The sequence below is a fragment of the Phodopus roborovskii genome, unplaced genomic scaffold, assembly GCF_943737965.1.
Source record: "Phodopus roborovskii unplaced genomic scaffold, PHOROB, whole genome shotgun sequence".
Lineage (NCBI taxonomy): Eukaryota > Metazoa > Chordata > Mammalia > Rodentia > Cricetidae > Phodopus > Phodopus roborovskii.
In genome coordinates this window covers 24,792,167-24,864,255 of record NW_026126549.1, presented here as the reverse complement: position 1 = coordinate 24,864,255, position 72,089 = coordinate 24,792,167, and the positions used below count along the sequence as shown (strand labels likewise).

The 72,089-nt window shown below is 41.7% G+C and overlaps 1 protein-coding gene across 4 annotated transcripts; it reads left to right on the top strand.

Moving 5' to 3' along the window:
- Positions 1 to 29,878: 29,878 nt before the first annotated feature.
- Lman1 (lectin, mannose binding 1) lies at positions 29,879 to 52,586 on the top strand. Of its 4 annotated transcripts, none has more exons than XM_051201095.1 (14): positions 29,879 to 30,144; positions 33,798 to 33,952; positions 34,033 to 34,140; positions 34,815 to 34,876; positions 35,679 to 35,778; positions 37,236 to 37,359; positions 38,462 to 38,520; positions 38,843 to 38,975; positions 40,144 to 40,337; positions 40,424 to 40,494; positions 43,581 to 43,731; positions 49,261 to 49,382; positions 49,661 to 49,710; positions 50,816 to 52,586. In XM_051201095.1, exons 1-13 carry the CDS (start codon positions 29,907 to 29,909, stop codon positions 49,695 to 49,697), a joined length of 1,554 nt encoding a protein of 517 aa, XP_051057052.1. In that variant the 5' UTR covers positions 29,879 to 29,906; the 3' UTR covers positions 49,698 to 49,710; positions 50,816 to 52,586. The 4 variants fall into 4 exon arrangements, with proteins under 4 accessions (XP_051057052.1, XP_051057049.1, XP_051057051.1 ...); XM_051201092.1 differs by having other exon boundaries at positions 49,661 to 49,723; XM_051201094.1 differs by having other exon boundaries at positions 49,661 to 49,731.
- The last annotated feature ends 19,503 nt before the right edge of the window (positions 52,587 to 72,089 follow it).

Genomic DNA, 72,089 nt, shown 5'->3' with positions numbered 1-72,089 from the left:
TTTACAGTGAGGTGAGAATGTTTACTTCTGTAAAAGTCTGTGATCTGATAGGCTTTCTGTTATGCAGCCATCTCCTCTCTGAGGATGACCTTAAGAGGCATTTGTGAGCATTTAGCAACTTTACCACTAATACTGTGGGATAAGACCAGGAAAAGACTCTCCTGGGATGGCAGCCAGTATAGGGTTAGGGCTAGGTGCTTTTGTTCAACAAACATTTGCTAAGAATGGCTTTACAACCTTGTCAAATCATAGACAGCCTACTTTGACTGACATCTGTGTTTGGCAAGACTATATAAATGCAATACTTTCTTTTTACTGTACAGAATGCATGTGTGAATCACTAGGGCTTGTCATCAACTAGAGATCTAAAACAACTTTTAAGGATTACTGATGGTTTAAAAATATGAAATGTGGCTTACACAAAAAAATAAATAAAACAAGGAAGAACTCCATGATAGATTGATCAAGGGTAAAGGCAACAGGCCCATATTTTAAAGTGAGGGAATAGATCTTTATAGTAAGGTGAGAATGCTTGCTTCTTTGTGGATGTCTGTGATTGGATAGGTTTTCAGTTCCTCAATCACCTCCTCTCTGAAGATGACCAATGAGGTTTCTTCTGTCTCCTGCCAAAGGTTCAAGGCAGCATCCAGCTACAGTCTTCTTCATATCAAAGCTATTTTAAGGCTCTTTTAGTGGAAAACCATTGCAAGAAACTCTTAGATCTCATCTTCTCTGAGGAAAGAAATCAGTCAAGAGACACAGATTCAGCAGAAATATATTTAACAAAGCAAAGAAAGAACTCCAGAGAGACCGGCATGGGCTGTCCTGAAAAGTATAGTAGTGCTGTGGGTTCTGGGTTGTGGGTTTTCTTTAAAGAGTTGCTGAATATTTATGAGACAGGAGATATATTCATGAAATCAGCTTCAGTGTGCTGGCAGCAGCCTGAGGTTGCTAGAATCAGGAGCAGAGCCAGGAATGGCACTGCCCACTGGGTTTTCCTGCTATATCTTTCCTGTTGACCGGTCTGGAAGCCCAGCATACGTTTAGGTTTAGGGTGGGCCTTCCAACCTCAGTTCAACCTCTTTAGAAACACCCCTGACCTGTCACATGAATTCTGCAGAGATGAGACTTAACTCATTCACAGGTGATGGCAACCAGTGCCTTCAACTAGGACTGAAAATGTCCTGGACAGTATGCTGCTGTCATAGTGTGGAACATTAGAACTTTCCACTTTGGAAAGAGAAAGCCCATGCAAGAAGAAGGTCCTAAGAGGATAGAGTGTGGTTCCAATAGCAACATCAAATGACACCACAATTTCCCAGACTAGGCCGCCCCTCTGGGGACTCCAGAAAGAAATATCAGCACAAACTAGAATTAAATTCAGTAAGTACCATGCTTGAAGGCAGATAGTGGGTTTGCTTTGTGGTGGTGTTGATGGGTTTTTTGGAGTTTTCATTCTCCTGTCTGGGTCTCTGGAGTGTTGCAATAACATTGAGTACCACCAACCTCTGGCATGGTTTGCAAACCTTATCAAGAATCAAAACTACCTGGTAAAGCAAATTTTTTATCCTTCCCTAGAGATTCCAGGGGAGGGTGCCTGGATGCAAAGCCTCCATGTTAATGGTCACAGAAACAAGTTTTGAACAACACTATTCTGAGAGGACAACAGCTGAAAACAATGTTGCTCCCAAGAGTTTAGGTTATAAAATAAATGATAGATACACAGGTGTGCTCTTTAGTTCTTAAGGCTTATTTTTGTTTATGTGAGGGATTATGTGTATGCCACATGTGTGCAGGCACCCATGGAGTCTAGAAGAGGCCATTGTATGCTCTGGAGTCACAGGGAGTTTGGGAGCTGCTAGATGTAGGTGCCAGGAACTAAACTATGGTCATCTGTAAGAGCAATAAATCCTCTAAATCATGAAGCTATCTTTTCAGACCCATTTAAATTGTTATCATAAGCACCATGAAGTATGCACAACAGTATAAACTTGAGTATTATAAATTTAGATCTTAAATATCCCAAAAAGGTCCAGATACTAAAGTGTGCAAGTATGCATTGCCAACCTGTCACACTATTGGCAGATGGTGCCAACCTTTGAAGTCAATGCATTGGGGCAATGCCCTTGAAGCCTATCTTTTCCCTTCCTACTGTCCCCTCCTCCTCTTCTCCTTCTCATTCTTCTTCGCAGCCACCATTGGCTAAGCAGTTGTCCTCTACCACTAACTTCCACTATGATGCAGTTCCTTGTCCAAAGGCAATGAGGCCAAGTGACCATGAACTGAAACCCAGCCAAAATACATTTTTCCTCTTTGTAACTTGGCTTTCTCAGATGTTGTACCATAACAACAAACCTGACCCCACAGCAGACACAGAAAACCTCTAGTCACATCGTCCACCTTAGAAAGTGCCCTTTTATAGACTGGGTTTCATCCATTTCCCCAGTCTCTCTCTCTCTCTCTCTCTCTCTCTCTCTCTCTCTCTCTCTCTCTCTCTCTCTCTCTCTCTCTCTCTCTCTCTCTCTCTCCTCTTCTTTCTTCTCCTAGACCCATCATTTAATCCATAACTATTCAGCAGTCATTTCTAACAGCTACACACTCCTTTTAAGCCCCTTTACTTTTGTGGGGGAGGCTGCAATGTTTGGGATAAATTCCTAAGGGAAACCAGGTGTAATGAATCCTCAGTTCAGATGGATGGGACGTTATTTTGACTTCTGTCTGTTTCTCTGCTCCTAGATCTTTGATCAGCCTGTGTCCCCCATCCCACCTCCATCTTTTTTTGGATGTGCATCCTCTGCACATCTCAGACCCAAACCTTGGAGACATACCCTTCTCTACAGCACCTTCCACTGGCAGCCCATCAATTCATCCCTCTTGACATGGATGCCAGCCCACATGTCAAATCATAGCAACATGGAATTTTCTGCATTCTCATCCCTGGGGTACATCTTTTTTCCCTGGGAATCAAATATATTCCATGAGGGTAGTCTGGGGAAAGAGACATGCACCTTCACTCCCCAGTGCCTCCCTGCCGCCTAACAACTGTGAGATCTACATCTTTATCTTCCTGCGACTGCTGTTTCTTAGCCCTGTGTAAAGCTCACACATCCTGCTTCACTCAAGTCCCAGTGAGAGCAGGTGTATAAGTTAGGTCTCTATTGCTGTGACCAAAGGCAGCCTGGGGAGGAGTTTGTTTATTTCATCTTATAGTTGTAGTCCATCATGAAGGGGAATCAGGGCAGGAACTCAAGGCAGGAACCCAGAGACAGGAACCGGAGCATATGTTGTGGCTTGCTAACCTGCTCTCTTATGGTACTCAGGGCCACCTGCCCAAGGGTGGCTCTATTCCCAGTCAGCTGGAGGCTCCCACATCAATCTTTAATGAAGAAAACATCCCACAGACTTGCCTACAGGAGGCAGTTTTCTCAGTTGAGGTCCCCTCTTCCCAGATAACTCTAGTTTACGTCAAGTTGACAAAATAACATCAGATTATGGCCCATGTGCTTCACCAAGCACAACTCATGGGCCACCTTCTTAGCCAGGTGCATCCTGAAAATTGCTGTAGCCTTCATAATCTCTGCTCTCATAGCCAAGTATGTCAGTGACACATTAAATCAACAGTTTAACAACACACATTATTTTATACTCTGTCCTACAAACTGCAGGTGATTTTTGTTGCTGCTAGCTATGAAGCAGTCAGTAGCCTTGCCTTGTGGTGTTCACCTACACACATGCTCACTGCAGTTCATGTGATCATCACTTCACAGTCTCACTTGCATGCCCTTTAAAGTGTCAAAAAATAAAAGGTCTGTTCATCTTCCAGCAGCTCTTTGTGTTAGGCATCAGTTGTCTTCACCAACAGGGTTGATATGCCAGGATTGATAAACATTCTTCATCAATGGATTGCCAGGGAAAAAAATTCTTACATGGGCTTCGGAAGCAAAGTTACTTGCTTATCTTACATGACTTGTGCTGTCTTTACACCCAACATCCAAAAGTAGCCAAAGCTACTTGTTTTTCCTTAACCTATTCCATGATGAGCTGAACAAGCTTGGAAAGCAACTTCTCCATTCTTCTCTGAAATCAATCACAGTTCTCAAGAGGGTCAAGCCCTCTTTTCCAAGCGGAGAAGCCTGGGTACAAGATGCCTTCCATAGCTCCACAGTTACCCAAGCTTTGAATGCCACTCCAAGGCACAGTGCACCTGCAGAAGGGTATCAGGAGCACAAAGGAGGAAATTCTGAGAAAGCTGAATATTCAGTATAAGGTAGATGGGAATCTCTGATCCTTGGAGGAGGCTGTAGCTGAGTGTGGGGAGGCAAGTTAATGCTCACACATGCCAAGTGTATGTCAGGGATGATAAACAGGCTGTGTGCATGGCAGATATTTACTCTGGGTGACAGAGCTCTGGGTTTACTAAACATCATTGTCCCAGTGAGTGGATGTTAGGGACTCCAGTGAAAGGTGTTACCCCAAACTGTCTATACTGGAGCTGGGAAACATGATTTTGAGCAAAAAAAAAATAAATAAATAAATAAATAAATTGATTTAAAAAAAATAAAAAGACAAATGAACAAAAACCCACTAACCTCGGTGAGGTCTAGTGGCTAAATAGGACAATGTGGAGAATCCACACAGAGACGTTAACCTAATTGTCTTTTTAAATAATGTTTGATGAATCAGACAAGGGGGTTCCTGTTAGAAAATTTCACAGCACTCCTATGATAAATGACAGATTCCACTCTGGAACAACACAATACAGTTTGAACACACAGTTTTCTGTAGCTACAATGGCCAGCCATCCGACAGCTCTGCTAGCTCCCCAGCTAAGCCATCTCCCTCCTTGTGGAGCAGACAAATCACCCCCTGTGGTCTTGTGCCCTGCCTTGCCCCTGAAGAACCTCCTTTTTTCTCTTTCTCTTTCCCTTTTTCTCTCTTTTATGCGCAGTTGGTTCCCACAGGCTGCTTTTATCAATATTTCAATTGGTTGCTGCTGACCTACACTTGAATCCAAATATTTTCCCTATTCAGTGTGAATTGCCCATTCAGCCACATGCTTGATTATGTCTGTGCCCTTTTGAGCAAACTGAATGGGCTACTTGACTATGTAATGCCGATATAACCTGGTCATTAGTAGTGTTTATCAGAGTCGACCATATGCAACAGGGGAGGACAAGGGACAGGGCCTGGCATTTCCTTCCAGTGCAGTCAGGATGAAGGAAATGAACTACATTTACCATAGCATCTGTGCAAACTATACGTAAGTTCTTCAGAATGAATCTGTACTCTACTAAGAGTCAAATAGCTCAGGAATCAAGGATAGTTTTTAAGACTCACAATTGTATTTCTTTCCTGGGAGATTGTCTCCTGTAAAATGAACATAGTGACCCACCCTTGTCTTCATTGTTTAGATCATACATGAAGTTCAGCAACATCACCCTATCTTGATGGTCTGACATTCCTTTCCAGAGAGAAACTCCCTATCTGTGACCATCAGGTCGTGTGTGTCTGCATCTGTGAATATAGGGCAGCATGTGTCCGCACAATGTCCCTTCTTGCTTTCCTTTCTTTCCTTAACTGTACAGCTTTCACTATCAGATGCCAACCCATCACCCTCACTTTCAGCAAGAGGAACCTGTCCTCTTCCCTTTGTGTGCTGTGACTGGTGCCCTGCAAACCCCAATAGCAAAAGACACATGAGCAGGGTGAGGGTCATCTATGCCTACAGTGTGCAAGTGCATAGAATCCAGAGATGAGTAACCAAAGGGAGATCAGCACTTATATAGCAATCTTAACAGAAAGTGATAGATTGTGAAGAAGAGGCTAGACAAAGGAAAGAGGTTTGGGGGCTTTAGCAAGATGTTAGTAAGTTATAGGGCAGTCACTAAGAAATGGATGAGCCATTTATCCAGGTTTGTTCTCTCTCTCTCTCTCTCTCTCTCTCTCTCTCTCTCTCTCTCTCTCTCTCTGTGTGTGTGTGTGTGTGTGTGTGTGTGTGTGTGTGTGTGTAAACCTAGATGGAATCCATTAGCTCAGTGTAGTTTTGTCCTGTCATAAAGGAAGATCTCTATAGTTGACATTACGTTACAAAGAAAATCTGTGCCCTTTAAACAGAGAGGAAGAAGAAAGAAAACTAGTCACCTCAAACCCAAGACAACCCAGATTCCACAATAACTTACTTTGGAGTGTCACTCTTAAAACCACCCTGCCAGGAGAGGAGATGGTCTAAAGGTCCATATTTCTGTTCCGCATTGAATGAAAATGTCCCCAGGAATCCTATGCTGCCTGAAGGGAAAGACTAAAGTCCTGGTGCCAGGCAGAGGGTAACTTCCCCAACAATAAGAGAACAGTATGCCTGGGTGCCAAAAAGCAACCTATCCTGCTTCCAGTTAAGCCACAAAAAAAAAATAAATAAATAAAATAAAAATGAAGTAGTTGTGGCTTTCTGTTAGCCACCTACGTATATATACATATCTCCCTAAATGCAGTAAACCTTCACCTCTCAGAAAAGTTGGGGGCCATCATTGTTCCAATAAAGCAGTCTCAGTGTGTTGAGATCAAGTGTGTCTGAATCTCTGTGTTATTTTTCTTAGAAGTGCCACCAGTGTCCTCCCTAGGGAGCCAATGGGTTTTACTGGGTTACTTAGAGGATTATGGGTTACAGGTTATGTACTGCTTTGTTTTTGTCAGCTTGACACAAAGTAGAGCCACCTGGCAGGAGGGGTCATCAGCTGAAGAACTGCCTCCATCATATTGTCTTGGGAGCAAGCCTGTGGGGTATTTTATTAATTGCTAATTGATGTAGGAGGGTCCAGCCCACTGTGGGTATTGTCTTCCCTAGGCAAATGGGCTTGGGCTGTATAAGAAGAGTGGCTGAGCAAACCTGCCTGAGGGAACACGACAGTAGGCAGCATTCCCCCCCTGGTCTCAACTTCAGTTCCTGCCCTGGATTCTCTCCATGATGGGCTGTAAATGGTAAGAGGAGATAAATCCTTACCTTTCCAACTTGGTTTTTTTTTTTTTTTTTTTTTTTTTGCCAATGTTTTATCACAGTGAAAGAAAGACAAACTAGAAGTTACATAACTGGAGCAGAAATGACCCAAAGCCAGCTGCATTACCAAAATCCCACCCAGGCATGGGTGACAAGTGAGAACCATGAGCTCACTATGCCACTTACAGGTAGCGCAGTTAGTCTGAGACTCACTCAGTCGTTCTTGCTGCTTATATAAGCATGGGAGAAAGGTCTAAACCTGGTTGGATTAGACTCTAAAATGGCTCTCAACCATTGGGGTTTACATTACAATTCATAATACTAACAAAATTACAGTTATGAAGTAGCAATGAAAGAAATTTTATGACTGGAGGTCACCACAACATGAGGAATTGTGCTGAAGGGTCACAGCATTAGGAAGGCTGAGTACTGGTCTAGAGACTTCCTGAAACCGAGTTATTTCCTGAGTCCCTGTAGCTGGAACTCTCCACCTCCCTTCAGAACACCCTGTGTCTTAGTAAGCTTTCCTCCTAGGTTTTTATCTTAGAGGAAACAGCTACGCAACAGCCAGAAACAAGCATGACTGTAAATGTAGGCTAATTTGTCCCGTGCTCCATGTCAGGACGAGGCAATGTGATATGCATGGGCCTGTGTGTTTGTACTTGTCCTTGAATAGTCCAAATCTTATCAGCAAAGGTGTTTACTAAACAGTGTAGAAGTATGTATATAGTAAGAATACAAATATGTAGATACCATTCCAAGTAGTGCAATGATGGACTGAACAAAACCAATAATGTATAGAAAATAGTCTTTTCGAGGAGAGAATCTGTGGATACAAACAGGCAATGTCTGAGGCAGAGCCTACTTAAAGGTACAAGAGGGTGATGTGGTTCTTCGAAGCTGGAAGAAGTCATGTACAAGCGTCCTGGGTATTTCTCACCTGTGTCTTTTGAAGCCTTAAACCTGACACTTTCTATTTAGTGCTGCTTCACTCTCAAACTGCCCATATTTTCTCTCTGAAAAGTTTAGCCAGCCTTTAGGCATCTTTTGTGTGATCCTGTGACATAGCTAGCCTTATTGTTTTGTCTCCCTATTCCCAGTAAAGGGATAACAGTGCCTGAGACAGGGCAGTGAAATGGGCATTTCTTAAGCACTCACTATATCGAAGCCACTGCACCGGGCACTTCCAAACTCATCCAAGATACTCAGTGTCTGGATTTTCAAATCCGTCTTGCCAGAAGCCAGATTTGTGTCCTTCTCCCCAGAAGCTGAGGAAGTTATCCATGTACTTGATCATGGGATTGCTGGGTAAGGTCTGTGCTTCTGGCTTGCAGTTCCTTAAACTGGCTGTGATGATTAATTGTGGCTGTCAACTTGTCCTGATTTGGAATCGCCCAGGAGACACACTTCAGGATGTATCTGCAAAGGTTACTTATAGAGACTTCCCTGAAGGGGCAAGACCTGCTGTGGATGAAGGTTGTACCATTCTAGGGCAGAGAGTCCTGGGCTGAACAAAAAGAAGGAAGCCAGCTGGCACAAAATTCATCGAGTTTCTGACTTCAGACACAATGTGATCAGCTGCCTCAAACCCCACCCCACCCCTCTGACAGACTACACTCTCAAGCCCTTTCTCCCCCGCCCTTAAGTTAATGTTGATAGACATTTTGTTACAGCAAAAAGAAAATTACTAAATACTGTCTCTGTTACTTAGCCACTAGGATTACCTCTAAGATCACACAGTGCAAATCCTGTTGTGACTTTTCAATGAGCTCATGTCCTTTAGAGTGCCCTTCCGGTCTTTCTGGGTCCTCTAAGCAAAGCTGTCACAGCCTGTTCCACACATTGTCCTATGCAGGGACAAACTTCATGGCTATTGCTCCTGTGACACTGGAATATATCCACAGCCTTTCCCCTATCTTGCATGAATTCCTGCAAAAGAAACTCACTGCAGATAGCTCTACATTAAAACCCAGCTCAGCACATGTAAAATAGACCAGTGCCCCTTGCCAAGCTGCCCAGAAGGATGAGCAGTGACAAAGGTCCAAGAATGCCACCCAGTGCTACCTGCATGCAGACAGTGTCCTGGCATCAAGATAAGAATGTGCTGATAAAATCATGCATTGCAGGGGGGTTGGGGGTTGCTTTCAATGCTGGTTTGTCTGGAAAGAGAAGGGAACTGGTGCTTCTGGAATACCTAGCTCCCTATGCTGCCTGCTGGGGTTCTGTAACCCAGCACTGTAACTCAGTACCTTATGTCCTCATCTCTAAAACACAGGCCTATAATGCTAAATACAACAGAGGCTGTGACAGGAGGAGTGTAAACGTGCAAGGCCTGCCTGGGATGTAGGCTGAGTTCAAAGCCAACCTAGACAAGTTAATGATACCCTGTCTCAAAATAGAAAGAAAAAAGATGAGTTTGGCAGAATGTTTACCTAGCATGCACAGGGTCCTAAGTTCAAACCCTCGTGCCAAACAACCAAATGAATAAATACCACAAACTGGAGGCCTTTGTAGAATTATTTTTGACAACTGAATTGAGAAAATGTATATGCATCCATAGTTTAGCGCCCAGCCATGGTGGGTGACATGGGAATGTAGGGGTGTCTCTGAGAACAGCAGATCCTTTCTTGGTTCTTGGGGATCTAGGGTTCTCAAAACTCAACAGCCACCAAAGCCACCCAAGACAGTGGCTTTTGAGTTCTTGCCTCTCAAATTTGAAGAATAAAATGTACCAACCAATGTCTATTATAGACAGCTGGGCACTCAAGAGAGAGGGAAGGAGGGGAGAGAAGAGAAGGGAGGATAGAGAAAAAGAGATATGGGAAGGAAGGGGGGAAGGAGAGGCCTTTATATTACAGGAGGGGGTCCTGGGACAGAGTACCATTGAGATGCTAGGCAGAGGCTTTTAAAGGGCTTACAGCAGAAACTGCAGTGAAGTATGGGGAGGGGGATGAGCTGGCCAGTAATGAACTGACCATGAGGTATCCACATGCCTCCTATATGTTTGTGGCATGTCCTGATGTACATGGAACCTCTGGTCAGGGGCAGTTATTTAGGAGAAGAGGTAACAAGGAAGCAGAAGTTGTTTCTTCATCCCTGAACTCCAGCAAGGACATTCTTAAAGCTGTTGCTTTGGGGTCCCTGCCCTGCCTGACCAGTTTCCACCCCCTGTTCACATCAAGTGCTTTGCTTCATTTGCTTATAGTTTTTGACATGTACATGTTGTCTTCATTTTAGCAATGTGAAGATTGAAGTGACTTCCTATTAATAGTGACAAAATCACACTAACATCCAGGGTTCTCTCTATAGTATAGAACAGCCCCAAATGAAGATGCATATAGGTAGACCATTTGACTGGCAAATTTGGGCAAGAGGGAAAAAGTGCCACAGGAATTCTTGGGCGGCTTTTTTCTTTCCTAATAAATATCCATCTGTGGTCAACAATCACATGAAGATCTTTGGAGGAAAACAATTGATAAACAATTAAAATTTATTACTTGATGTATGTAACAAAGTGCTCTATTGATGATGACATAAGAGGAAGCCAAATTACTTATAACAACGTTAAATAGTTCTGAAAGTACTTGTGGAGAATGTGTGTTCATTATTTGGGGTTGTCAAAGTCAATTACTATAAGCTGGATGATTCAAAGATAGAAAATATTACCTCTCAGTCCTGGAGACTAGAAGCTACAAATCAAAGTATATAGAGGCCATTCCCATCGAAGGGACGGGGCTGTTGTAGGCCTTGCTCCTGGTGTCTGTGGTTCAGCTAGAAGTACATTATAACCGAACTCTGCTTTCAAGGCCATGTATCTTTGCCAATCTCACTAGTTTTCTGAGTCTTCGTTTCAGTGCATGACCTGTCCCCGCATCTGTGCAACTCCCCTGAGGCAGACAGAAAGACAAGGAAAATCACAGGGACTTGAGACCTACTCCTGCAGTCCACTCCGGTCTCTTGCTAGCCAAGAGTCGAAAATCACAGTACAATTAGCATTTTTCTGTGAAGGATGCCTATGCAGATAGAATCTTCCTTTTGTATAGAGGTGTTCCAAATAAGAATGTTAAAAGCAGAAAAATCCAGACACACCTTTTACCTCAGCACTCAGAAGACAGAGGCAAATGGATCTCTGTGAGTTTGAAATCAACCTGGTATATAGAGTGAGTTCTGAGCCAGCAAGGACGACATACTAAAACCCTATCTCAAAAATAGGGGTGGGTATAAAAGTGTTTAAGACCCAAATGTGTATTGCCTTTCTACTTTCTAAGTTGCAAACCACGACTTTCTAAAAATCTTCCCCCCAAAAACACCATTTATAGCAAAATACACATCTGAACCTACTTGCCTTGTAACCTCTGGGTTTTGAAGGAAGTGTAATGTATTCACAGAAAGGGGAAGGAGGGAAGGAAGGTGAGGAGCATAGATGAAGGAAAAATCACTCTGCTGAATGAGAGAAAAAGCCAGCAGCCATCATAAAAGTTTTTTTTCTCTGGGAAGATTAGAGTTGCAGGTCTGTGTTTCCCAGCCCTCATAAAACCTGAATGTAAAATAATGGTTTTGATCAGGGACAAATGATAGCCATCTCAATAGTGACCAAAACATACTAACTCTCACATTGGTGTGATGGGCCATTTGCTAAATAACAAAACAAAATAAAACAAAAAACAAAACAAAACAAAACAAAACCAAAAAACAAAAACCAAAAAACTAATGTTCTGGTTTTGTCATTATAAAGAGAGCCTTCTGCAAATAGGAAGTTGTTTTGGGCACTGATGAGGAACAAATTACCTGATGGAGTTTCCATGACTCCGTGTAGAAAAGTATATTTCCCCCATTGTTAGTGTTTTCTACAAGTTTGAGTTTTGTGTCCAAAATGCTACAATCCTTGCTTAGAAATATATTGCATATACTTAATGGCATGGCTTTAAAAAATAAAAGTATTATCTGGTTAAATCTTAAATATTAAATATATGAAGTAGTGCCAACATGAAGGAAGCAATGCCTCTTGGGTCCTTTCGAAGGGTGTGGAGTCACTTATGTTGGTGACTGTTAATGCCAGCTTCACCTTGCTGGCTAAGATTGCAAGGCATTGTCCCTGTGACATTCCCCACATGTGTTCTCCCATTTCTCACACACGGGTGGGTTGACTATCTCCATGGAACAAATGAAGAAACTAAATGGCTGAGAAAAAGTGAAGAACCTGGATCAGTCAGGGTGGAACCCATAGGCAGACCTGACTCCAAGACCCATACTCATCCCATTGCATCCTGACACCACTTTGTTGAGTACTTCAGGCTTCCAAAGGAGCAGCAATATTGTTTACATTTGGGGTTTTCTCTTTGGTTCTCCATCATTGGCGCTCTGGTCTTGACTGAACCATCTTGAGGTTAGTGCATTTCTGACTTCCTCCTTCTCTCCATCTCTCTCTACCCCCTTCTCTTCCTCTCCTTTACTCCTCCTTTCTTCTTCCCCACTCTCCCCTTCTCTCCCTCACCCCCTCCCTCTTTCCCCCACCACCTCTCCTCCCTCCTTCTTGCCTCTTCTCTATTACTCCTGCTTTATAACTAACTGACATTTTAGGCCCAGAACAGCCTATACCATATATTTCTGGCTCTTGAATGCATCGTGACATGCACGCTATGTCACTTTATATGTAGTATAGATAGCATTGGCACTAGAGTGATATTTGCTGGTGATGCTCACAGCCTTCTTCGTACACACATTGAGTCTGAGCTGATATAAATGCATATAACCCTTCTAGATATTATCAGAAAGCAGCCCTGCCTTCAAAACAAAGCATAGTCACCCCAAGCTTATGCTCCAGCAGCTTCTGGACCTGCACTCATCCTAACCATGAGGCTGGGTCACTCTCTCAGGCCTGTGAAACTGTCTTTTCATTGACACCTGACACCTACATCTTCACAGAGTTGTTGTATCACATAAGGAAACACTTTCTGGAGTTTTAATCCCAAGACTGCTCCTGGCTGGGGACACACCTTCCTGTATCTGCCCCAGGAAGGTGCTGGGCCAGCAGCCCAGTTGCTCAGTGTGTGCACCCCCTCCCTTGCCATTATATTTCTCCCTAGAAACAGCAACATGCATGGCGCCCTTCAGAGCTCGTGTTAGAAAGCACAGATAATAAATTATTAGGGGAACAAAGATGGGGCTCATAGAGAGACGATCGCCCTGTGGGTAAATAGAACCCTACTGTGTATTAAACAAAAAGTAAACCCCATTTTCTTTTGGATAGTTAAGTTGCCATCAATTCAAATAGAAAACAAGGCCCTGGACATAGTTAATAGTCCGCAGACTGGCCAGCCCTGGCTTTGAAAGTGGTTCAGCTTTTCCTGAAGTGCTGCTTGTGCCCAATTATAACTCACTGCTCACCGTCTTCATAATTTAAATCTGTCCACCCCTCAGGGGGCAAAATTTTTTGCTAATCAGAGCCATGAATGCACCTTTTTCCTTTTGACAGCATTCAATTAAAGCTAAATGGTCGGTTTTGAATGAGTTACTGTGAAGAATAAAGGCATTAATGAGGTAATTTCATTATGGAGGCTCGGCCAGGCCTATGTGAAAACGAGGGAACTAAATGGAGGGGAAAGCTGCTGAGGAAATTAGGGTTTCTTCCACCCTAATTAATGTTTGGGGGCATTTAGTACAGGCACCAAATTAACTGCTCCAAAGAACTCTCATTGAAAAAAAAAAATACATTGTTACTCTCTCCTGTAATTAGAAGACAGTACAAGGAGAACTCTCTGGGAGTATAAAGCGGGCATTTAACTTGTTCTGAGGGCCACCGAAAACACACTATTAAGGATCTGGAATTTAAGGAAGCAGGCATACAATATGGGATTGTTTAGGTCCTTGGACTCTCTGAGAAGTAAACAGGTAGCCTCTGAATGAGGAATTATGAGACTCCTGGGGGGCCTGTCTTCCCAGCCAAACAGTCTTAAATGCATCCAAAAGGAAGGAAGAAAGGTGAATAGGCCCAGTGTGGGTCGCCCAGAGAATGCTCAATGCCTGTCTTAAGTGATTACATGATGCTGCGCCCGCCCCTCTCACTGAGTTATCTTTACACTGCTTTTGTCTGCTCTAATTGGAGCTGATGAGGTGCTAATTGGAGGCCTTTTTAAAAAGCCCACGACTTTAATCATTGGAAAAGCGGGGGAATCTGAAGGAGTGGAGTTAATGAGATGGAGAGAAGAGGGAGACCGTATGTAGCGCAACAAAAATAAAACAGGGTTTGTGTGCATGCAGAGGAAGTTTGATGGAGGTGGGAAAGGAGCCCAGGGTGTTTTAAAAACCTTTCCAGAAAATCTTCACAAAGCAAAAGAGGGTACATCTTGCTAGTCCAGCGGTTTCTGCCTTTCAGTTCCCATCCCTGGTTTCCTTTTAAAACTGAGAAGATTCAGGCAGCAGACAAGCCCCCTGCTGACCAGCGTCTTGCTGCTCAGAGAGAAAGTTTTCCCTGAGCCCTGTGGAAGTGGCTTGCCATCAGCTGTGGAAAAGCAAATTTCCCCATATTGGAAGCATGGAATTCAACAAGGTGGGGACAAGAACCCAGGCTAGCCTTACCTGAGTTGGGTCTATTCTGCTCTAGTCTGATTTGGGGGTCTTACTTTTTTAGGGGGTGCTGTTGTTATTATTGATCCTCTTTGCTCCCCCCCCCAAGTTGCTAAAAAGAGACTGTATGGCTTTTATCAGAAAAAAAAAATAACATTTAACATATACTTGAATTCAAGGTAACTTTAATTGATTTTGTGTTGTTTTCTTTGTACTATAGACATCACAATGGAGTGTCAGACATAGAGGAGCCCCCTATGTGTGCAAACATGGGCTTACAGAAACATCTTTTTATTTCCCCCATTGGAAATCACTTTTTTTTATTAATAAAAATAAAGTCAATTTACTCAACAGGGGCTTCAAGGGAGCAGTCAATATAAGCAGTCTTAGCAAAAATACCAAAACAGCAAGAACAAAAGAAAGAACAAATAAAGAGTAAAACCTCAAACCATAACAAAGAAAACAAAAGCAATCAATCAAACAAACAAACAAACAGAAAGACCCAAAGCAGCCAAAATCCAAACAAAATATGAAGCTGTGCAGCGTTCCCTTAGTGCTCCTGCTACAGCAGCTCTGTCTGCAGGAGGTTCTCAGCCTGGAGACTGGAGATTTTGTGACCTAATCTCAGAGACACTGCAGAACAAATCCTACAGAAACATCTCTTGAAGGGCATGGAGCCTGGCCTGCTCTGCTAAAGGATCCCTGGGAAGTCAGGGCACCATGAGTTTGAGGGTTAACCGGGGAGCATCCAGGCTCCCTCCCACAGTCTTGTTTCCTGACCTCCAGGAAGATCTGTGAGGGGTTTGTGGAGTATTTTTTTGGATTTACAAAGCATGCCATGGGGTTAGCACTTCTTAGAGTTTTTCACACTTAAAACCCTCCTTGAAGGCTAATTTCCTGACACACCGTGACCCACTTAAGTCCAGTGAGCCTGCCATTTGTCTTCTATTATCACTTAAGTAGCTAAATGTTCCGTCACTTTTCCCGTACTGCCTTAATGTGAAATCCACACTACAGTAGATCAAACAAACACAAAACTAACACAACACAGGTCAGCCTATAAATCTGAGCATGTGATGTATGCAGAAGCTCAGTAGATTGAATTTTATCCTTGGGAAGTGATACCTGTGGATCACAGGAATGGATACCTGTGAGGTGCTTAAACCATACCCTGACATGCAATTAGGGGCCAGTAATTCAGAGCTGACACAGAGCAACTGAGAGAGGAGAGAAGGCTGAAGAACACAGAATCCCAATAGGCAAAAAGAATTTGGGCAAAACTAGACGAACTGGATATGGAAACTGTAGGTCTGAGGAAGAACACTCAGAAGGAGATTCATAGATTGAACACTGCCCATAGCACATACTGCCTCGGTGCTAGAAAACACCTGTTGGGTGCTCTGGTCCCAGACCACTCTTCCCCAGATCAAGTGATGGGTTCAGAAACTCCCAGGTCAGAGGAAGTGGCTAAATCAGCACTAAATTCTAGATCTGCTTCAACCAACAAACTTGGAACAGTTTTTCTCCTTTTTTTACCCCCTCAGTATATTTTTGTTGTATGCTTATGAGTGGTTTGCCTTCGTGTACATATATATGTGTGTGTGTGTGTGTGTGTGTGTGTGTGTGTGTGTGTGTGTGTGTGTACACTTCACACATGCCTGGTTCTCACAGAGGCCAGGAAAAGATCCTAGATCCCCAGGAACAAGATTTATGAATAATTATAAACTACTATGTTGGTCCTGAGAATCAAATCCAGGTCCACTGTAAGGGCAGAAAGTGCTCTTAGCTCTTAGATGAGCCATCTCTCCAGCCCCATGCTGCTTTTTTTTTTTTTTCAAAATAGCACAGAGGTTGATTGACTCACATGTTAAAGAGTTTGTCAGTCCCCTGCTATGAAGTATATGACATTACACCAGAGAAAGCCAGTTTTATGTGTGGGTATACCTATATACATCTATACAATGTACTGACACCTAGACCTACAGGTCAGACCCAAATCAGTGGTGCACAAGGATCTTTTTATTGACACAGACAACTGAATACCTAAGAGGACAATCACTATGTTTGTCAGTTTGATTCATTTGGCTATTCCTGTACCTTTGCATTTAGCATCCAGCAAAAAAAAAAATTGGGATACTCACAATAAACAAGACCTGGCCTGTGTCTTGTGCCCAAGGCAGACATTACTGGAAGATCTCCACACCAGATGCACTGATTCCTGATGCTGTGCACAGGGCCTGTGTGCATTGTCAGAGCTGACAGTCATCTGAGGACTTCAAACAGCAGCACCGAGTGTGGTGCTTCTAAAACCCAAGCTGTAGTCACCGGCACCAGAGCCTCCCTCAGCTCCTGGTGAGTTAATGAGCAGCCTGAAGATGGAGGGTAAGGAGCAGTGTGTGTGTGTGTGTGTGTGTGTGTGTGTGTGTGTGTGTGTGTGTGTGTGTGTTGGTGTGTCCAGCTAGGGAAGCTATTTGCCAGCTGGCTGCAGCTTCTGGAAGAACCAGCAGAAGGGTTCGTTGGTCCATGCAACTTCCATCAGTTCGGTGACCATATTTTTAGTGATAGTCATAATAAAACCTGGGATACACAACCTATTAGTGTTTTTCTTTTGTGAATTAATTTGATAAAATAACTTACACAGACATTAAATTGAATTTAATTACAGCTATTCAATTGGTCTTATTTTAAAAAAATTTCATATGATGACAGGGGCATCAGGCAATCAGGACTGAATACCTCAATATTACAGCTTGAGAGAGAGACAGAGTCCCAATTTAATAGAGAGTCCCATCATCAATGTAGGAGGCTTTGAATTTCTTTATCCCTGTCCTCACTATCATTTGTAATTTTTCTGTTTTGTTTGATGTGTGTATGTGTTATGTTTGTATATTCTTGTGTGCATGCCGGTGCACATGTGTGTATATAGAAACCAGAGATTTATGTTACATGCCTTCTTTAATTTCACCCCATTTTCTCCTGAGACAGATGTCTTTACTGTCTCTTCTCTGAGACACTTGCCCCTTTACACTCACTTGTGGCCCACATATCCCTCAGATCAGGTGGCCTCCTCAGGGAGGACTTTTGAAAGCTGCTGTGCACTGAAGGGCTAGATCCCCTCCTGCTGCTCTGGTCACTTTCTGTCCCTTTTCTCTGGTTTTGTTAGCTTGCCTTAATGGCACTTATCAATTTCATAAACTGAAATGTCCTTGAGGTTGTTGATATCTTCACTGTGTCAGGATTCCTAATACAGTGTTCCAATCAACCTCAGAAACAATGCTTCTCTCCACCTTTCCCTTATGCTCCTGTCTTGCCCGATTCATTCCACCCAACACAAACCTAGAGTCCAGAATTTCTTTTTCCCCAAGCCAGACCACAGAAACTGGGATGCTACTCCCTCAGAGCCAACCATAAAGCCTGACAAGAGTAGGAACCTACACCTGCCTTTGCCGGAAGCTGGCCAGGGAAGACTTCTCTAGCAGTAGTAGTTGACAGCTGTCTCCTGTCCCAGAGTGGGAAGAAGAGACACTACAACTGAGACACCAAGAAGGGTCTGGGCAGACAGGCCCCTGGTCTGCTTCCATTAGCTCAAGTCCTTGTTACCCAGTCCTATTCTACAGGGCTGTCCCTGGTTTACTAAACTAAGCATAGAAATGGCTAGTTCACCCTGACTTTGGGGTCATCAGTCTTCAGAGTCCTTTGATACATAAAACTGTTTTCATCTTATTGACCTGTGTCTCATGACTCTTTCTGATGGGCAGTAAAGGAATCAACTCGTCCTCCTCAGCACTCCCCTCCAGTTGTCTGTCTTTCCTGGCTGCCGTGTAAGATGCTAGGATTAGAGAGTTCCTGGCTGCATTATTCATGGTTGTATCCCTAAGGTCCAGCACCTTAGGGTGCTGTCCATAAAGGTCACAATGGATGGTGAATGAATGAATGAATGAATGAATATGAGGTAACTACATTTACAGGTTCCCTTCTGGCATATTCCCAGTATTTCATTTATAACCATGCATGTCTGAGATTTAATCCAAGTATTACAACTTATTGTCAGAGTTATGTATGTAGAGCACCTTGTTAAGGACTCCTGGACTGTTTACACAGCCACTGCAGGTGAGCTCTGCCTCCCAATTAGATCTCATTGCTGTCCTGTCCGTGTTCCAAAGTTTACTTTCTGCCCTCTAGTTTTAAATCTGTTTACAAATGCTCTGAGAAAGAACAGAATGGCCCCTCCTCTCTGCCACCTCCATTACCCTGTGTGAACGTGCAGAGCCCTTCAAACACCTCAGAGAAAGGCGTGCAGGCTTTCCCTCATCCCAGCCCCGAGGAGCACTAGTCTTTGCACCCACTAGACCTCACCCCTCAAAGATTCCAGCACTTTCCACTGGCAAAGAGCTGAGCCATAAACATCCCCACCCCTGGGCCTGAGGGATACAACACTTGAGACCCAAAGCACAGTAATCCCTTTATCATTAACATAAACAACTCACTTAGATGCCACAAGACCCAAAACCTTGGCAAAGTGGATTATGGATGAACACAGAAAGAGTGCCTGTAGTTAGGCATATGGTGCGGTTTAGATGTGTTCAGAGGAGCAGTGTGAATGAGGTCATATAGTGATAAACAGTGGTTTAGGATGAAAAAAAGAAGCCTAGAATAAGGGTAAATCTAACTATGTGAGGGATGTTAGGGAGTAGAGGGATTGATGAAGAACTAGAGGGAGCTGAGTTTTCCATCCACCTCTCAGGTTCTCTTGTGCAGCTTTTAGTTTCCTCTTCATTGTCTTGGCTCACTCACCCGCACTCCTCCACCTTTACCAACCTGGCTCAAAAGTCTCATGCCAAATAATCTTATTTTCCAGTCTTGCCTGAGCTAATGGAGACTCTGATGGAAAATACCTTCTGTCTTCCTTTCCCAAGTTTTTTGGGCCACTCTCCTGGTGTCAGGTGGTAAATAAGGTGTTCATCAGTTTGCTACAACCCAGGTTGTAGGTGACTGGGTTTTAGAACATGCTATAAACAAAATTTAGCCACACACTAGGCAAAATTCGTAAAGCTTGGCCTGGCTGGAACTCACTGCAGCCTAAATGGAGCCCTATAAGCCTAGCCTAGTGGGGCAATGATAATTATCTCCATTCCGTAAATGTTTTTTCTCCGCTGGCTTTTGGAGGCATTTATTCTCTAACACCGAATTACTCAATAGCCGTATAATTGTTGTGTCCATTTCCTTGGCTCTGATGGGTGGGGGAGCCAGTTATCTTTCCCAGTTCATTAGCCGACTGGCCTTTGCATTAGCAGCCCCACCATTGGGGGGTTGCCTTGGAGACAAAGCTTCCTGTGGGTAATCCAAGATTATCCAGCTCTTTGTCCTGCATGTGACCCATAATTACTTGCTAAATTAGAATGGTTTTCTGGAAATCACAGAGAGAGGTTAATATGTCCTTCCAGAACTGGTCAAGCTAAGATGACACTGAATTCAGAGGGAATTCAAGTCACATGATCCCTGAAGGCGTCTCATTGAGTAAGAAGATGAACTCTCCCACTAGGAAGCACTGCGCCCCACAAAGCCCCTGTCACTCACACAGCCTCCTCCGCCTGCTTTTCTGGTTGTGGTTTAATCTCATGACAATTCACTATGTCAATATTGAGTAGACTCATTCTGCAGCAAGAGTCTGCCCCCATTTGTCTTTGATAGATGCTTCACGCTTCAGCCCTTAGGTCTGCTGTAACTACCATTTTCACTGTGTTCACATAGTTGTAATTAATGTACCAATTTGGGACACGCTAGGAACTAATAGAAAACCAGAAGGAAAACATGCTGGGCAAAAATGTCTGTAACATGTCCTTTCTAAGATTTTATAGTGGAAGGGAGGATAGAACAATCCTAATGAGAGGCTCCTCAAATACTTTTTTAAAACGTAGATAAATACCACATCAGTGAATGCAAACATAGAGTGATCAAAACATACATGTAACATTCTTAGACATTTATCCATTTAGACAGGTAAGTGAAGCTACTGAGGAGAATTCTAGAAGAAAAATAAAACACTGCCTTAAAAGTTTTAAATGAGTAGTTCTCACCACTGGAATCTCAAACTTGGAATAGTACATGGATCTGAAATCTCATAGTCACCCATCCAAAAGGCATTTAAGAAACCAAACTGAATCATGTTAGAATAAACACCATTGGTGATTTGACCAGTTCCATATCTGCTTGATGAATTCTGTAGGGCTCTGCATGGACCCCGGAGGAACCTTGAGCAAGCCTGAAGCTATTAGCTGGAACTTCTTGCACCAGAGTAGTTCTTAGTACTCTTCTTGATTTGCTAACACACATCTGCTGTGGAGGAACTAAGCCTGAGAACTTACATGCTTGACCCTTGATTGTTTTCCACTGTGCTGTAAGTCAGTATATAAGCCCACTCCATCCCCACAGTAGATGGCATTCGGCAGTCAGCATTCAGAATTCTAGCTACACGAATGACCCTCTGTCTTGTCCCTTATTTCAATCTCTAGGCCTTTGCCCGATTAGTGGAACAGATTGTAGCATGGGCACTACAAGTGGAGGTCCCACCGAGATTGGGAAGAAAGGGTCACCTAAGAGATCACCCTCAAGGCTGGCCGGCAAAGTAAGTGAATGAGGGTGTATTGAATGATCTATATTGAATGATCTCTAAGGAAATCTCTAAGGAATTCTCAGTGGGCAATTCGTGGCCCTATTAAAAAGACAGGGCACCAGGGTTAAAATTACGACAGCTAAAACATTCATTGCCATATTAGAAAAACATAGTCCATGATTTATGCACTCTGGAGGCTTCACTATCCCCAATTGGGGAGAGGTAAAAAGAGATCTCGAAAAGGCTTATAAAGAAGAGGGGCCTGATAATTTCCCTATTGCCACCTTTTCCCTTTGGTGTCCAGTTAAAGATGTGCTCCTGAGCAACAATATCAAAGTAAAAGAACAAATGGCAGGGATGAATAGGACTTTGAGGAAGTACAAGATTTAGAATCTGTGAAATTTGTCAGGGAACAACAGGGGCCCCAACTAGGAGATGATAGTCCTATCGTAACTGATGAAGAAAATACTTTGGAAGAAGAAATTGAAGCTGCTGAGTGCAAATGCTGTCCACCAAGGCACAACCCCTTTTGTGGTCCCTTTAGTAGGGCGTCTGCACCTTGAGGGATAGAGAGGAGGTCAAAGATTTAATAACCAAGGTAGAAGCATTAGGAAAGGAAAGACAAGCTTTTCCTGTGATTGAGATAGTGGATCCTTAGGATAACAGGGTTAGGGAGCACAACCCATTAAATTTCAAGGATATAAAAACAACTTAAGGAAGCTGTCACTGCTTATGGACCCCATGCTTCTTTCACTCAGGAAATTTTTGAGTCTTTCACAGCGTTTTGCACCCCTAGTGATTGGACACAGCTCTGTAGAGCCACGCTGAGTGGGATCCAGGTGCTAGCCATTACCTTTTCTCAGAAGGTTCTCAGATGCTCACAGTTGTGGCCCCTTTTTCCTGACCACTAATTATAGTTTGAGTAAAGCAGCTATAAATTTACACTTTAGTCCAAAGGATAAGAATTTCACCTTCATTTTAGGCACTTGTGTTCTGGCTCCCTTCTTTTTTGTTGTAATTAATGCCACTAATTTTGGAGGAAGTCTCAATTATTCTCAGCAGGTCTGTCATGGTTAGCTGCTGAATCTATGAAACAGCTGTTGTGGTTCTTGTACCCGGGGTGATACCTATGCCAGAGACCTCTACAGATGACTAACTTATGCAGCAGAGAGATTTTGGAGATTTCAGGATCACAGCTGCCAGTGCCTACTCTACTACTGCAGCAACATTTTCAAGGATAGCCCTCTCCCAGTTTGTAAATACTGCAAGCACAGTGGGTAAACTATCAGGAGAAGTGACTGAAGCCTTATCCACCCAAAACACACTTGATTATCTAGTACAAATTGGCATTTTAAAACTAAATCTACAAACTAGCCTCCTATAGGAACAATTGGATTTATTGTGGGAGGCCCATATTGCTTCTTGTTCTCCCTCTTTTCACACATATGTGTTACACCTGCTAAAGTTGAGAAAGCATCAGGACCTGGAGTCCTGGAGTGATCAGTTTTTAAATTTTACACGTTTTAGCCATGCAGATCATTAACATCAATGAAACCCAAGTACCACCTATCAGTGCAGAAGACCTCTTACAAGGACTTCAACTTGCTGGCAGATTAGCTAGATAAGGGCAAGCTATCTCTCACTGGGGCTCATAGCCCTTGCCCTTGGAGCTATCTGCCTGATCTGCCTACACTGCCACCACAGCATTAGACAGACCCAGGCCAACTTTCAAACAAGACAGATTCTACTGTCTTTAGCTCAAGAGAATGCCTCTGCCCAAGTATGGCTGAACTTACAGACGAACTAATCTCCAGAGATGGGTAAGGCAAAAGGGGGCAAATTTACAACCTAAGACAGGAAGGTTAGGGACCTGGGTGAACTCTCCAATGCTGGGTAAGGAATTATGCTGACATCCTCTGCCACCTAAGACAGGTGTTAGTATTAGTTTATATTAAAAGAAAGGGCCTGCGTGGACCCCTGAGTCACCTTGAGCAAGCCTGAAGCTATTAGCTGGAACTTCTTGCACCAGAGTAGCACACATCTGCTGGGGAGGAACTAAGCCTGAGAACTTGCATGCTTGACCCTCGATTGTTTTCCACTGTGCTGTAAGTCAGTCTATAAGCCCACTCCATCCCCTCAGTAGACAGCATTCGGCATTCAGGATTGCACAAATGACCCGCTGCCTTTTCCCTCATTTCAATCTCTAGACCTTTGCCCAATTAGTGGAGCAGATTGTAGTGCGGTCACTACAGAATTCCATAGCAAATTCTGTGTTGTTGTGATTGTATAACCTTTGAAAATATTTACAGATCGAATGTGTAGAGAGTGTCATGAGACTTCATTTTGTTAAGCTGTAATAGTCTACAGAGACACTGGCAGATAAATCACCTTGAACATTTGTTAACATCTTGAACATATGTGTTAAACACTAGGAAACTGGCTTTACTAAGGTAGTCTGAGGTCAGCCACCACATTGAATTTTAGAGGGCAGTTTAGTAAATTGTGGAGTGGTTAGCCAGGAAAATGAAAGTTCTCTTTGACAATGCTTTCTCTAGAAAGTTAGCTGAAGTTCTGGAAATCAAACCTAGGACTGTCTAATTCCAGGCAGACATTTATCTTTGAGCTACATACCAGGTCCAATTTGACAGTGCATAATAAACCCAGTACCATTCAGAAGCATTTCCTAAAATGTATTCTATAAGACAGAACTCCTGCAAATATTAAGTATTGTGAAAATTATTTTGTGGTCAAATAAGCTGAAGAAATAATGTGTTAAAAGCACTAAAAAAAAAAAAAACCTGCGTGCATGTGTGTGTGCATGCGTGCATGCGTGTGTGTGTGTGTGTGTGTGTGTGTGTGTGTATGTTTGTGTGTGTGTATGCGTATACGTGTGTATGCTCACCACAGGTCAAGTTTGAGTGTCTTCCTCAATTACTCTCCACCTTATTTTCTTTACAGCTTTTTACTGGTTGGAGCTTTCTAATTAGCTGGACAATGGTCAGTGAATCTGTGTCTCCACTTCCTAAGTGTTGGGATTCTAGGCATGTGTCTGGCCTGATGTGGGTGCTAGGGATCTGAACTCAGGTATTCATGCTTGCACAGAGAGCACTGTATCCATTGAGTCATCTCCTCAGTACCAAACTAAAATGAATTTGTAGAAATGTTGACTCTAACTTACTACTAATGAGCTTCCATGTATGTTGAATACTTAAGTACACATTATGAAGATCCAAGTCTCCTCAATTTATTTGTTGAGATTCTTTTCTCCTGCAGCACTTGCAACCAGTAAGCTCTAACTGATCTAACTGGGAAGTTAGATTTCCCTGACCTTGCTTTAATTAATAGATGCAAATACAACCAAATTCCCCCAGCAAGGCACTGGCTCCTCACAACTCACCCCCCCCAACAGTATCACCAACTGGGGACCACATGTTCAAATGTCTGAGCCTATGGAGACATTTCTGATTTATATCATCCCAATCACTGGGAAACACCATCAGGGACACAATCAATGAATGGTGCCAGCACACTCTAATTCATGTACCCACTTTCTTCCATAGCTTGTATCCATTAAAGTAGAAAGCAAGTCTTGTTTGACTTTTCAGACAAAGTAGCTAGAGGGGTGCACTGGTTTTTTTGTTTGGTTTGGTTTGGTTGATTGGTTGGTTGTTTTTGTTTGTTTGTTTGTTTGTTCTGTTTTGTTTTTTGTCAACTTGACACAAGTATGGTCATCTGGGAGGAAGGAACCTCAATTGATAAAATCCCTCCTTCAGATGGGCCTGTAGGCAAATCCTTGGGTTCATTTTCTTAGTTAATGATAGATGTGGAAGGGCCCACACCTCTGTGGTTGGTGTCACTCCTGGTGTCAAGCCATGAAGAACAAGCCAGGAGACATCACTCTTCTCTGGTCTCTGTTTCAATTCCTGCCTCCGAGTCCTGCCTTGAGTTCCTGTCCTGGCTTCTTTTCAACATAAGGGGAAACCAACCCTTTCCTCTACAAGTTGCTTTTGGTCATGGTATTTTATCACAGCTGTAGAAACCTTAACTCACATTTTATGCTAAAGCCTCAGCTAAAGAGGAGACACATGTGTTTGGGCCTCTATGTGTCATGTGGGAAACTTTCATGCAATAAAAAAAAATCAACTAGAATACAAGGTCCCAATAATTAATCTTCTGTCAGCAAGCAGAATAAACACATCATAATCCATATCGATAGGAATGTGGGGATTTTGCCATATATAGACTGTCATTGTCAAAATGTCTTCTGACTTTCTTTTTACTTTTGCCCAAAGAGACATAATATACAATGTCCTTTGGTAGTCTATTTCAATATTTTACCAGCTTTCATATAATATATTATTGTCTTTACTTGAACTGAATTATAAAGTTCTAAAATATTATCTTCACTTAATATTTGCAATAGGGGCCAGAGAGATAGATGGCTCAGTACTTTTAAGAGCACTCTTGAACTGTCTGCTCTTCAGAGGCTCAATTCCCAACACCCATGTGAGAGCTCCAACTGTAACTCCAGTTCCAGGGGATCTAACACCCTCACCCATGCACCAATGCACATAAAATAAGGATATATCTGCACCAGTTTCAATGCTCCTTCTAGAACCTGGGTTAAAATTTAGACATTTTACTGCCTTTTTGACAGTGTTGAGAAGGTAAAGCTTGAAGATATCCTTTAGCAACTAAATCAACTGGTGCATAGTTATCATCACACAATTCTCCTGAAAAATTAATAAGCTAACATCTCTGAATTTTGTTTTACACTATGAGTATATTTAATGTACTGTTATATGCTCAGCAAATATTTTCCATCCAAGCAAAAGTATGATAAAAATCTGGTCAATGTTAGTTTGGATAAAATAGTCCATGTTCTAAGCTTTGGAATTAGAGATAATATGGAATTAATTCCCATGTGCTCTTTCCTCAGTAGGAAAGTAGAAGTAGGAGATCCATAGTTAGGCCTGAATTGGTGACGCATTTACTTATCTGATGATTTACACTACTGACTCTTCACTATTAGAAAATCGTTCTTTACAGGGTCACAACACCAGGTAGTCTCAAAGAATTAGAGAGGAAACTTTCTATCCATGTGATGTTGATTTTTGTCAACTCCATACCAATCTAGAACTGCCAAGAAGATAGGCATGCCTGGCAGCTACCTGGATCCCATTAATTGGCTTAGGAAGACCATCTTAATTATGGATGAGACCATTCACTGAGGGAAATCCCAGGGTGGATAAAATGGAGAAAGGGACTTGAGCAGCAGCCTACATTTATCTGTTTCCTGTTCACAGATGATATATGAGCAGCTGCTTCAGTCTTCTGCTGCCTCGACTTCCCTGTTGTGATAGACTGCACACTGAACTGCAGCTAAAACAGCCCCTTCCTCTTTTGTGAAAGTTTTATCTCAGCGAGCAGAAAGGGATCGAAGGCAACTAATAAGATTACAAGAGACCCAATGACTGCAAGAAGCCCTAATTATTATTCCACATGCTGCTGGATTTTTCCCTCCATGCCAAAAATTCTCCTGTGTTTCAAATATATGTAGGCATCTAGGTGTTCTAGTTTGGGGTGACTATAATTCTAGGTGCTCGTATCCAGTCTTGTCTTTGCTGGATGTTTGTTCCATTTTGTGGTTTCTGTTGCCCTTTCTGTGTCTTAGGAGAGGGTGGTGGCTGTGAGTTGCCAGATATGAAATGCTTCTTTGATTCTGCCAGGTGTGGCCACTGGCGTTCTAGGTAGAATATTTTTCTCGTTATTGGGTCCCGGATAGGATGTTTTCCTAGGTATTGAGTTCCAGGTAGAATGTTTTCCTAGGTATTGGGTTCCAGGTAGAATGCTTTTCCAGGTATTGAGTTTCAGGTAAAATGCTTTTCTAGGTATTGGGTGTTGAGAGTTATGAGGATGAGCTAGAAGTGCAGGTTTATGGGTCCAGAGGTTGAAGCAAAGCAGGGCATGCCACCAGGATCTGTATAGTTCTTTGGGAATGGGGCATTGGGGCAGACGGGTGAGGAGAAGAAGCCACAGCAGGTAGTCTGGTATGACTCTGGAGACTGGCTTTGGAAGGGAGGAGAGATTAAAGACCTAACGATCACCTAATGAGCCATCTCTCCAGTCCCAGTATGCAAGTATTTTATTGAGATTTTCTGCATCTATGTTCATAAGGGAACTTGATCTGTAATTTTCTTTCTTCATTGGATTTGAGTATCACTGGACAGCTGGAGAGATGGCTCAGATGTTAAGAGCACTCGCTGTTCCTCCAGAGGTCCTGAGTTCAATTCCCAGCAACCACATGGTGGGCTCATGACTATTTATAATGGGATCTGATGCCCTCTGCTGGCATTCAGGCATATATGCAGACAAAACATTCATAAAGGTTAAAAAGAAAAAAAAAAAAGCTTGGTAATCACTGACAGATAAGCAAACTGACCTGTGGAACCAGAGTCCAAAAATACACTCACATGTGTCTGTCACTTGGTCTTTGACAGAAACCACACCAAAGACCAGTGAGGAAAGGAAAGTATTTTTTTTTTTTTTTTTACAAATTTTGCTGGGTTAATTGAATATAGAAATGCATATAGAAAATGCATATCTCTATATCTCTATGGAAAATCAATTTATAAAGAATTCAGATTAGAACATAGAAAATGCTGACTAATTAAAGGATGGTCTTTGTGATAAACTCTTGTATATTGAAATTATAAACATTTATTATTTAAAAGAAAATATTTAAGAAAATTATCTGCGACAACATACATCCAAAGAAGGACATCCAAAGAAAGAACTTCTGGAAATGAGTGAGAGAGTCAGGAGCTTACTTTCTAGTAGGCTATTTGTAGGAATGTCACTTGGCACAAATGCTTTGCAAAACTGGTTAGTGGTGATTTCTGTGTCCCAACAATTCTGCCTCTACAGATGCACAAGGTAAATAATGTGTTACTTTTTCTTTTCCTTTTAAAAGGGAATGCTGGTTGGCCAGATGGTGAGATATTATTTATGAATTATTAAAGCTTGCCTGAGGATTCAGAAAGCAAAGTCAGCCACAAGCCATAAAAGCCAGGCACAGAATTAAGAGGTAGATGGATCTGTTAGTTCAAGGCCACATTAAGCTATAAGAAATATATCTAGTCCTAAAGAAAAACAGCTCACACAAAGATGATCTCAGCACTTTGGAACACTCATCTTTAATCTCAGGACTCATGGGAGGTATTTAACACTGGGAACAGAGTCTCAGAGCTGGCATTCATTCTCCAACCACTTGGAGGATAGGAAGGCATTCAGTCTCAGGATTCTCCAACCTCACTGAGGAGAGCATAACAATCTGGGATTGCAGTCTGAGTAGCCAGGATTGCCTTTCAGTCTGAGGTAGAGGTCAGAGCTAGGCTGGCTGCTTTGCTTTTCTGATCTTCAACTTGAAGCTTGAACCCCAATATCAGTCTCTGGATCTTTTATATTTTTGTGCCTTTAGTCCCAGCAGATGACAACTGTGCTTCCATCTAAATGATGGGTAGGAAACCTTAGATGTGGCTATATTCAGTATGAAGGTTTGATGGGTGCTTTAGAAAGAGATTTACTAGTAATGGCTAGGGAATCTGAAGAGGAGAAAAGGTGAGGTCAAAAAACAAAACAAAATAAAACAAAAAAACAAACAAACGAGCAAACAGTCATACAGCCCTAAGCAGAGTGTTTTGTCAACAGCCCAGGTGAACCAGAATTGCCTGTAAAAATCATTTTGCTGTTTTTCAGGGTTTTGTTTTTAACTTAATCATAATAAAACAACTCTAGATGACCATGAATATGCTAACAATTCAGATGATACAAAATATGAGGACCTGAATTTAACCCCAAGAACAGAACATACATAAACACGGAGAGAACCTGCACCATAAAGTTGTCATCTGACCTCCACATGTGTGTTGTAGCACATGCATGATGCCACGCACACATATCACATACACACAAAATAATAAAAAATAAAAAATAAAATGCAACTTATTCACCGACTCTGCTCATGACATATAAATGTGTAACAAAACTACTAAGTTTTAAGTGCACTGTTGCCATGGTTTCAAAAATTTGGAAAGTGTTTGAAATCACTTTTTGAAAAGTGAAAGTTGATTTGACATTAAAAAAAAAAACCAACAAAACAAAATAAAACCCTAATATACAACCACTTAAAAGATCCTAGGGCTCTTGTAAGATGCTCTCAGTGGGCTGAGACTGTTAGTATTCATGTTCATGCCTTGCTTCTGGAAAGTTCACAAAAAGGAAAGACGGCCACTGAAAAATGAATGCCTTTATTCTAAACATAGTTTATTATGGGTTGGCTCCACAAGTCTTAGGGCTTTCAAGGTTTTCTAAACCACAGAAGGAAGCCCGCTACTCTGCCAACACACCCTACAGCGCTGGGTACCCAGGAACCCCAAGGTCGGGTTTCCGTCCTCCCACTCACCCCCATCCAAGTCCCAGTCCCCGCCCCCTCCACGCGGCTGGAGATGTGAGCTCCTGAGCCAGCCCCGCCTCCCAGTCTTACCCTACCCCTTGCGTAGCCCCGCCCACAGATGCTCTGTCCTCAGTGGGCCCGGGGATAGAGGAGGGCAGGGGCGGGGCTCACCCCTTGCCCGCGGGTCTCCTAGGCTCCACCAATCAGAGAGCGCCCTGTTGGCCATCCGCGGCTGCAGGGCCCCTCCCTCTCCCGCCGGCCTCTGCGTCCCAGAATCCAAGATGGCGGGGTCCAGACGGAAGGGTACCCGGGCTGGAGCGCGGCCGTTCATTTGCGCCCTGCTACTGTCTTTCAGCCGATTCGTCGGGAGCGATGGCATGGGAGGCGACGCTGCGGCCCCCGGCGCCGCGGGCACCCCAGCCGAGTTGCCGCACCGCCGTTTCGAGTACAAGTACAGCTTTAAGGGGCCGCATCTGGTGCAGAGCGATGGGACCGTGCCCTTCTGGGCCCACGCGGGGAGTAAGCCGGGGCTGGGCCGGGGGTCGGGGCCCGGGTTCCCTCCTTGCTTTCCGTCCGCTTGTTCCATCTCCCCAATGCCCTGCAGGACCGAGGGTCAACTCCAGCCCTGCACGACACATGCTCTGGGGCAGGACTCCTCAGGCAGCCCCAGGTCCCGAGTCTTCTCATTCAGCTTGTCCACCCACTTCCCAGTCCTCCTTCTTAATCTCATCAGTACTTTGTTTGATTCAGAGGTGTTTTGTTACTTTCTGCAGTTCTTTGCACTCAAACCAGCTTCTGGGTGTCACGTTACATTATACCCTGATGCCACGTCTCAAGGATACACTTTGCCTGGCCAAAACAGCCTCCTGCTTGCCTTTTTTTTTTTTTTTTTTTTTTTTTTTAAAGGGAGTTAGCAGTAGTTAGTGGTCAGGTTTGTACCTAGTTTCCCAAATGTTCCAAGATAGCATGGAGTCTGGGAGTGTTTTTTTTTTGGTCTTCGGATGTCGTTCTTAAAATGTTGGGATTACACCATAGAATTGCCTCTCAGTTGACAGTGTGTATGGTCTTTGATCTTTGCACTATAAACTTTATATTAGTGTCTTTAGTACAGGAGATATATCTTTGTGCTGGCTGGTTGTTTCTGAACTTGGGACTAAGAATATTCATATCTTCTCCTTTAAGACATCCATGAAATAGTTTCTGCTTCACTCTGATACAGATGACAGAACTGTGACTGAGCAGTGCGCTGGTGAAAATAAAACACCTCCACGGTTTAGTGCTGATGTGTCACTGCTGACCAAAGAATGTCAGTAGCACTTGTCATTCCATAAGCTCCTCGGTGACTGTCAGGTACATCCATTAAAGCAAGTAGTAAATACCTTCTATTTTTGTGTGTTATTAAGGAATCATTTGTAGAAGGCTTTGATATGCCATTTGAGGTTGTTCAGTGACTGAATCAAAATGCTCCATTTCTAGAAAGTAATTGCTAAATAGAAAGCACATGTCCTGTAAGAGCCATGTTCCTCAAATTAATGTGCAATTATCAGGTGTAGATTTCATTGAACTTAATGATCAAGTCATTATGTGGTTGAAACAGACTGCAATTATGCTGTTACTTGGTTCACTCATTATAAGCCTTCTGGGCTCATGTTATCAAGATAGCATTGCTCTGAATACACAAAGATGATGGGCATGATACCAAGCCGGGTCCGTAGATCTTCTGTTTCTTTTTAGGAAATGATGATGAAATTGTCTGCACCTCTCTATTCCTTCTCAGCTGTTCTCTATCTTTTCCACCACAGTCACACACCAGCAAGTTCATAGTGTTAATCAACTACTGAAATTAGTTATCTTCACTCTGTTTACAGAGCCAGAAGAACAAATCTAGTCTACTGGGAAAGAGGTTAAGATAGAGAGTTGGAGTTGTGGTTCACTTGGTAGGGTGCTTGCCCAGCATGTGCCAAGTCCTGGGTTCAATCCCCAGCATCTTATAAACCAGGTGTAGTAGTACAGTACAGATTACACAGGCAGGTAGAGGCAAGAAGATCAGAAGTTCAAGGTCATCCTTGGTTGAGTTTAACTTCAGTTTGGGCTAAAGACATGGGTGTCAGGGTGTGTGTGTCTAATGTACCCCAATGCAAGTGTGTGGCTAAAGTATTTTACTGTTTTACTCATGACTTGATCTGTCTACTAATTTTGACACTCATTGGTATGGGTGGCATGAAAATCCATTGCTTTCTTGGTTACTATAATTGTTAATGTTACTCTTCTATTAATTGTGTTCATTTTTCTCCCTTTTCATTTCTTCTTGCAATCTATTGTTTGAAACCAGAAAAATGGAGAAATTTAGGATTTAGTTTGAACACAGACATTTACATTCAGCCCTAATTAGGATCACATAGATGGTATTTCTCTTTCATAAATCTTACATCCTTTTGTATCATCAGTACATATCCTGAGGCTCATAAGGGCAAGAAATGATAATAATTTTTTACTGTTCATAACCCTCAAAGCTCTCACCTACATTCTCCTATTTGAGCTGTAGTAGGCAGCTAGGCATCTCCTGTGTAGATGGGACAAGAACTACAGACAAAGGTTCTTGGACATTTACTCAAAGCTTCTGTTTCTCTGTCCAGAGCTTTTTCTGTAATGTTCTACCCCATCCTTTTGAGTGTTTGAGCCAGTGAGTACACTAAAGTATCTCAGCTTTCTTTTCCTGCCTATAAAGTGGTATAGTTACAGTTCCTTTATTTCCTATTGTGAATGTCAGAATGGTTACAATCTCAGAGAGTGTATTAGAATTGTTCAGATTTGGTCCTTTTAGGTACCTTAATAATTAGCCAATTTTATTGTTTTATTGTCTCACTTTATTGGATTTTGCAGAGACTGATTTTTCAAACAGACTGAAAATTTGTTCAGAAGTCTGTCAGTGCCACTCTTCCAGCTTCACCAGATGATCTTTAGCAGTTTCAATCAATGATGTTGTTGGTTTTGGTTTCTGTCTCTGAGACCCATGCATGATAACACAAGTGCTTTTTCAAAATTGATCTGTGTGCTAGCTTCTAATGTATTTTAAAATTACAGCCTACACATCATTATTTTAGATACAATACTGTTATACACTCAGTATACAATATAAATGTAACTTTCCGATGCACTGGAAAATCCACAAAATTGTGTGCCTTGTGTTGTTGTGATGGTTTGAAACTGAACAAGCAATATCCCTGGGCTATACCTATAAATGCATTCATACTCATTGCATACCAGTGACCTGCTGAAGACCTGACAGTCATGTAAGTGGCTGGATTGGGACTTCACCCAGCTACTCTTTTAGGATCATGTGTTTTCTCTCAAGTCCACCATAGTTAGAGAACTGCATATTAATTTAAAATTTAGTTGGCCTCCTTCCTGGGGAAATGTATATATGCAAGATACTTTGCATATGATTTTGTAGGGTTTAGAGAAGTTGTCAGGCCTGCCCCTTTCATTTTACAGATGAACATATATAATGAATCAGAGTACAGAAATGATTTATTCAAAGTCACAGCTGAACTTGATTCCTAGTGGTTGGTTCTAATAATTTTTTTTCTAATATTTTAACTATATAGAGAGTTTAAAATATGTAACTAGTAAAACATGTAGACTTTTAATATTGGACAAATTTGGGGGTTTTTTACAAATAGATTATGAAAATCAGTTTGCCTTTTTTATTAAAAATTCATACAATATTTTTTTTATCACTAGTTCCCTCCTCCTCACCCATCCAACTATGTGTTTTCTCTCTTTAGAAAATAAGACAAATAAAAACAGAAACCAAAATTAAAAAAAAAAAAAAAAAAAAAAAAAAACAGAAAAAAAGCATCAGATACACAGAAACAAAATCCATAAAAACACAAAGTTGGAAACCATAATATAAAGGTCTTGATCTCCTTCCTCAGTCTGTGGAACTTTTAATATGAAATATGTGGTTATAGGCTTACAGATGCAATTCTCTGTTCAAAAGACAAAAAAGATATTACTTCTTTAACCTTTCAAAGTCAAAGCTATCTCTAACACAATTCTTACTTACAATAAGAAGGTAAAATTGCATCTTTGTAGCAGTTCACAGTGGTAATATGTTGAGTTCTGCATAATTTTAACTTAGAGCCTTTCTTTTCTGGTTTCTACCATAGATGCTATTCCAAGTTCAGATCAAATTCGAATAGCACCATCATTAAAAAGCCAAAGAGGTTCAGTGTGGACAAAAACAAAAGCAGCCTTCGAGAACTGGGAAGTAGAAGTGACATTTCGAGTGACTGGAAGAGGTCGAATTGGAGCTGATGGCCTGGTATGATCATCTCTGTTGCTTGCACCAGTCTAGCTGCATCAGACCCTGGTTGCTAACTAGTCCCTCGTATGTATTTTCAGGCAATTTGGTATACAGAAAATCAAGGCTTGGATGGCCCTGTGTTTGGATCAGCTGATCTGTGGAATGGTGTTGGAATATTTTTTGATTCTTTTGACAATGATGGAAAGGTACATTTATTGCTAAAACTGTTAGCCATTTTCCATTTAATGTGCTTTTAACAGTTACACTGTGAGAAGGTAGCTTATTGACACCTTAAACTTAATAATAAAGAACTTGGTTGATAGCCTGTGCATGATCATTAGTCTTGGTAGCAGAGAATCTCGCAACTAAAAGCTTTGCAGGCATGATTTCTTTGCACACTACTTTACAGTCAGGATGGAGACTGAGATCTGAGTGTGCTTAGTGACTGTGAAATCATCGACATGCATCTTAGATGTGGGCAGTGAAGCCAGTAGAACTTGGGAAACCACGGTGGTATTAAGGTGTGGGGCTTGACTGGCCCTCATACTCAGCTCTCCTGTGTTAATTATTTTTTTGGTCAAGCCATTTTCCTGATAGCATCTTAAAAATAAAATGCGCTTAGATGCTGAAACAGTGACTTGTTGCTTAGACGCTTTAAGACTGGTGATCTTCCCTTTGACTAGTTGTTAATGATTTTCTGAGGTCACTGTCAGCAATTTAAAGAAATTTTAGTGACACATTGAAAGCTTGGGCCATAATGTTTTTTTTTTTTTAAAAAAAAGTAAGATCCCTAGAATCTTAGCAGTATGAAATTTCATAGCAAAGAAAGAATGATGAAGTTTTCTATGAAAGAGACTAAATCTCTTCTCTTTATTTTTAGAAAAATAATCCTGCTATAGTAGTTATAGGCAACAATGGACAAATTAATTATGACCATCAAAAGTAAGTGTGATTTTTGCATTATTTCTTATTTCAACTTTTCTTTGGAAACCCCATGAAATATATTGCTTCAAATCTCAACACTCTCCAAATGAAATAAGCTTTTTTTTTTTTCTCTTGAGCTGTTATAGTATAACTCAATGAAAAGATCTACTTTCTGTTTATGTCTTGAAGTAGTTCCTGTGAGCCACACTTCCCATGTTTATTCAAAGAGATATTTAGCTTTCACCAAACTAAAGAGTTCACAGTCTGTGCCACTGTTTCCAACATTAATGTCGCTTTAAAACTGGGTGCATTATAGAGCTTCCAGGTGTTGAGTGTAAGAAGATTGCTTATCCACACCTGGCTTTGCTCTTTCCTGCCTTGGTGACTACAGTGCTGGTAGTTTTTTTTTTTTTTTCTCTCTACAATCCCAGGTGTACTGGTTTAAAATAGAAGTGCCTAGGTTTCTGCTGGCTTGGATAGAGTTGACAAACATTTGCGTCTTTAAAAGCTCCATGAGGGGCTGGGGATGTAGCTCAGTCACAGAGCACTTGCCTAGACTCTAGGTCCAACACCACAAAAAATAAAATGAAAGTGAAATCCCTCTGAGTGATTTAGTTGCTGTCTTCTCTCATGATAGCATATCCTCCGTCCCTCTGCACCCAGTGGCATTGAGCTTCCCTTCCAGTGCCCCCAGAGTTCTGACAGGAGAGGCCTTTCTACCTTCTGAAATGTCACTGGAACTTGATATTTTTTGAATCTTCCTGCCTCTTCAATACTAAAAAGCCTTTTCTTTTTCTTTCTTTTCTTCTTTGAACTACAGTGATGGCACCACTCAAGCTCTAGCAAGTTGTCAGAGGGATTTTCGTAATAAACCCTATCCTGTTCGAGCAAAGATTACCTATTACCAGAAAACCCTAACAGTAAGTGACAGTAACCATAAGCAGTACTCTAGCATGACTTTTCTTTTGAATTCCCAACAGAAGTTAATGTACTTAAACATGGGCATCCACACATCTGTGTGCCTTGCCCTGAGAACACATGTAAGTGTGCCCTCTGGTGTATGTTGATTTTGTGTTGTGCAGCCTTGCTGGGACTGTTTGGTCAGGGAGGTATAAGCATCCGCTCAAAGATAACAAGCACACACGCAAGTCTTCAGGATACAAGTAGGAGTAAGACAAAGTCATTCTCCCTGAAGAGCTAGCATCACTGTGCTGTGTGACAAGGGATGTAAGACAGCAGTAAGGGATTGTGACCGTGGAACCTGGGCCCTGAGATGATCCTGGGGAAGGTCTAGAGGAGTTAAGTTGAGACGCAACTCGGAGCAGGAGTAGGGGATGTGTGTGTGTTCCAGGCACAGAGCTGAACATTTGAGAGCAAGCAGTTTGCTGTAGTGTGATGATAGAGAACATCTCGGAAGTCGGTGGAAATGCTGACAGTACCCATTCCTGTGAGGAACTTTCAAAAGAGTCAGTGTTCTCAGCAGGAAGGGATTTGGTGGTATTTGCAGTTTTAACAAGTGACCTGGGCCCCAGAGCAAGTCTTACAATAATGCAATAGGAACTAGGTGACATGATGTAGGCTCCTAGACCCTTACAGCACCACGTGTGCTGCATTCAGAGTAACTTGGAGAAAACCTGGTTTGCACAGTGGCACCTTGCCTGCAGGGCTCCACTTACTGCCTGACCTGAGGTGGTAGATGCCAAAGGGGGGAGAGGAGAGAAGAGCAGCACTGTCACGTTTGCTCACCCAGGGTAATGGAGAGCGTCTGTGTTCCTCCTGTGTGGTCTGCTCATGATCACGGCTCCCTGAGGCTTTGCAAGAGAGGAAGTTAACTTTTTTCACTGTAGAAAGTGTAAAACTAGCAACATTTTCTCTTTTTGAGCCTTTGACAAATAATGGGTTTAAAAAAAAAAAAAAAACCAAAAAAATAAGTGAATGATCTTACTGTGTAATGATGATTAGTAAGTGAGTTTATTTCAAATTACCCTTTGTAGGGCTGGGGAGATGGCTCAGTGGATAAAGAACTCGCTGTACAAGCCTGATAGCCAGAGCTCAGGTCTCTGGAACCTGTGTAAAAGCTGAGAAAGTGTGGCCATCTGGAATCCCAGCACTGAAGAGCCAGGGCAAGATGGCTAGCTGGTCTAGAGAATCACTGAACTCTGGGGTCAATTTAGGCACCCTGCCTCAATAAATAAAGTTTAAAGTGTTTAAAACAGATACCCAGTGTCAACTTCAGGTCTATATGCCACATAGTATCCATATACAAAAGGAATTAAAACAATAGAAGGAAGCAAGAGTGAATATTAATAATCACAAAATGCTAAAATGTAATTTTAAATGTGTTTTAAGAATCTACAGCTGTACTCTGTCTTCCTAGGTCATGATCAATAATGGCTTTACACCAGATAAAAACGATTATGAATTTTGTGCCAAAGTGGAAAATATGATTATCCCCACACAAGGGCATTTTGGGATATCTGCTGCAACAGGAGGTCTTGCAGGTAAATCTTGCCATCTTTTCATTTTGAAAGCTTGTGAATGATTCTCATTGGTAATTATGTTTACGGTATATAGACTAGATTACATTTCACTTCTCTATCTCTTTGGAGTCTTCCCATCATCCGCTCTACCAGTTTTTGGCTAGGTTGGAGCTACATGGGTGCGTGTAAATGACACCGTTCTTTTAAGGACACTTAGTAGTGAAGGGGACATATTTAAAGTTGAAGATATAAAAAGTTAATTCCCAAGTGTTTTGGGACCCTTAAACAAAATAATTGCTGTTATTTTCCACATATGTTGGTAAATGAAATTCCTCCACACCAATACAGCTTTGTGCTCATATGGCACATTACCATTTTAAATACTTCCAAAACTATGGCTTGTTCCATACAACCCAAGCAGAGAGGGAGGAGGTTTTCAGGGCTTGCCAAGTCCAGATGAAGGCAGTTGCTCAAGGTCACACAGTCACCCCCAGTCCTAGTCTGGATTTGTGGTTCCTGACTGTTTAGCCCATGGTCTCTCCTCAAGTTACCCAGTTTGAGGTGCCTCATGTTCTGTTTACCTAGCTGCATCTTCAGATCTCCCCGAGAGAGGCAGGAGTGGAAGGGTGCAGCACACTTGAAACAGATCACTCCGCACCATGGATGCAGTCAGCCAGCATTGGCCCAGTCCAATTGTAGCAAGGTCCAGTCTCCTTAGTTCCTGCCATTAGCTTAAGCAACTTGATGTTAGTTTGAGTTTGCGTGGTTTAGATAAAAAAGCAATATTATTATCATCCATTTGAGAAAAGCAAGTATGAACGGCCAGAGCTAGTGTGTACCAAAGGAAGGGTACTGGAAACAGGTGGACAGGGTTTTGTGCGATTGGAACAGGACTTTATCCCTTCAGGAGACTGGGAAGGTGTAGGAGGCGCCTTCACTTGTCAGACACTCACCCTTCACCAACTTCACTCCAGTTAAACCCTGCTGCACCCGCTGACTTGGGGTTGAGGGTTTAGGGCAGTTCTGAAGTCAGTCTTTCATAAGTAATAAATGCCTATCAAGTAAATTCACAACTATGAAACAGATACTTAGAGCATTTCTTGAAACTTTTCTTAAATTGTAGATGACCACGATGTTCTTTCTTTCCTGACTTTCCAGTTAACTGAGCCTGGAAAAGAGCCAGTGAGTACACTTTTTCCAAACAGTTAATTCCCAGTCAGTCTGGGTTAGTTTCAGTCCCTGCCATTTGGTCTTATGTAACTCCGGACACTCTGTAGCATGCTGTTGATATGTTCTGTGAACACCCCTTTATGTTGTCAGGATTAAGTGAGACCCGTGTTTATAGTTAATGGTAGTAATTACTAAAACCAAGAACAAATTAGCTGCATTTTAAGTAACGGACAGCCTTCAAGCCGGTTGTGGAGTTGTGAGCATAAGAAAAGGGACAGATGCCGAGATGTCTCCTCAGTTCCCTTTCTTAAGACCTGTTCTTCCTCTGGAAAAGCCTACACCAGAAAAAGACATTTCAGAAAAAGAAAAGGAAAAGTATCAAGAAGAGTTTGAGCACTTCCAGCAAGAATTAGACAAAAAGAAGGAGGAATTCCAGAAAGGCCACCCTGACCTCCAGGGACAGCCAGGTAAGTTTTAGTTAGGGTGGCTCTGTGGGGACCCTGGATTCTGTATTTCACATTGTCTCAGCTGTCTCAGCACTCTGAGGAATTGCTGGGAACGTGGGAAAGCAAGCCCTGAGTCCTTGAGGGTCTGAGAGTGTGGCTTGTGGGGTGTGAGTGAAGAACACCATAGTTGTGTGAGTGAACATGAGCCACTGGGTTGGAGCTTGGTGAAGATGGCGTTGACACATTCACCATTGTATTCTCTAAACTAAACCAGTGGGGGAAAAAAGTGCTGTCCTCGTAACTAAGTGCTAAATAAAACCATCCAGTGTGGCTCTCTCAATGTCACACAGTGGCCTTTATCAAAAAGCTTGGACAGTTTTATGTCCATATAGAATGCATTGGAATTATTTTGCTGCATTTCCCTGTGTTACTTTGCTGTCCCTCTGAACCCAACTGATCCAATAGTTGCCAGATCTTTAAAGAAAATGATGCCCTCTTCCCCAGTACCTTCCCCTTACTGCTGAGAATCCAGACATCAGTGTTAGTGTAAGCACTTTATATGAGACTTTATAAGTTGTTACCTCTTCAGAAATGTAACAGTGTGAAGCCCCAACAGACTGCCCACTTAGTGTCTGCTAGGTTTCTTCTGTCTGGTCGGTCCCCACCAGCTTGAATGATAGAGACTGCTTGATAAAGCTTTTGTGTAGCATTTGAATGCTGTGTAATGTACTGTTCTCAGTGGTCAATGGTATGGTAAACGCCTTGTCATTTGTGACCGTACCCTGAAGCTGCTTGTAGTAGGTGTACAGAGAGAACAGCTGATTGTTGGCAGTTATGGATGACCACCTAAGCAGCGCTGTATTAATGCATGGAATATTTTTTTTTCACCCCAGAAAGTTCTGATTCCATAGACCCACTCTCCACATAGCCTGTCAGTTTTGATTTCTGTTACTCCAGGTTAGTTCTCCTTGTAAAATTACACAGTACATATAAAACAAGATTATTTTAGGTGGAAAAAGTCCAGGTAGTAATTTCTATAGTAATTTAGTCATGACTGAACTGTTTGGAAGTTTCTTCCCCTGTGTTGGTAATGTTTTGGTTTTGGTGTATGTCAGCACCTGGCCTGTTAATTTCAAAGCCACAGGTGTGCAGAGGACCATAATTATTGTAATTTGTAATTACTTTTCAGCGGATGACATATTCGAGAGTGTAGGCGATCGAGAGTTAAGACAGATCTTTGAAGGACAGAATCGTATTCATCTGGAAATCAAGCAACTTAACAGGCAGCTGGATATGATCCTTGATGAACAGAGGAGATACGTCTCTTCCCTAACAGAAGAGATTTCCAGGAGAGGAGCAGGGACCCTAGGGCAGCCTGGGCAGGTAAGTGTTCCCCCACAGGGCTCCAGCCAGAATAGCTCTGTGCTCTCTTGACCAGAGGATACTAAGCTGCTTCTATCTCCCTCTAGGTGTCTCAACAGGAACTAGATACAGTTGTGAAAACTCAGCATGAGATTTTGCGACAAGTGAATGAGATGAAGTAAGTATCCTCCAGTCAGTCACGTGTGGTATTAAAGAAGCTTGTGTGCCTGCTCTCCTGTGTTAGTGTCCTTCACAAAGGCAAGCTGCAAATGTCCAAATTTTAAAACTCATTGTAAGCTGAAAAAAAGGAAGAAATTCTTCAATATTAGCAACTTTAAAAACAAAGAGGTTTGCTATAGTGATTTGAAACTAAGTATGTGCCTGTCTTTGGAAATTATGGGAGTGTGGAGTGAGCTGCTACAGCTCCATGAGAAATACTCATTTGTATTTGTCAGGCCTGGAGAACAAGCACACTTGCTCAGGAATTTCCTTCTGATGCCATCTTCTGCCCTATGACAGCCTGGACAGAGTTGGAATAGACAAAGTCCAGACAGTTGATTGACAAATCTCTTATGAGGATGGCTGACTCACATAGTCAACCTTCTCAGTGTCTGAGATGGAGAACATAGCTATGTGTTTTCATAAGCTAATGTTCAGTGTTCCCACCCAATTCAACCCTTGACAGGAGAGTGTCAAAGTGAGTCTTTAAAGGGCTGAACAACCATACAGGACCAGATTAAGTAGAAGATAAGAAGCTGAATGGACTCAGCTGACAACTGGAAATTTGTACTTTGCTCCTTAGCATTTAAGAAACATTTTTGTTGTTGAGTCATAATTCCCAAGCTAAATGAATAGATTTCTTTTTAGAAGTTGACTGGGTTGTATAACTTTTTTTTGTTTGTTTGTTTTGGGGGGGTTCTTTTTTTTTGTTTGTTTTTGTTTTTTTTTTTTTTTGTTTTGTTTTTTTGTTTTTGTTTTTTTGAGATAGCATTTCTCTGTGGCTTTGGAGCCTGTCCTGGAACTAGCTCTTGTAGACCAGTCTGGTCTCAAACTCACAGAGATCCACCTGCCTCTGCCTCTGCCTCTGCCTCTGCCTCCCGAGTGCCGAAATTAAAAGTGTGTGCCACCACCGCTTGGCTAACATAGTATTACTTTGGTACAATTTTGAAAAGATTTATTTATGTATATTAATGGTTTTGCCTGTATGTGTGTCCATACCATGTATATCCCAGAGTCCAGAAAATGGTGTTGTATCCTATGGAACTGCAGTTAGAGATGGTTGTGAGTCATCATGTGAACTAAGAATGAAACTCAGGCCCTCTGGAAGAGCAGTTGGTACTCTTTACAAGAGCCATCTCTCAAGCCCCTTATTTTCATATGAATTTTAACTTCAGAAGCTATAAAACTGGTATATTAAATTTCCATGTATCTTTCACCCATCTTTTAATGTTGATATTTTACATAACCACTATATGATTGTAAGACCTGGGTGGGCCCTCCATCTCTAGGGAGCTGCAATACACACATTCCTGTGCATGCATGCATGCACACATGTACTATACATATTACCCCTTGAGACCTTGTGCCTCATTCTTCTCCCGCCTCCCCATGTGCTTATCAGCAGGGTGTTAAAGCCACAGAGAGGAGGCAAGGGTCATGTCTAGGAGGGGCCTTACTACACAGTTGAAGGGTGTTTTCAGGGACCAAGACAGAAGACAGTGGAGTAGGAGATGAAGTCAGAAAAGTGAAGAGACTCTTAGTGTCTTATCCACCTTGGGAAATCAGACTTGAAAGATTTACCCTGTCCAGGGTGATCACACAATGACTTAACTCATAAAGCTTTGAAAGTCCCTTACTGTTTTCAGGTACATTCCTCCCTTTATATAAACAAATCTGCTCTGCTCTATTTCCTCCTTTATTAGAGTGCCTATCGTTTCTTACCGTACTGCCATGCTGTCACTCACTCCACAGCGTTCAGTGGCAGCTCTGCCTTAGATCTGAGCCATGGAGTCGGGTCTTAAGTCAGTGTGTAAGAATAGTGCATAGAGTCAGTGGATTGTCACACATTCTTTCATGCTTGAGTAGACAGTGCTGCTTTGTTGCTGCTTCCTGGTGACGCTCTGGGCTTGTACCTGAGGGCCATTGATAGGAGCACAGGGAGATAGAGGCGCAGTTCATTTGTGTCAGGAGTCCCTAAGACCAACGCATTCTCTGATTGGCCAGAGGTACTCAGAATTCGGAAAGCTGCTGTGAATCTGGTCATGGTTTGTGACGACAAAAAGTAACATGGTTGTCAAAGAAAGTTGGCACAGAGTAGGGTGCAGGAACTCCTGGAAGCTCCCCCTGCCCCTTCCAGAAGCTTCCCAGTGCACACAGGGCTTGAATTACAAGTTTTCACTTTACCGCGATTTGAAAGTGATAAGCATGCATTACAAACTGTGCTACAGATTTTGAACTTTTCCTGTGCTATAGTTATTGGTATGACATGGCAACGGCAGGTGTCAGTCGACCACTCCATTCATGGGGTCAACAAGCAAAACTCTGCTATGCTGTGTCCTGATCCAAAGTGTTCTATGTTCTAGGTGTATTAAACATGCTTTTCATTTAGTTTATAGCTTTATCCAGACATGATGCTTCATAAGTCAGGGGTCATTCTCCAAATAATGTGGGAAGCTCTTGTCTAGAATTTTTACTAGAGGACATTCCCATAGGTAAGGGTCCCAGAGCTGACCTTCAGTGACTTTCCAGCCCCTCTGGAGGTCAGTCCTTTAAGTCCTTTAAGGTTCCAGGTGAGCAAAACAGGCCTGCTCACATCAGTGTTTGTGTAGACTCTCCAGACCTACCTCGTGTTGCTGAATCAACCAGAGGCTCATAGGTCATCTCCCAGGACCTGGCATTATTCCAAGTCCAGCTTCACTCTTCTGAATACATATTTCTGTCCTAGGGCCCCCCCCCCCATTTCATTTCCTCTCCCTTCTCCCCTGGTGTCCCCTCTTTTCAGGCCAGGCTGGGTCTTGCTGTGTAGCCCAAGCTGGGCTTCAGCTCCCAGTCCTCTGGCCTCAGCCTCCAAGTATGAGGCTTATGGATATGCACCGCTGTGTCTGTCTTCTGGTTTTTTTTTTTTTTTTTCTTTTTTTGGGACTTTTTGTGTTTTTGGTTTTTTTAATGATTTGATGTGTAATTTAAAGAGGAGTAACCATTTGAAATATAACTGGAAACAAAAAATAAAACCCTTATGATTTCAAAGGGATTTTTGTGTTCCAGGAACTCCATGAGTGAAACAGTCCGTCTGGTGAGTGGCATACAGCACCCTGGCTCGGCAGGCGTCTATGAGACAACTCAGCACTTCATGGACATCAAAGAGCACCTGCATGTCGTGAAGAGAGACATCGACAACCTTGCACAGCGCAGCATGGTAAGGTGGTTCTGTGTGTTGTGGTTTTGAGCTGCGTGCATGTTCTTTCCTAAGTGTCCCATGGGTTCCGAAAGCCTTTGGATTTGGGTTTCCTAGGTAGAAAGCAGAAGCCTGTGTCGACACTTGTCATTACTTACTGGGCAGAAGCAATGAGGGTCTTTGTGTGGGATTTATATTACCAGACAATGAAAATATTTGTATTCCTATTTTACTATCCTCTATAATCCATGCCTTTTATCTTGTTTGAGAATTTATTCATGGGTATGAGGTGTGATTTTTCTTTTTTTAATTGAAAATAGTTATTTTTTTATAATATATTCTGATTATAGTTTCCTCTTTCCAAACTCCTTCATGGTGCCTCATTTGGTAACAAGTGTTCAGTTGGGCCTCCAACTCCCCAGTTATTTGGCGACACATTTAGATCACTTTGTATTTATTTGTACATATTTTAGGAAGCTGGAAGCTGCTACTATATTAAGTTTCCATACAGTCCCTCAAGTGACCCTTAGTTTCAGCTGTCCTCCATTTTCCTCCCCATTTGCTCTTACTGTTCTAGTTTCCCTCCCCATCCCCATCCATTGCGATCTGTTGTATTTCTTCTTCCTACAGTCATCCAATCCTCCCTTACTCTGTAACCTTTGTGATTGTATGAATTGTAGCCTGCTTATCAAGGACTTAACAGCTAACATCTACACCCAAGCAGATGCATACCATATTTTTCTTTGGGGTGTGGGTTATCTTAGGATGATGTTATCTCTCTCTATTTTCCTACAAATTGCATTTTTTTAAACAGATGAGTAATATACACATTTACTTTATCCATTCATACATTGGCAGACATCTAGTTTGTTTCCAATTACTTGTTACTATGAATAGAGCAGCAATGAAAATGGTTGAGAAAGTGGATCTGTCATGGGATATAGAGAGAGTCCTTTGTGTATGTGCCTAAGAGGGGTGTAGCTAGATCTTGAAGTAGATCAATTCCTAGTTTCCTGAGGAACCACTAATTACCAGCAAGGGGTAAGTGTTCCTCTTGCTCCATATCCTCACCAGCATGAGCTGTCATTTGCTTTATTGATCTTGGCCATTTTGATTGGTATAAGATGAAAGTATTACTTGCATTTCCATGAGAAAGCATGTCACTTTAAGTGTTTTTCAGCCATTTGTTTTCTCTTGAGAATTCAACTGTTTAGATCTATATTCCGGTTTTTAATAGGTTATTTTTCTTGATGTCCAGTTTTTGAGTTCTGTATATATTTTAGATGTTAGCCCTCTATTGGATATACATAGTTGGTAAAAAAAAAAAAAAAAAAAATCTTTTCCCATTCTATAGGCTGCCACTTTGTCTGAATGATGGTTGTTGTTCTTTTGCTGCAGCTAATGCCTAAGAAACACAAACACGAGACTCAGCGCCCACGTGGAGTTTATTGAGGGAAGGGAGAGAAAGAGGAGGTAGCTGGTGGCCAATCGAAAGCAGGAGAGAGAGAGAGAAGGGGGGGGGGTTTGCAGAGAAACCAGAGAGAGAGGCGATCTTGGCGCACTTGCTTTAAAAGGGGGCCTTGCGCATGCGTAACTGAGTCCTCTGGCAGCCAGGTAAAGCTTGAGCTGCCAGGTAAGGCTGACATAGCGATGACATGGCCATGAGCGTCCCGCCCATCATCGGGGGCAGGGGTCAGCAGGCTGCTAGTTCCCAACAATGGTATCCTTTACCATATAGAAGCTTTAATTTCATTAGGTTTCTTAGTTAGGGTTTCTATTGCTGTGAAGAGACACTGTAACCAAGGCAAGTCTTACAAAGGAAGACTTAGTTGGGGCTGGCTTATATAGTTCAGAGGTTAATTTACTCCATTATTGTAATGGCAGGAAGCATGTTGGCATGCAGGCAGACACGGTACTGTAGAGGTAGCTGAGAGTTCTAGATCAGCAGGCAGCAGGAAGAGACAGTGAGCCACTGGGCCTGGCTTGAGTGTCTGAGACCTCAAAGCCCACCCCCAGTGACACACTTCCTCTGAAAAGTCCACATCTACTCCAACAAGGCCATACTACCTCCTAGTAGTGCTACTCCCTGTTTTTAATCAAACCACCACAATGAGGTCCACTTATTCTTAGTTCCTGTGCTATTGGTGTTTCATTTGAGAAAGTCATTTCCTGTGCCAATGAGCTCAAAATTATCCCTCACTTTCTTCTATCAGATTTATTATATACAGTCATTATGTTGTAGTCTTTGATCCATTTGGAGTTGTGTACAGGGTGATAAGTATGGATATGCTTGCATATGTCTACATACAGACACCCAGTCACCCAGTTTAACCAGCACCATTTGTTGAAGATGCTATCTTTTATTCCAGTGTGTATTTCTGGCTTCTTTATTTAAAAAAAAAAAAAAAAAAAAAAAAAAAAAGGTGTCTGTAAGTGTGGATATATATCTAGGTTGTCAATTCTATTCCATTTATCAGTATGCCTATTCTGCAAATACCATGCAGTTTTATTACTATGATTTTGTACAATTTGAGGTTAGGAATGGTAATTCCTCCAACAGTACTTGTATCATTCAGAAGTGTTGTAGCTATCCTCGAACTTTGTTTCCAGTTTTGTTTCAAGTTCTGTGATGAATTGTGTAGGAATTTGATGAGGATTACATTGAATGTGTAGTGTAGTTAGGATGGCATTTTTACTGTGTTAATCCTACTGATCCACAAGCATGGGAAATCTTTCCATCTGTTGATATCTTCTTCAGTATCTTAAATTTTGTGTCATACAAGTCTTTTACTTGCTTGGTTAGAGTTACACCAAGATATGTGGAAAGTATTGTCTCCCAGATGTCATTCTCAGTCATTTGTAATAATCAGAAGGTTACTGAGTTTTTTTGTGTGTTGGTTTTGTATCCTGTTATTTTGCTGGAAGTTTATGTCAACTGTAGAAGCTTCCTGGTGGAGTTTTTAAGGTCATTTATGTGTACTTCAGTCTTAGCTAGGATTTTATTGCTGTAAAGAGACACCGTGACTATAGCAATCTTAAAAAGGAAAACATTTAATTAGGGCTGGCTTACATTTCCGAGGTTTCATCCATGGTGGCATGCAGGCAGATAATTTCTAGAGAGGTAGCTGAAAGTTGTACATCTAGATCCACAGGCAACAGGAAGAAAGCATGACAAAGGACCTGGCTTGAGCTTCTCAAATAGCAAAGCCATTCCCCCATTCCCCCACCCCCCCAGTGACACACTTCCTGCAAGGCCATGCCACCTACCACCTAGTAGTGCCATTTCCTGTGTGGCCCCAGTGGCGGCCATTTTCATTTAAATCACAGCTAAGGGTATCATCTACAAATAGATACTTTAATTTCCTTCATTCCAATTTTGCATTCCAGTTTTGTATTCCCTTGATCTCCTTCAGTTGTCTTATGTTCTAGCTTAGGCCTTAAGTACTATATTAAATAGGTATGGAGAGAGTGGACAGTCTTATGCCTGATTTTAGTGGAAATGCTTTGAATTTCTCTCCATTCATGTTAGCTGTGGGCTTGCTGGAAACTTGTATCTTAGACACTTTAGGACTTTTAATCATGAAGGGTGTTGCATTTTTCTAATTTCTGCATCTCATGAAATATGTTTAGTTAATAATGTCATTTAATTCCCATTTGTTTTCACAGATTTCATTAATGGATTTATTCATATCCTCTTTAAGGACTGCAAACAAATTCATAATAGCCAACAAATTCATAATAGCCATTTTGAAGTCCTGTATTGCATTTCTTAGGGTCTACTCCAGTAGGATTGTCAGGCTCTAGTGGAGACATACTTCCTGTGTGCTAATGTGTTTTTATGCTGGTGTTAGGCATCTGGGTTTGGAATGATTGTGAGTCTAGGTGTTGTCCTTGGTTTCTGTTGCTATCTGGATCTTAGGAGTGTGTGGTGGCAGTGCCTCTTTGTCTGGTAAGGAGTGCTTCTGGGTCCCTGGCTGGTGGGCCACTGGATGTCCTCGATAGACTTGTTTCTAGGTTTTGGGAGTTAAATGCAGGAATGGGGATAGACTAAAGGAGCTGGGGGCTGAGAGGAGGGGGGAAAGCTGAAATTTGCTAAGATCTCTGGGGTCTGGAGGAATGGAGGGAGGGAAGGCTAGCCTGCTACAGTGCCGGGAAGGAGACTGGATTGGAATTATCTAGGAGAGTAAAGATCACCTTCCTCATTCTCTGGTGGGTGTGGTCAGTGGGTTTCCAGGGAAAGAGAAGCTAAGTTATTAGCCAGTGAGACAAAGGATAGAATGAGGAGGGCAGGCTGGGGGAGATCTGAATACGAGGTGTTTTGATGAGACCCATCCTCCCACCCCCATTTACTCTTTAAACTCCCTGAGACCACTTAGTGCACCAGGGTCACATCCCTGAAGAAGTGACTCTCCTTCCCCCAATAGCCCTTAGTAACCAGTAGGAGTTAAGCTGGCGTAGGACTTCATTAAGCCCCTCCCCAATTTGTACTGTGGTTTTAGCTGACTTGTTCTTGTGAGTCTGTTTTTAAAAGGCATATCTTTGGCACAAATCTCTTTGGTGTATTTTCTACCAAGGATCTGCCCTGAAATTTTCTTGCTATTTTGTTTCATGTCACATCTTTAGGTTAGATAGTTAAGGTTGTGTGGAGTGTTTTCCTCGGCAGGCTAGCAACCTTATACAGCACGTATCTAGAATATGGTTGGTCCTAATCAAGCTTAGAAGCAGGACCCAACCCCTCGAAATATGTTTTTATGCTGCAGTAACATTAAAAACATGTCTTCAATTTCCAATCTCATTTCCATTATATATTTGATAGTGCCTTGAATCATTTTTGCCAATCTTAATAGTTTTCTTATTGGCCCTGGCTTTTCATCCAAATCATATTTTAGTTTTGTTTGAAGATACTTTCCCTCTTTGTTGTGATGGCCAACTTGGTGCTGTGGGTGGGTATGTCCTAAAAACTATGCCTCATAGATGCAGCCGGATTGAGAACAACCAATCCTAGAAGCCATTATATCTGGGTGACATCTTTGTCCCTGATGTTTAATTAGCTCCTTAAGAAGGGACAGTTTTCAGAGTAACTCAGGTTTGATGTTGTGAGATTGCAAAGGATCTGTTTAAGTAGTTTGTTGGTAAGTAGCATGTAATTTTTCATATGACCTGGAACATTACTGAGCCTAAAGTCTGCTGTCGATCATATGCCAGTACAGAAATTGTGAACTGGAAGCATCCAGGACAGTAGGAATTGTGGAAGTCTGTTCTCTGGAACCTTGAAGGCGCTGAAGTCATCATTTGTAGTGAAGTCAGGGAAGGGCAGGGGGAACCGTAATTAATGTCAGCTGCTCTGAAAGAAAGGATTTTAAACATTAGTAAAAGTTAAATGGATGGAAAATATTTAGGGGAATGAGTAAGTGAAAATACTGGTTAACAGACTGAGTTCTATAAAATGTCACACTTTGTCTTCCAGGACATTAATTTATAAAATGTCACACTTACGTCTTCCAGGACATTAATTTGACTGTATTATAATACATATTCTTTGCTTTACAGCCATCTAATGAAAAACCCAAATGCCCAGAACTACCACCCTTTCCATCATGCTTATCCACCATCCACTTTGTGATCTTTGTAGTGGTACAGACAGTGTTGTTTATTGGCTATATCATGTACAGGTAAGTCTCTTGACATTTAACCCAACAAGTTTGGGGATAAAATACTTGTAGAATTAAATAGGACCTTAAGCAACTTTCACGAACAGACAATGCATTACCAAGCAAATTTGTTTACTATTTGTTACTTATTGGTTGTGCATGTTTAGAGTGTTTATCTCAGTATTTTCTACTTCAGAGGGCATTGACAGTTTAATTTAAACAATCCCATTTCTTTCCCAAGTATATAGAATCTTTTTTTTTTTGTTTTGTTTTGTTTTGTTTTGTTTTTCCTTTTTTAGGACTCAGCAAGAAGCAGCTGCCAAAAAATTCTTTTGACCTTCATTTTCCTGTATGTACATCATGTATGTATGTATGTGCAAATGTTGTCTTTGAGGGGATTTAGTATTTAAATCACTTCATAGTCTAAGTTATTAAGTTTTGTAAAAAAAAAATAACTCTTAAAAACATTCATTTTTCAGTAAATAAATCTTAAAGACAACCACATTTTGTTCATAGTACTACATGTCTTTAAATTTCAGTGAGTTTCTGGTAAGGCAGAGTGTAGCCACTGAGCAGAATAATGGCAAGTCAAGACATAAAATAGGGACAGCCACTGACTGTGGGCACTACCCTCTCCATCTCTGGTACGGGAGGTTTATTTATATAAACACACTTGCCTTTCTTCCCAGAATGTGAGGCCTAAACAAGAGCACCCAATTCATGTGAGTCTTGTAACAAAATCAATTTTAGAAGTGAGAATCCCCTAATGCGAGGGTGGGTTCTGGAGTCCTTGGTCCCAACACAGCTCCCTCTGTGATCAGTCATTTGTCTGAGAACTTTGAATTAGATACCAGGCAACAGAGCATTTAATGAAATGTTTTCCCCTCTGTTTTAAATATTTCACTTTTAAAGGAAAATTCTGGTGGAAAACTAATACCTACTTTTTGTCTACATTTAGGTGAGAATCCTATGACAGTCATTTTTAATGGGTATTTTGCCCGGTGGTGTGTTCATTCATGATAGCCAATGTTTTAAATATCTTTGTTCCAATAATGTCAATTTGATATTACAGAAATAATTTTTGTGCTTTTAATTTGTGGAGTTTATTTCTCCCATTTTGTTGAACATGTAGTTAGCTTTAATTACATGTTCTGCCGCTATTTTAAATTCACAGGACTTACTAAAACATTCTGGTTTACATTACACTGGTTTGTGACTTGCAAACTTAAATTGGGGGGTGGTGCTTACAGCAGAAGCAGTTCTGAGCTATTTGTGTTAAAGGAAAAACAATTGTTTCTCCTTTAAATGCTAGAAAATAGGGACGCAAAGCGCCCGTTATGAATTAACCAGGAAACCTTAGGTTGGCAGGAGTTGATATCAGCACAATTAGTTGTAGGTATTTGAGAAACCACCTGTGACATTTTAAAGTGCAGATTTTACTTTTCTTTTCACAGCTGGGCTAGACTTTCGCTGGCTTCAAGACAGTTTACCTCTTTTTAAAGTAATGGTCTCCTTTGGTATGGGATCCAGAACACCACTGTTTAATAAGATATGCAACTAAATTGTTCGAAGCCTTCGTAAGTTTTCTGTCGAATGTCATTTGCAGATTGGGCTCTGAAGTCTCTATGAAAACTTTACGAAGAGCACTCTGTGCTGTGGTGCTAGCACCACACCTGCAGTCTCCCCTTGCATTTTACACTGGCATTCATCCCGGATCTCAAAAGCAGTGCACTCACAGTGGCTGCGCAAAAGCGTAAAGCGCTTCTCACTTCTCTCTAGAGTTAACGCAAGTGTCATCTCTCAGAATTTACTTATATTAACAAAAAACCTTCAGGGAAATGTCCAATTGTAGACATTGGGAAATCTTGAGATATTACAAAGTCCACAGTCATGTGCCTGAACGTTAAAGGACTCCCAGATCTGGGCAGTGTGCATTTTTCAAGTCCAAGGGGAAGTGCACTGGTGATTCCTAATGTGATTGCAGCTAGCCATTGCAGCTAGCAGGTAGTTAACACAGTGTATCTCCGTTTTCCTCAAGATCATTCAGTCTAAAGCCTCTGAGCAAAACCCTGTGCTGTGGGAACTTACCACTGCCAGAGTCCCTCCATTCTGTAGTGTTCTGTGTGACTGCAGTAATTCACTTCTCACACCAGCAAGAACTTTACAGGTGCCTTGGATTAAATCAAAATTTATTTTAACACTTTAATGTAATTTTATGATGCCACTTTTAAAAGAAATTGCAATTATGTAATTGCTGATAGGCTTGTGTTTGCGTTATAATTATTTGAATGCTTTACTTAACATAAAATTTCACCATGAAGTCACAAGTGATAACCAGTGTTTTTGTCACATCTTGAAGGCACGTTAGTGTTTTTCAAAGTCTGACCCATGGACCAGCCAGCCAGTTCATGGAATGCTTATTAGAATTCCTTGATTCCAAGGCCCCATTCCAATCCAGCTGCATCACCACTCGGGCGGGGCATCAAGTGTTCATCCCACAGACACAGCACACTGACAGTTGAAAACCACTGGATGAGGAGTAGGAAGAGGTGTGTGATGGGCGTTTGTTTCATTGGCTCTAAGCTGAGCTATGCATATTTTTGCTGTCGTTGGGATCAGCAGTGCTGCTGGTCCTTCTGTGCTTGTTAGTGTGTGTTTTGTTCATCAGCAACTACAAACTAACTTCGGGTTGGCCGACCTCTTGGCATGTCAATGATGACTTTGAAACTTATAGAATCATCTTTGGCTCATGGCAAAGCATAAGCCTGCTGGCTGAAGCTGTGGCCTTCCTGGTTGTCACCACTTTTTATCTCAGACAGCTGCATATGTTGATAACTTGAGGAAACCAGAAAAGACTTGAATAAGGGATTGCTCACCTGCTGCTCTGTGGAGAATCAGTCTTTGGAAAGAAAAGCAGATTGGTTGCCTGGATGCTGGTTGGAGAAAGGTGATGAACAAATTAGTCATTGGGAATTTTGTGTTTGTAAAATTTAGGGTGAGGTCAGCTCTTGCAACTCTTTAGATCTGTATGTTGCCCTTTTTAAGATATTTCTGTTATGATGTTAAAGTTTAAAAGGGTTTTCTAACCACTGTCAGTTTCAATTACAACATTTTGTCAAGGGTTTTTTTGTTTTTTGTTTTTCTCTTCTGATTGTTACTTGATGCTAGCTGGAATTCAGGAAATGTCAAATGACCTTATTCAAATAAAAGAATTATTTTAGTAAACTTGATTTTTCCTTCACTTATTTGATGTTGGGACCTAAGTAGCTCTTTTCCAAATAGGTCTCTGTTTGCAGTTGTATTTATCTGATCTGCACCCTGCTGTCCTGCTTTCTCTCCGGTTGCTCACAAGCAGCTTTAAGAGAAGATGGGTTATTCATTTGGCTTGTAATTCCCAGTTAGAGCACATCATTGTTGGAGCATATCATTTTGGGGAAGTCAAGGCAGGCACTTGAAGCAGCTAGTCACATCCAGTCAGGAACAAGGAGAAGAGGAATGTATGACTGCTTACCCGTGCTCACCCCTGCCCAACAATGAAGTTGGGAGATGGTGCTACCCACAGTGAACAGATGAACAGCCCCACCCCCGGCCCTTGCCATGAACACAGGGGAAAACAGTCTTCTATGGAAATGCCCAAGCATCAGACATCAGCAATCCCTCATTGAGATGCTCTGCCCAGGTTATTATTCTAGAGTTCATCAAGCTGACAATTACAACTGACCATCACACCTGTCCAGGTGCCTGCCATCTGTGGCAAGACAGGAATAGTGATGGATAAATGTTTACCTTTGCCAGTGCTGAAAAGTACTTATCAGTTAAAATGATGTATTTGGTGTTTTCTCCCTTCAGTCACCAAACACTGAAGGCTAGGTATGACGAGCCCTGATAAAACCTTGTGTAGCACCTGAAGGGCACTTGGTTCAATTCCCAGAACTACACAAGTCATAGTTTAGCTGGAATAGTAGGTTAGCTGGAATAGTTAGTCACTTCTAATTAGTAGCAATGTCTAAAAATTAGCCACCAATGGTAGGAATTTATTATAATTCTGGCTGGGGAGGTAGAGGAGATTAAAGTGAAAGAACAAATGGGTTTATGCTATTTGGATGTGCTCTTTTCTAAACTTCAATTCCATTAATGAGATAATTGCTAAGTCCTTAGGTCAGATGCCATCAATTTTTCAAGCCGAGTACATCACAACTAATCAGTATTTCTAAAGAGGAACCATTAAATCAAGATTAGACATGACTTAAAAACAAAATAAAACAAAAAACAGCATGGCAGCCAAAGAAGATTCTCACCTCTCCCTCTTCAGATCCAACCCCCTAGCTGAGCATCTGCTGAGACCTCTCCTCCCTCCCAGCTCCCATCTCCAGTGGCTCACACAGATCTTTCCCTCCAAATCTTACTTCCTCCCACTCATCCCTTTTGCCCAGCTCCAACACCAGCAGCCATTCCTTGAGAACACTGAGGGCAGGGTAGCAAGTAGGCTAACTGCAGTTATCACCTCTCCCTAGGCCTGTCACAGAAGCAAGTAGGCAAGCAAAGCAGGTAAGCAACTTCAGATCCTCAAGCTCCTCTCCTCATCCAATACCCTGCCCCCTCCAGTCTCACCTCAGCTCTGTAGCAGACAGCCTGTTGTGGGCCTCTCCCACTCTGCCCCCATTCTTAAGGGACTAAGCAGAACTCGAGGGAGCACCTTTCCTCTCTCCTTTGAGCCCCCATAACACAGCCCATTCCTAAATGTCAGCTCCCAATATCTAGATTTTTACCCAGATCCCCAGTGGCCACACCTGGCAGGATCTCAGAAGCATTTCCTACCAGGCAGCATACAGCCACCACACTCTAAGAAAAGAGGGCCCCACCCACCAATACCGTCCGTGGCAGGTAAAAGCTGGCCCTAACTTCTGTGGGTGCAGCACACGAGGGTGCAGCACACGAGAGGGCTCTGACACCTTCCTCACCCATACACACACACAATCTGGGCAGCACACTAGAGCTGACCCTGTTGTCAGGGACACTGCTAAGCCAGCCCTGAGGATGTGAGCAACAGAGATGACTCCATCCACCTCATCAGCATGGGTGAGGGAAAGATGTCCTCCCCACTCAGCCTCTTGCTGTCTGTAGGAGGTAAGAAAGCTAGTTCCAGGGTCACAAAATGGGGAACTAATCCTGCCCCTTACCACCTGCAGCACACAGGAAAGCGGGTCCTGCACCCCGCCTAAACAGCAAACTAGAGCTGACCCTGTTTGTCAGGGTGTGCAGGGGACAGAACAGGGGAGAGCTAATCACTCACACCATATGCTCTCCTCAGAAATTGGGACAGAGGGCCCTACACCTCACACCTGGGGAAAATAGCTGGTCCTGGTGGTGTGAGTGGGGGTGACCTGGATCTGAGGGCCTGAGAGCAGAACTGGCCCTGCTCCTGGGTGCAGGCTGCCTTGGGTGAGCTAGGTGAGGCAGTGCTGGAGAGCTCATCCTGGCAGTGAGGATGAGGGAAAGCTGGCGAACTGACCAACCCAACTACCACCCAGGCCCAGAACCAGGGCTATGAATTTGCCTCGTGGACGAACTGTTGGAGCAGGTGAAGGGAACAAACCTACAGATCCCAAACTGCAGGATCTCCATGATACAGACAACAACAGGATATCCAAGAGGAGCCCCAGTGAGAGGCCAGTATCCATGGTGTATCAGAAGCCAGAGGCCCCGAGCCTAATCAATGATTCTTGGCAATGAACACTTGCAAGTAAAGATGAGATGACTAAAGGGTAAACCGTGTGACTCAATGGGCCACACTACAGCTTCCACAATAAAGATTCCTGGTTTTTGTTTGGTTTGGTTTTTTTTTTAAATTTGGTTTAGTTGCGGGGGAGGGGATTATAAGGGCAGAGGGCAGATATGAGAGGACAGGGAGAAAAGTGAGATCGAAATTCATGATGTGAAACCCACAAGTAATCATGGCAAGTTTAAAGGGGCAATGGGGGAGGGGGGAACAACAGGAACCAAAGAACAAAGCATGTACCCAACAAAGACAAACCCAGATATCAGCACCTAGAATTACTCTCATCCCAAACCCAGGTGCCTAGACATGGTTGTCTATTCCAGTAGATCCTGATAATTGCAAATACCTCAAAATAACTTATGGATATGATAAAGGTACTTAAAGAGGAAATAAATCCCCCTTTTAAAAAAAATCTATGAAAATACAAACAGGAAACTGTTCAAGACCTGGAAGTGTAAAGAAAAAAAAAAAAAAAAATCAATGAAGAAAATTGAAACAGGGAAAACTGGAAAAGTTTAGGAGCTTGAACAGAAACTTCAGAGGCAAGCCTCACCAACAGAATACAAGACATAGAAGAAAAATCTCAGGCACTGAAGATACAGTAGAAGAAATAGATACCTCAAAAATTTAGAATATATATATTCTAAAAGAAAAATCCAGGCACAAAATATCCAGGAAATCTGGGTCCCTATGGAATGACCAAATCTATAAATAATAGGAATAAGAAGGGAAAAGAAACCCAGGGCAAGATACAGAAAATATTTAACAAAATTATAGAAGAAATTTCTCCTAATGTAAAGAAGGAGTTAACTATCATTGTACAAGAAGCTTCCAGAAAACTAACTAGACTAGAGTAGAAAAGAAATTCTCCATGGCAAATAACATGCAAAACACTAAGTGTACAGTACAAAGCTGCCAGGGAAAAAGACCAAGTAACATACAAAGGTAGACCTAATAGAATAGCACCTGACTTCTCAATGGAGACTCTAAAAGCCAGAGGTCTGGACAGATGTTAGTAGAATACATTAGAGCAGACATGGCAGCACAGACTACTATACTAGGCAAAACTCAGAATCAGTGGATGAAGAAAAGATATTCGTGATAAAAACCAAATTTAAGCATTACCTACAAATCTAGCCCCACAAAGTTAACCTAAAGAAGTTAACCACACTCAAGAAAACATAGGGAGTAATCAATCCCAATCAAGCAAATCAAGAGGGGAAACATGTACACAACACAAAACAGGAATCAACTAACACTGCTCATTGATAAATTCTCAACATCTACGGTCTTAATTCCCCAATAAAGAGTTGACTAACAGAATAGTTACAAAAACAAGATCTATTCTTGCATTATATACAAGAAACATACCTTAGCAAGAAACATACTTTATCATATACTTTATCACATCAAGGATAAATACCACCTCAGCATAGAACGATGGAAAAAAGATAATTCAAGCAAATGGATCCAAGAGGTAAGTCGGTGTACTCACTTTAATATCTAACAAACTAGACTTAAACCAAAACTACTCAGAAAAGATAGGGAAGGATGCTACATACTAATGGAAAAACACACTAAAGGGACATTGCAATGTTTCTATGCACCAAATACAAGGACACCTAAGTTCATAAAAGAAATACTACTATAGCTTAAGTCATATATTGCCCCTCAAATAGTGATAAAGGAGGTGACTTCAATACCCCACTTGTCATAGATGAGCCATCCATACAAAAAAATAAAAAGATATGCTAAATCTAACTGACATTATAAACCAAATGGACCTAGCAGATATTCATAGAATATTTCACCCAAACACCCAGCATCTCAAAGTTTCTCCAAAATTTACCACATACTCAGACACAAAGCAAGGTTCAACAAATACAAGAAAATTGAAATATCGCCCTTTACCTATCTGAACATCACAGATTAAAGCTACATATCAACAACAAACAAAAGAAAGCTTACACACTTCATGGAAACTGAGTAATGAATGAATAATGGGGGACAGAAAGTAAGATAGAATGACTTTAATGCCCACATTAAAAAAGAAAAGTAATAGAAAGAGCTCATACTAGCAACTTAACATCATACCTGAAAGCTCTAGAACAAAAGGAACTCACACCCCAAAGGAATAGGCGGCAACAAATAATCAAACTTTGGTTGAAGCCAATGAAATATAAATAAGAAATATGTATAAAGGATCAATGAAACAAATAATTGATTCTTTGAGAAAAATCAGTAAGATTAAACTTGACCAAATAAACTAGACGGCAGAAAGAGATGATCCAAATATAAAACTTAGAGATGAAAAGACCTACCCCAGCAAGAGTGCTCCTGGTACTCTGATTCACAACACCCCCCCAATCCAGAGCCTGCCCTCCCCCCCACCCTGTAACCTACCTAGCCCATTGCCCCACTGCTCTGATTGAGCACTGGACCAGAGGGCAGGTCCAGGGGTCTCGACACCTCCAGGGAGCTTCCTGAATCTGCTCTGGGCACACTAGACCTGTCTATCTGCCTGGGACCACCCTGAGTCCCCATCTGCCTGATCATAGTGAAAGACCCCCACTATGCTTATTGCCTGCTTGAGCTGCTCTCATTAATTGCCAAGGTCAAGTTTGAGAAAAGTACAGGAGGGAACCAGGTACTGCTCTCATCCAACGCCAACCAGATATCTGTGGTCTGCAGCTTGGACCAAAGCAAGGTCAGCAGGACAGTGTCCAGGATGCTGAGATAGTCATAGCTGAATTATTTGTATTCTTTGTGCCCAACCCGAATAACCAACTGTCCTTGGTTAACTACAATTGCTACATTTAGATGAAACAATGAAGTCCCTGTAACCATGTTTCTGCTTCTGTAAGCCTGCTTCTTGCCACACCAACCTTATATAAACTGTATATGCTTTAACCAGGCACGCTCTCTCAGTCTCTCGAAAGACTGAAGCGTCCATAGGTACCTGTGTGTAAACAATAAATAACCTCTTGCACTTGCCTCCAGTGGTCTGGTCTCGTCTCTTGGGGGCAAGAGCCTTCCCCCTGACAGGCTCCAAACTCTTGGGGTCTGCTGGGGTCTTTCAATAGACCCCCCATTGCCTGGCCTCTGCTGGAGGTGAGTCTGGGACCAGTTCGGGTGAATCCTCCCCACACCCTTCCCTGGGAACTCCCTGGGTTGACCCCAAATCTTGCTCATCCCATGTCCTGTCCCTAGTGAGAGCGCTCCTGGTGTTCTGATCCACAATCCCACCCAACCCAGATCCTGCCCTCCACCCACCCTGTGCCCTACCTAGCCCACTGCCCCACTGCTCTGGTTGAGCCCTGGACTAGAGGATGGGTCCAAAAATCCTGCCACATCCAGGGAACTTCCTGAATCTGCTCTCAGCACACTAGACCCGCCTATCCACGAGGGACTACCTTGAGTCCTTGCCTGCCTGATCTTTGATCCCCATCGCCAGGCCCCTGCCTGAGGAATGACCTCCTAGATAGCTTGGACCACCCAGATCTACAGACATCGAACTTCTGACCCACCTAAGCCCACCAGGGGAGTAACAGAGAGAGACCCCCCACCTACACTGGAAGAAGTGATGGGAATACGCCAATACAAGAAAACACCTAACAATAGAAAGGCAAGCACAATCCCACCAGAATCTACGGACTCTACACCAACTAGATAGACCTGAACACACCAAAGCAGATGAAGCAGAAGAGAACGACTTAAATATCTTAATAAAAATGATAGAGGCCTCCAAGACAATATGAGAACATCCCTTAAAGAAATGGATCAAACAAAAAAAATTGGAAGAAATAAAGGAATAGACCATGCCCCCCCCCAAAAAAATGCAAGAAATGAACAAATGAACAAATCTCTTGAAGAAAGTAAGGAAAGCCAAGAAAAAACAATCAAACAGTTGAAGGAAACAACTCAACAGTTCAAGACTTGAAAACTGAAATAGAGACAATAAAGAAAACACAAACTGAGGGAATGCTGGAAATAGAAAACTGGGCAAACAATGGGAATACAGATGCAAGCATAACCAACAGGATACAAGAGATGAAGATACAGCGCTGAAGATAAACTAGAAGAAATAGATTCATCGACCAAAGAAAATCTTAAATCCAAAAAATCCTTAACACAAAACATCCAGGAAATGTGGGACACTGTGAAAAGGCCAAACCTAAGAATAATAGGCTTAGAGGAAAGCAAAGAAGCCCAGGTCAAAGGTGCAGAAAACATTCAACAAATTCATTGAAGAAAACTTTCCCAATCTGAAGAAGGACATGCCCATGAAAGTACAAGAAGCATACCCAACACCAAATATACTGGACCAAAGAAAAAAGACCCTTCAACACATAATAAAACACCTAACATACAGAATAAAGAATATATTAAGAGCAGCCAAAATCAAAATTACACCCGACTTCTCCATGGAAACTCTCAAGGCCAGAAGGTCCTGGATAGATGTTCTAAAAGTACTAAGAGTCCATGGATGCCAGCACAGGCTACTATACCCAGCAAAACTCTCAATCACTATAGATTGAGAAAACAAATGACAGATTTTCACAATATCTATCTACAAATCTAACCCTATAGAAAGTTCTGGAAGGAAAACTCCAACCCAAGGAAGTTAACTACGCTCACAAAGACACAGGCAATAGATAATCCCACTTTACCAGAACCCAAGGGTAAAGCAGGGCAAATAAATTCACGATACCACTGCCAACAACAAATCTAAAAACAAACAAGCATTAACAATAAATGCTCCTTAATTTCCCTCGACATTAATGGTCTTAACACACTATAAAAAGACACAGGCTAACAGAATGGATACAAATACAGAATCCATCCTTCTGCTGCATATAAGAAACACATCTAAACTGCAAAGGCAGACATTACCTCAGGATAAAGGGTTGGGAAAAGATCTTCCAATCAAATGGACCCAAGAAGCAAGCTGGTGTAGCTATTCTAATAGCTAACAAGTTAGACTTCAAACCAAAAATCAAAAGAGATGAAGACGGATGGTCAATTTGCATCCATCACAAGAGAAATCCATCAGCACAAAGTCTCAGTTCTGAACATCTATGCCCACAAATTCAAAGGCACCCACATTCGTAAAAGAAACACTGTTAAAACTCAAAGCTCACATAAAACCTCACACACTCAGTGGGAGGCTTCAACTCCCCACTCTCACCACTAGACAGGACCACCAGTCAGAAACTTAAACAAAAGAACAGAAGTTATGACCCAATTGGGTTTAACAGACATCTATAGAACATTCCATCCAAACACAAAAGATGTACTTTCTCTAGGCTCCACATGGAACCTTCTCTAAAAATCGACCACATACTAGGCAACATAACAAACCTCAACCATTACAAAAAAAAAAAAAAAAAAAAAAAAAAAAAAAAAGGAATAGTCCCCTGTATCTTATCAGACCACCATGCTTTAAAGTTGGAATTCAACAACACAAAATGCAGAAACCCTACAAATGCATGGAAACTGAACAATGTGCAATTGCACCTTCCCTGGGATGAAGAAGAAATAAAGAAATTAAGAACTTCCTAGAATTCAACAAAAATGAGGACACAACATACCTGAACTTATGGGACACCTTGAAAGCAGTGCTACGAGGGAAATTCATTGCACTATGTGCCCATGTGAAGAAAACAGAGGATAGTCACATTAGAGAATTAGCAGCACAACTGAAAGCCTTAGAACAAAAAGATGCAAACTCACCCTAGAGGAGTAGACTCCAGGAAATAAACAATTTGAGGGCTGAAATCAATAAAGTAGAAACCAGGAAAACACACACACACACACACACACAATCAATGCAACAAAGAGTTGGTTTTTCGAGAAAATTAACAAGATAGACAAACCTTTATCCAAACTAACCAAAAAGCAGAGAGAACATGCAAATTAACAAAATCAGAAATGAAAAGGGGGCATAACAATGGACACTGAGGAAATCCAGACAATTTTCAGGTCATACTTTGAAAACCTGTACTCTGCAAAAATTTGAAAATTGAAAGGAAATGAACAAATTTCTGGATAACTATCACTTACCAAAATTAAATCAAGAACAGATAAGCAACTAAAATAGACCCATAATCCCTAATGAAATAGAGGCAGTCATCAAAAACCTCCCAACCAAAAAAGCCCAGGGCCAGATGGCTTCAGTGCAGAATTCTACCAGAAATTCAAGGAAGAGCTAATACCAATACTCCTCAAATTGTTCCACACAAGACAAGCAGAAGGTTGATTACCAAACTTTTTATGAGGCCACAATCACCTAGGTACCCAAGCCACACAAAGCACAACTGAAAAAGAGAACTACAGACCAATATCCCTCATAAACTTTGATGCAAACATACTCAATAAAATACTGGCAAATCAAATCCAAGAACACAGAGAAATCATCCACCATGACCATGTAGGCTTCATCACTGGGTTGCAGGGATGGTTCAACATATGAAAATCTATTATATAAAAAAACTGAAAAAGAAAAAACACATGATCATCTTACTAGATGCTGAAAAAAAGCCTTTGACAAAATTCAACACCCTTTCACGATAAACGTTTTGGAGAGATCAGGGATTAACAGGAACATACCTAAACATAATAAAAACAATATACAATAAACCAACAGCCAACATCAAACTGAATGGAGAGAAGCTTAAGGTGATTCCTCTAAAATCAGGAACAAGACAAGGCTGCCCTCTCTCTCCATATCTCTCTTCAATATCGTACTTGAAGTTCTAGCTAAAGCAATAAAACAACAAAAGGAGATCAAGGGGATACACACTGGAAAGGAAGAAGTCAAACTGTCTCTGTTTGTAGATGACATGATAGTTTACATAAGCGACCCCCCCCCAAAAAAAAAACTACCTCTACCAGGGAACTCCTACACTGATAAACACCTTTAGCAAACTTTCTGGATACAAGATGAACTCAAAAAAAGAAAAACAAAAACAAAAATAAATCAGTGGCCCTACTATATACAGATGACAAAGGGGCTGAGAAAGAAGTCAGAGAAACATCACCCTTTACAATAGCCACGAACAACAAAGTATCTTGGGGTAACACTTCTAAACAAAAATGAAAAACCTATACAGCAAGAACTTTGTGTCTTTAAAGAAAGATATTAAAGATACCAGAAAATGGAAAGATCTCCCATGCTCTTAGATAGGTAGGATAAACATAGTAACAATGGCAATATTGCCAAAAGCAATCTACAGATTCAATGCAGTCCCCATTAAAATCCCAGCACAATTCTTCACTGAACCTGAAAGGATAATAATCAACTTTATATGGAAAAACAAAAAACCCAGGATAGCCAAAACAACCGTGTAAAATAAAGGAACTTCAGGAGGCATCACCATCCCCGACTTTAAGCTCTACTATAGAGCTATAGTCCTGAAAACAGCCTGGTATTGGCACAAAATTGACAGGTAGACCAATGGAATCAAATCGAAAATCCTGATGTTAATACACACACCTACGAATACCTGATTTTTGATAAAACCGCTAAAAGTATACAATGGGAGGAGGAAAGCATCTTCAATAAATGGTGCTGGCACAATTGGATGATGGTGTGTAGAAGATTGCAGATAGACTCATGTCTATTGCCATGCAAAAAACTCAAGTCCAAATGGATCAAAGACCTCAACATAAATCCAGCCACACTGAACCTCTTAGAGAAAGAGGAAGGTACCCTTAAACAAATTGGTACAGGAGACCGCTTCCTGAACATAAAATTCCAGTAGCACAGACACTGAGATCAACAATTAATAAATGGGACCTCCTCAAACTGAGAAGCTTCTGTAAGGTAAAGGACACAGTTGACAAGACTAAACGGCAGCCCACAGACTGGGAAAAGATCTTCACCAACCCAACATCTGACAGAGGGCTGATCTACAAAATATACAAAGAGCTCAAGAAACTAGTCACCAAAACACCAAATAACCCTATTAAAAATGGGGTACAGAACTGAAGAGAATTCTCAATAGAGGAAATCAGAAAGGCTGAAAGACACTTAAGAAAATTGCTCAACATCCTAAGCTGTCAGGGAAATGCAAAATCAAAACAACTCTGAGATACCATCTTACTCCTGCCAGAATGGCTAAAATTAGAAAAACTAATGACAACTTATGCTGGAGAAGATGTGGAGAAAGAGGAACACTCCTCCACTGCTGGTGTGAGTGCAAACATGTACAGCCATTTTGGAGATGAGTGTGGCAGTTCCTCAGGAAAATGGGAATCAGTCTACCACAGACCTGGAGATCCCACCTCTTAGGCATATACCCATATGATCCACATCCATGAAACAAAGACATGTGTTCAACTATGTTCGTAGCAGCATTATTTGTAATAGCAAGAACTTGGAAGTAACCTAAATGCCCCTCAACTGAAGAATGGATAAAGAAGATGTGGCACATTTACACAATGGAACACTACTCTGCGGGAGGAAAAAAAAAAAAAAAAAACAATGAAATCTTGAAATTCGCAGGCAAGTGGATGGCACTTGAAGAAACCATTCTGAATGAGGTAACCCAGTCACAAAGAAAGAGGAACATGGTATGTACTCACTCATATATGGATTTTAGACATAGAGCAAAGGATCACCAGTCTATAATTCACACTAGGATACAAGGAGGATTCTAAGAGATCCATACAAGGTCCCTCACAGAAGGGGAAAGGAACAAACTCTCCTGAGAATATTGGGAGTCGGGGGGGGGGGCAGTGAGTGGAGAGGGAGCTAGAAGAAAGAAGGAGAGGAGAGGAAAGCACATGGAACTAGGAAGATTGAGTCAGGGGAGGAATAGACGAGATAAGAGAGGGAGAGAAAGAGAAAGAGAACATAAGAGGGAGTCATTATAGGTTTGAAGAGAAAACTGACTCTAGAGAAATGTCCAGAGACCTACAAGACTAACCCCAACTAACAATTTGAGCTACCTTGATAATGCACTGCCCTGATGAGATTGATGACTAACTCATGTACCATCATAGAGTCCTCCTCTAGTAAGTGATGGAAACAGAAGCAGACACCCACAACTAAACACTGAGCTGAACTGGAATCCATATGCAGAGAGGGAGAACAAGACCATGCTGCAGAAACACATAGAGACAGCTGACCTGAACAAGGAGGAGCTAATGGGCCCCCAGACTGATAGCTGGGAATCCAGCATTTGACCAACTCAGAACCCCTGAACATGGGTCTCAGTTAGAAGGCCTGGGCAGTCTAAGGGACAGTCCTCTGACAGTGGAACCAGGATGTATCCCTGGTGCACTAAAGGACTTTGAGAGGATGTTCCCCATGAGGGATGCTCCCTTAACCTATAGGCAGGAGGGAGGGCCTAGTCCCTGCTCCAAATGACTTGGACAGATTTAGATGACCCCTCCTGGAAGGCATCACCCTACATGTTGAGTGGTGGGGGGAATGAGAGGGGAGGGTAGGAAAGAGGAAGGGAGGGAGAGAGGGGACTGGGATCGATATGTAAAATAAGAATAAATTTTAAAAGGGGGGGGCATAAACACCAGGGAAATCAAGAGATAAGGACATACTTTCAACACCTCTACTTCACTCACATTGGAAAATCTAAAAGAAATGGGTAAATTTTTTGACATATACCATCTACCAAAATCAAGATCAAATAAGCAATATAAACAGACCTATAACCCCTACTGAAATAAAAGTCATTAAAAATCCTCCCCCACCACACACACAAAGAGCCTAGGACCATAACTTGTAATTCTATCAATTCAAAGAAGAGTTAATACCAGTATTCTTCAAACTTTGTGAACAAAGTAAAAACAAGAAGAACCTTGCCCAGTTTACTTTACTCAGTAACACTGATACTAACCACAGAAAGACCACACAGAAAGACAATTACAGATCAAGTTCCCTTATGAACATAGATGCAGAAATTCAATAAAATACTTACAAATAGACTGGAGAGATGGCTCAGAAGTTAAGAGCACTGGTTGCTCTTGCAGAGGTTCTGTGTTCAATTGCCAGCACCCACATGGTGGCTCACAACCATCTCTAGTGGGATCTGATGCCCTCTTCTGTAATAAAGGCATACATGCAGATAGAGCACTCATACATAAATTAATAAAACCACTTGTAAATTGAATTCAAGAACACAACAAAAAGATCATCCATCATGAGTAAGTAGGCTTCATTTCAGTGATGCAGGGATGGTTCAATGTATGTAAATCAATAAATGTGATCCATCATATACGCATACTGAAAGACAAAAGCTACATGATTATAAAATTCATAAAAGACCTTTGGTAAAATTCAACACCCCTTCATGATAAAAGTCCTGGAGAAATTAAGGATACAAAAGACATACCTAAACTTTAAAAAAGCAATATACAGCAAGCCCACGGTGAACATCAAATCAAGAGCAACTCAAAGCAATTCTACTAAAATCAGGAACAAGACAAGGCTGTCCACTCTTGCCATACCTATTTAGAATAGTCATTGAAGTCTTAGTTGGCACAATAAGACAACTGAAAGAGATCAAGGGGATACAAAGTTGGAAAGGAAGAAGTCAAAACATTTTTATTTGTAGATGATTGTATATATAAATGATCCTAAAAACTTTACCATGAAGCTCCTATTGCTGATACATGCTTTCAGCAAAGAAGCAGGTTACAAAGTTACCTCACAAAAGTCATTAGCTCCTCTTTGTATTATTGAGAAATATACTGAGAAAGAAAACATGGAAAAAACATCTTTCACAATAGCCTCAACATTTAAAAAATATCTTAGGATAATTCTAACCAAGCAAATGAAAGACATGTATGGTGCAAACTTTAAGGCATTGAAGATAGCACAAGATAAAAAGATTTTCCATGCTCATGGATCAGAAGGATTAATACAGTGAAAATGGCCATCCTACCAAAGCAGTCTCCAGATACAATGCAATTCTCATCAATACTCTCACATAGTTATTGACTGATTTTAAAAAAATAAATAAATTTCAGCTTCATTTGAAAAGTGGAAAAACAAAAAACCCACTCCTGAAAGATAAAGAACTGTTGGATGTATTACCATCCCCAACCTCAATTGTACTAGAGAGCTATTGTTATAAACACAGCATGGCATTAGCACAAAAGCAGACACATCAATGAAATAAATTTGAAGACCCAGAAGACATAAATCCACACACATATGGGCACCTGATTTTTTGATAAAGCCAGAAATACACACTGTCAGAAGACAGCATTCTGGTGCTGATCAAACTGGATGTCTGCATGTAAAAAAAAAAAAAAAAAATAGATCCATACTTATCCTGCACAAAAAAGATCAAAGACCTCATCAAATCAGATATGCCAAACCTGATAGAAGTATGGGATAGCCTTGAACACATTGGCACAGGAAAATACTTTCTGAACAGAGCACCATTAGCACAGGCACTAAGGTCAACAATAAATGGAACCTCATGAAATTTAAAAGCTTCTGCATGGCAAAGGACACCATCATTTGGACAAAGTGGCAAGATACAGAAGGCAGAAATATTTTTATTAACTACATGTGCAATGTAGGACTAATATCCAAAATATATAAGTAACAGCAACAACAACAAAAACTCTAGATATCAAGAAAACCAATAACCTAGTTTAAAAAACTGAGTACAGATCTAAACAGAGTTCTCAAAAGAGAAAATTCAAATGGCTGGGAAACAAAAATGCTCATCATCATTTTCATGAGGGAAATGCAAATCAAAACTACTTTTGTGATTTCATCTTATACCAGTCAGAATGGCCAAAGACAATGAAAAAAATGACAGCTCATATTGGCAAGGATGTGGGGTAAGGGGAACACTGGTCCATTGCTGGTGGAAGTGCAAACTTGTGTAGCCACTATAGAAATTAGTGTAGCAGTTTCTCAGGAATCTTGGAATCAATCTATCTCAAGATCTAGCTAAACCACTCTTGGGCATATGCCCAAAGGATGCTTCATCCTAACACAGAGACACTTGCTTAGTCATGTTCACTGCTGCTCTATTCCTAATAGCCAGGGATTGGAAACAACCTAGATATCTCTCAACAGATAGATAAATGTGGTACATTTATACAAAGGAATATTATTCAGCTGTTTAAAAGAATGAAATTCACAGGTAAATGGATGCAACTAGAAAAAAAAAATCACCCAGAGTGAAGTACCCAGACTCAAAAAGACAAATATGGTATTATCCACTTATATGTGTATACTAACTATTAATGATAAGCTTACAATCATAGAACCACAGGGATCAGGTATGGAGTAAGGAACTATGGGGGACAGATAGATCTCCCCAGGAAAAGGAAAAAGAATAGATAGCTCTGGATAGATGGAGTGGGGTGTGGGAATGGAGGATCAAGTGTGGAGGGTTAGGTAAGAGGGTGACAAGGGAGGTAATATAGGAGTAGAAAGCTAAAATTAAGGGTCATTTGAGGGGTAGTATGAAAACCTAATACAGATGCAGCTTTCTAGAATATATACACATATGAAGGTGATCTAAATGAAATCAAATTAATGGGGGACACAGAACCCAATCTACATGTCACTTGTCAGCAAATGAAGCTTCCAATACTGTGAATTGGTTACATATAATTGAGTTACTGGCCAAAGGGGTCCTGTGGAATCCTCAAATAACCCAAGCTGTTGGCAAGAGGATGGGTTGTTCTCTACAAAGTTATGGCAAGGCACTATTGTTGAAAACAACATCTACACAACTCATTGAACAAGGAGAAGTAGAGCTGGTGCCTACATACAGCCTTCACACCTATGTTCTAACATCTTTGGTACAGGAAGGTACTCTGCACTCTACCAAAGGAGAAATGTAAACAGCAACCCAGCTACAGACCCTTTGATCTAAATGGTGTCCTTCCTGCAAGATATGCTGGTACAATGGTGGCACAAAGATGGAGTGACCAATCAATGTCTGATTTAATCTACAGCCCATTCCATGAGATGGAACCCATACTCAACACTGTTTGTGTGACCAAGAACCTAAGACTAGATAGCCTAGGGATGTAGGTGGAAACCAAATACAACTGTTCTACTAAAATAACAGCAATAAAATGACTCATAATGGCATTCTGCTACACTTATAGATCAGTGATTTGCTCAGCCATCAGCAGAGAAGCTCCCTCCTGCAGCAGATGGGAATAAACCCAGAGACTTACAGCCAGGCAATATGCAGAGAGTGAGAAACCTTGGAACACTCAGCCCTAAACAGGATGTCTCCATCAAATCCCTCCCCTAAGGGCTCAGGGAACCGAGGGTAAATTGAATAAATTTTAAAAATTCACTTTTAATAATCAGTATTGTAATCCTGGGCAACAGCTGTGGAGTCAATCATGGAATCTGAGTAGTCTCCAAGAAGTCAGCCACAAGGTAACCACCAAGGACACTGTAGCTATTGCTGTATCCCCAGGTTAGGGTGTTCCCTTCTCAGTTAAATGTCCTTGAGACTGAAGGTAGATGTTCCCACTACTTCAAAAACTAATGTGCCAGCACATTTTCCCACCAGTGTGCAGGGCCAGTCTAACAAATCTTGGCTTTGTTATAGTATCATTTATTTTGTTGTTTTTTTCAGTCTTCCTGCCCCAACTTTGTAGGATTTTCTAGAAGATCATAGGGGAAAAAATGCCCTAAAAGGGAAAATTGACCCATCCTGATTTTGAAGGAAATTACCCTACCTCAAATATTCATAAAATCTCAAGACCCATAACTCAGGTTCTACAGGGCTGTTACCTGTAGGGATGGTCTACTCTAATCTCTATATTTCAGTTCATTGATATGCATGTGCCCAAGGGTAGAGGTCAGAAGAGGATGTCAAGTGACATGCTCTGACATATTTCAACATATTCCCTTGAAACAGAAGTCTCTCACTGAATCTGGAGCTGGGTTGATGACCAAGTCCTAGCAATCCTCCTGTCTCTGCCCTCTCAAATTGCTGAGATTACAGCCACACTTACCTTTCTATGTGGGATCTATGGATTTGAACTCAGGTCCTCAGGCTTTCAGATCGAGTGCTCAGCCTTCTCTCCAGCCTCTAATCTTTTGGTCTTTTGGAATACTTGCTTTTAAATTTAAAAAGCTTTTAAATTACACCATGTGACAGAGCTTGGGTGGAGGGTTTATTATTATTATTATTATTATTATTATTATTATTATTATTATTATTGGAAAGTGAGTGGGAAAAGGGATATATGAGAAGAGAGACCAACCTCTAGATATAGGAGCATCAAAATTTGAGAGAGGGGGTAGAGGAGGGGAGAAGGAGGGAAGGAAGGAGAGAAAAAGAAATGAGACAAGCAGAGAGATAGGAGGTGGGCAGGGCCCTTTTAAAAGGGAACATAGTGAATGTGCACAGGGGATGCTCTTAGTGGCTGCAGCTGAGGGCATATCCTGTCAGAACCCAATGGAAAGGCCAGTACAAATGCCTGAATACTAGCATGCTTTGTATTGCTTTGCTTAATAAATTCCAGCTTAAACTGTGTCTCTTTATTGAATCTTTTAATTCAAGAAAGCAACAACAGGCACACACATGTACACATGGTGGAGACAAGCTTGAATAAAGGGATGATAAGATATCAATGTGACTGGAGCAGGCTGGGCAAAAAAGTGTGGCAGAGGCAGTTGACTTGCACAGCCCAAATCCTGAAGCCTCACAGGCCACAGTGAGGCTTAGGGACCTTACTCAAGTGCAGAAGGAGCCCTGGGAATGGCACTACCTATCAGTCTCACCTCATGAATCCTGTGGAATTTACTTCTCCTTCCTGGAGAAACAGAAGATTCTACAACCATCTCTACAAAGACTCTGCATGAACATAGCAAAACATAGTCACTGGGTGTCAAGTAAAAATGCTGGGATTAAAGGCATGCGCCACCCAGCATTTGGGAGGCAGAGGCAGGCAGGCAGATCTTTGTGAGTTCTAGGCCAGCCTGGTCTACAGAAGGAGTTCCAGGACAGCCTTCAAAGTTATACAGGAAAACCCTGTCTCGAAAAAACAAAAACAAAACAGGCTGCTGCAGTACAGTGAGACTTGAGAAGTGGTTCTGCCAGTAGGGGTATTGGCTGGGGAGCCAGTCAGAATTTCAGATCCCAAAGCAAAGCACTGGCAAGGGACATTCCATTTCCACACATTACATCTAAGAGTTTTTACAAGGCTGGGTGTGAGCGTACACACACACACACAGAGGGGATGGAGAAAGAGACAGAGGGGGGAGAGAGCCAGAGAAGGAGAAAATGTTTAACAAGCTAGTAGCTTGGAAACTTCTCTATTAATAGCATTAACTAGTTTTTAAGAAAATGCAATTTTTATATTTTAAAATAAATCCAAGTAACTTAACAAAATGGGTTTTAATGTTCACTATTTTGGACTTTTGTTCTTTTGCTAAGGGATAGTACTTACCCTGCGATTCAGACCAATCATATCCAAACTGGCTGTTGGCATAGCTTGGGGGGGGCGTGGGTTCACTCTCTCTCTCTGATTGCACCTTTTACGGAGGACAGAACTTCAGCAGGCTGTCCTTTGCTTTGGAAGACTTAATATGTTTCAGATGTGTAGTATTTTCTAAGAGAATTTCTCTGCACTAAAGTGTGTGTTGGGGGTGGGGGGGGGACTCCACAAGGTCAAAAGGGTAAGACTTAGAATTTACAATCTTAAAATCTCTGTAAGACCCCTCGGGAAGATGAGGTATAGCTCACTATGAGCAGGAATTTAGAGATAATGTTTGAGTGTGTTAAGTTTCCAGCTAGCAATCTAAAAACAAAAGTGGAGACAGGTGTTAACGCCCATTTTCAATTAGAGAATGCCAGATGAAGTTTCTAATTCACTCTACATTATCTAGTTTGGTCTTTCATGCTGAAGTTACTTAAGCATCATTTTAAAACAGACTAGAAGGGAAAACATGCCTCAAAATATATACAGTGAACATGTTATGCAAAACCCCCCACAAAATCCAGGTTTGATAATTTTTTACTCTTTTGGCTTTTTGACTCTTTTGGAGGGCCTGCCACCCATCTCCCAAATAAATCACACACTGAGGCTTATTATTACTTATAAATGCCCAGCCGTACCCTGGCTTGTTGCTTGCCAGCTTTTCTTAACTATTCCCATCTACCGTTTGCTTTTTCTTTTCCATTCCTGTATACCTGATTTTGTGTCTTACTCAATGGTTTGCTGTGTAGCTGGGTGGCTTGCTGTATAGCTGGATTGCATACGCACGCGCCCACTTGAGCACGAGTCGTCCTCCTTCCCTGGCTACTTCTTCCTCCAGTCTCCTTCTACTTATACTCTTTGATTGCCAGCCCTGCCTATCCTTGTTCCTGCCTTGCTATTGGCCTGGCATTTAGCTCTTTATTAGACCATCAGGTGTTGTAGACAAGCAAAGAATCACAGCCTCACAGAGTTAAACATAACCAGCATAAACAGAAGTCACACACCTTAAAATAATATTCTACCACAGGGGTGGTGGCCTATGCCTAGAGGACCACTCCTGCTGAGAAAATAATGGGCATGAATTACAAATAAGTTTCCCTTCCCCCCCACCCAGCTCTTTAATCAGAAATGTTCAAACATAGATTAAAGTAGTGGTTATCAACCTTCCCAATGTTGTGACCCTTTAATACAGTTCCTCAGTTTAATGACCATAAAGTTATTTTTGTTGCTACTTCTCAACTCTAATTTGGCTACTGTTACAAATCATAATGTAATGTAAATATCTGATGTGCAGGATATCTAATATGTGACCCTTGTGAAAGGGTTGTTCAACCCCCCAAAGGGGTTGTGACCCACAGCTTGAGAACTGCTAAATTAAATATTTAGCGACACTCAGGTCTTACCTTCACCTGAAGAAAGCCATAGCCAGCGAGAATGCACTGTTACAAAGCACTGTTGAGGCTATAGGCGAGTTAAAGCATCATCCAGGAAGTACAATGTGTGCA

Coding starts and splice junctions, on each gene's coding strand:
- Lman1 (XM_051201095.1), top strand. CDS start 29,907: ATGGCGGGGTCCAGACGGAAGGGTACCCGGGCTGGAGCGCGGCCGTTC. Junction 30,145..33,797: donor CTTCTGGGCCCACGCGGGGA/GTAAGCCGGGGC, acceptor TTTCTACCATAG/ATGCTATTCCAAGTTCAGAT. Junction 33,953..34,032: donor GAATTGGAGCTGATGGCCTG/GTATGATCATCT, acceptor ATGTATTTTCAG/GCAATTTGGTATACAGAAAA.